Source organism: Mastigoproctus giganteus, chromosome 11, assembly GCF_048544385.1.
Source record: "Mastigoproctus giganteus isolate SK-2022 chromosome 11, ASM4854438v1, whole genome shotgun sequence".
In the NCBI taxonomy this organism is placed as follows: domain Eukaryota; kingdom Metazoa; phylum Arthropoda; class Arachnida; order Uropygi; family Thelyphonidae; genus Mastigoproctus; species Mastigoproctus giganteus.
The window spans coordinates 154,493,593-154,565,681 of record NC_143585.1 but is presented as its reverse complement, the minus strand read 5'-3'; positions in this window follow the sequence as shown (position 1 = coordinate 154,565,681).

The window sequence follows — 72,089 nt, the reverse complement described above, 5'->3', positions numbered from 1 at the left end:
AATTTAAGCCCATCTGCTCGACCTTTCCAGATCCTGTTGCAGCAGCATAGTGTCAGTAGTGTGCTTAACAACCCTGCCAACTTTTGTATCATCTGCAAACTTGAACATTAAGTTTGATATACTATCATCAATATTATTTATAAATACAGAAAACAATAATGGACCCAACACTGAATGCAGAGGGACTCCAATAATAACATTAGTCCACAATGAGCAGTGTCCATTGATTACCACTCTCTGTCTTCTCCCCTCAACCACCCCTTTATCCATAGCAGAAATTTGCTTCCAATGCCACACTGATCCAATTTGTGCATATGCAACAGTATCAAAAGCCTTTCTAAGATCCATGTATATAATATCAAAGTTATTCACTGCATCCAGTTCTTTTGTGATTGCATCATAGTATCCAATCAAATTGGTCAGGCAAGACTTCTCCTTAACAAACCCATGCTGTGTCCAAGCTATAACTGAAGTCTTGTCTAGGTGATCCTGCAGTGCTTCTTTAACCAGTGCCTCCATTAATTTTCCTGGAACAGAAGTTAAACTCACAGGGCTATAATTACTTGTGTCAGCCTTTGATCCTCCTTTGTGAATTGGGGTCACATTTGCACATCTCCAGTCTATGGGTAGATGAGTCCAAGGAAGTTCTCATAATTATGGCTAAGGGTTTGCTTACTTCCTTTGCTGCCTCGATATCAGATATCAAATATTCATTTTATATCTGATAATAAAATTCTATTATACCAATGGAAGTCTGCTCCACCAATCAACTACCCACTGGCTAAAGGACAAATTTCCGCATATCTATACTACAACTGTCTTTCCTCAATCAGGTTCTTAATCTGAGCATGAGAAACAATCCCAACAGCATTCAGATTGTTCAACCCAATCAAGTCCTTATACACCTCAATCAGACCACCTCTCAGATGCCTACTCTCCAGGTGCTGCAATTTGCATAATTTTAGCCTTTCTTGGTAACAGCACCCCCTTTGTTTCCCTCACCAATTTTGTTAACCTTTTTTGTACTCATTCTAGCAACTCTACATCCTTCCTAAAATGAGGCCTCCTGACCTGTACACAGTACTCTAGGTGGGGCTGACCATTGCCTTGTATAACGGGATAATCACCTCCCTGTCCCTGCTAGCAAAATTCCTATATACTCCATGACCTGCCCTGGCAGCCAGTCTGCACTGCTCAGCGAACTTCATATTTCACTGTACAATTACCCCCCTGGTCTTTTTCAGTTTCCACTTCCCTGAGTGTAGTACCACACAGTTGGTACTTTTCTCTTCGGTTATTGCTACCCATATGCAGTACTTTGCATTTGTCATTTAAACTTGTCAGCCGATTTGGCCAATTTATCTAAATCCAGTTGGAGTAGCATATCGTCTTTGCTGTAGTTAAAAACCCTGCCAGCCTTTGTATCATCTGCGAACTTTGATATTAAACCTGATATACCTTCATTGATATCATTAATAAATATAAAAAACATCAATGGGCACAACACCGAACCTTGGGAAACTCCACTAATAACATTTGTCCATGAAGAGCAGTGTCCATTGATTACCACTCTCTGTCATCTCTCACTCAACCATCCCTTTATCCATTGTAGCAACTCACCCTTAATGCCATACCTTTCCAATTTGTACAGCAGTCTTCCATGTGCAATAATATCAAAAGCTTTCCTCAAATCCAAGTTATCAAAATTATTTTTGGTATTTAGTTCCTTTGTAACCACATCATACTATCCAATCAAACTGGTCATACAAGACTTTTCCTTAACAAACCCATGCTGTGTCTTAACTATTACTACAGTCTTGTTTAGATGATTCTGTAATGATTCTTTAACCAGTGATTCCATTATTTTCCCGGAACACAAGTTAAACTAACAGGTCTATAGTTACTTGTGTCACCTTTTGGATTCCCTTTGTGAATTGGTGATACATTTGCACACTTCCAGTCCATGGGGACCTGCCCTGAGTCAAAGGAAGCTCTCATAATTATGGCTAAGGGTTTGCTTACTTCCTTTCTGCCTCGTTTAATATAACTGGATAGATCCCATCCACCCCCACCCCCGGTGCCTTCCTTATGTTAAACTTCAACAATTTTTCCTCTACTTTGCTCTCAGTTATTACAAAATCCCTTTTCTCCCAGTTAGAGTTTGAAATTAGATATAGTAAAGGAAGAATGTGATTTGGGAATTACGATATGGATGGGCATCAAGTTTTCCAAAGAAAGGAAGCTCCATTGTGTCCTAGTAATTATTTGTATATTATCTGCTTGTAGAAATAGGAATGTTGTAATCCCACTGTAAAAGGCAATTTTAAGACTGAACTTGAAATACTATGTCCAATGAAAACTGCCCCTAAAAAAAAAAATATATCAAGCTTGTTTAAAGGTCCCAAAGATGAGGAACCTGCTTAGTGGGATCTTCAAGGGTGCAGTGTTGATGAAAGACTTTGATTATTGTTGTTAAAGAGCTCAGGATCCAGACACCTTAGAAGGGGCGACCTGACCAAAGTCTATAAGACTCTGAGAGGGGATAATAAAAGGAATAAAGAGGAAATTTTCACTGTTATTAATGATTCAAGAACAATGGGCGATAATATAAAATTATGGAGAAAGATTACACCGGACTGTAGGAATTTCTTTTAGTCAGTCAGTTGTTATTATTAGAATATGCTACCTCAGTTGGGCTGAGAGTTTAACGAAATTTAATCATTAAATGGATAACAACTTAAGGACCAAAACACGTAAGCTATTTTCTTATTTAATTTTTTTCAGACATTTATTTTTATTATTAATTTTTGGACTTGTACAAAAATTAATAATAAAAATAAATGTCTGAAAAAAATTTAAAAAGTTAAAAGAAATTAATAACAAAAATTAATAATAAAAATTTGCTATATAATGGAAGGAAGCTTCCTTTCATTTTTTTTTTTTTTTATGTGAACCCCAAACACGAGAGGTATTAGAACCTATAGTACTTAGTACCGTGCTTGGGTTGGAGGTTGAGAAGACGAAAGAAGATATTTGTTGACATTGGACTTGAACTTCTGTAGATTGTAATTTTCAGGAAATATGTATGAAGGAAGATTGTTCCAGAAAATGGCAGTTGAATGAATAAATGAGGAAGATGAAAAGTTGGTTCTGTGGGTTTGAAGTTCGACAGTAAATGGATGTTGGCTGGTGGCGGCACGTATTCGGACTGTTTTGAAAGAGAGAGCGGGAATTATAGAAGCCAATTCAGAAGAACAGTGCCCATGGAAGTATCTGTAGAAGAGGCATGCAGCAGAAACAGTACGTCACGAGAAAGCGAGTGGAGAGACTGTTAAAGATGAATCATTAATTAACCTAACTGCCCTCTTCTGAATGGAATCAAGCAGCCTGAGAGAGGTTTTGGGGGCACCACCCCAAATGTGGGAACAATATTCCATGGCAGGGCGGATTTGCGATTTATACAGAGTGAGCAGCTGTTTGGAAGAAAAGTAACGCCAAGAGCGAAAGAGAAAACCAAGTTCTTTAGATGCAGAGGAAGCAATATTTGTAATGTGCTTGTGCCAAGAGAGATTAGAAGTCAGGGTAATCCCCAAAAGAGATATATCCTTTTGCCTAGAAATTGGAGTGTCACTAAAGATAAGCATAGGAGCAGAAGAATCCTTTTTGCGAGATATAAGACAACACTGAGTTTTAGAAGAGTTGAAATCAACTAAGTTGTCTTTGCCCCACTGGAGAATTACCTGAAGATCGGCATTTAAGGAATTGGTAGCAGATTTTCGAGAAGTTGAAGCTGATTGAGCAGGACAAGATTTCTCAAAACGGAAAGTTGAATGCAATATGCTATCATCGGCAAAACTATGGATAGGATTTCCAGTCAATGGAAGAAGGTCATTGATATACAAGAGGAAAAGAGTGGGGGAAAGAACTGAACCTTGGGGGACACCGGCATTAGTGGAGAAGTTAGAAGACAGAGAGCCATCTACCATCACACTCAGTGAGCGATCAGAGAGAAAACAGGATAACCAATTACTAAAAACAGTTGGCAAACCATAAGATGGAAGCTTGTTTAGAAGACCATTATGCCATACCCTTCCCTATCTCTTCCATCATGCAGTATGTTTGATGACTTTTGAGGTTATGATGAACGTCGTGGCGAGATCCAATATTCCTTACATTTCGAGGGTACAGCTCTAAAACGGTTTTCGCAGGCCGGCCGCTAGTTAGTACACCGGACCGAACCTATTGGTATCTCTCTAGGAGGCTTCTGGATCAGGCTTCCATATATTATATAGCTAATACTAATTTCTCAAAATTTTCAATCAGCATTTCACATTTTATAATTGCTCATTTCTTTGCCATGCCTTGTAATTCTGTTTTGCTGATTTTTTAGGATTTTAAACAAAACATTGGTATTAGCAGAGGCATATGATGCAAGAAAGTAAGTATATGCAGCATCAGCCATAAAAAAAAAAAAAAAACACATTTTCCCATTTCACCCATCCATTCACTCCAATCATCATCATCATCATCATCATCAGCCATTTTCAATCCACTGCAGGATGAAGGCCTCTCCAGCAACTTTCCAGTTCCTTCTGTTTTGAGCACTGGCCATCCATTTACTAATCAAAAACTCATGAATTTCATCTATCCATCTCCGCCTTTGTCTTCCAGGTTTTCTTCTAGCTCCTCTTGGATACCATTCTGTTATTTTCTTAGTCCATCTGTCATCATGTCTTCGAGCTATGTGTCCTGCCCAAGACCATTTTAGATCTTTAGTTTTGATAAGAATGTCCTTTACTTGAGTTTGCTGCCTAATCCATGTGTTTCTCTTCTTATCTAACAGACTGATTACCAATATAATTCGTTCCATTCTTCGCTGTGTAGTTCTTAGCTTCTCTTCCATTCTTTTGGTGAGTGCCCAAGTTTCACTTCCATAAGTCATGGTGGGGAGTATACATTGATTCATTATTTTACGTTTCAGACAAACTGGGATATTGCTCTTCAGTATGTGACTATATTTCCTGAATGCTATCCATCCAAAATTTATTCTTCTCTTGACCTCCAGCCATTTATCATTATTACAGCTAATAACTTGTCCCAGATAAGTATATGACTCCACCTTTTCAATTACTGCTCCTTCAATCATTATTTCTCTTTCCGTGACATACTTGTTCATCATTACTTTTGTTTTAGCCATATTCATCTTTAGTCCAAAATCCTTACTAACTGTGCATAACTGATTAAGATTTTCCTCTAATTCTTTGGGATCGTGGCTTATGACCACAATGTCATCTGCAAATCGTAAATGGTTTATGTACTCTCCGTTCACATTGACTCCTTTCTGCGACCAGTCTAATCTTCTGAAAGCTTCCTCAAGGGCAGCAGTAAACAGCTTCGGAGATATTGTGTCTCCTTGTCGAACTCCTTTCTCGATTTTAAATTTGCTACTGTCTTTGTCTAGTCTAATAAAGGATGTAGCACTCTCATATATTTTCTTCAAAATCATAATATATGGAGTATCTATGCCTTGTCTTTCCAGTGCCCGAAACATTGCCTTATGCTGTATGGAGTCAAATGCCTTTTCATAATCCACAAATGCCAGGCATAATGGTGTTTTATATTCATTTGCTTTCTCCATTAGCTGTGATATTATGTGAAGGTGATCCATAGTTGAGAATCCTGTCCTAAAGCCAACTTGCTCTTTCGGTTGATTCTCATCAAGTATTCTTTCTAATCTGTTAGTAATGACCCTTGTGAACAACTTGTAGATGTGGGATAACAAGCTAATTGGTCTATAATTTCCAATTTCTGATTTATCTCCTTTCTTATGCAGCAAAACTATGATTACATTATTCCACTGCTTAGGCATCGCACCTTTTCTAATGCACTTTGTGAAGAGCCTTGCCAGTTTTTGTGTTATGTCTCTTCCTCCCAATTTTAACAACTCTATAGTAACTTCATCTTCCCCCGGGGCTTTCCGATTCTTCATTTTCTTCAATGCATGTTCTACCTCATCAGGAAGAATATCGGGTATGTTGTATGTGTTGCTACTTTGCAATCCATCTTCCCCACTGCTGGTATCATTCCCTCGCTCCTTGTATAATTCTCTATAGTAGTCTTCTGCTATTTGAATTATGCCTTCTCTGCTGTTTATAACTACACCATCGCTATTCTTCAGTTTCAGTATCATTTGTCTTTCTGTATTACTGCTCATGGCTGCTGATTTAAATCCTTTGTTTTCCCTTAATGCTTGTTCTACTTTTCTTGTATTAAATCTTCTTATGTCCTCTCTGAGTCTCTTTCTAATGGCTTTGCATAACTCAGTATACTCAATTTTCTCCCAGTCAGTGTTTTTCTTGCTCTTCATTTGTTGTCTTTGGTTCATCATGACAAGTGTTTCTTGATTAATTTTTTCTTCTTTGGATTTCTGTTTCCCTATAGGTTTCTTGGGCTTTATCACTTTCAAAAAGTTGTAATATTCCTCGTCGATATCTTGGTCCTCAGCAGTCTGCAGAAGCTCATACTTGTTCTTAAGTTCCAGTACATACTGCTTTTTCTTTAACTCCAATAGTTTGTCTAATTGACCCATGAATTTATTTAAACTGTCAACTTCCACAACAATAGAAGGTAATTTGTTCCAGCAATCAACCACCCACTGACTAAAGGCAAATTTCTGCACATCAATTCTACAACTGTCTTTCCTCAATTTGAATTTATATCCTCTCAGATGCAGAATCTGAGCAAGAGGAAGAATCCCATATCAGCATTGAGTTTGCTAAAACCTTTCAAGGCCTTATACACCTCAATACGCAGGTGCCAAGCCACTAGATGCTGCAAATTGCAGAAATTAAGCCTTTCTTCGTAAGGCCAACTCTTTGTTCCATTCAATAATCTTGTTGCCCTTCTCTCTACTCGTTCTAGTAGCTCAACGTCTTTCCTAAAATAAGCCCTCCAGAACTGTATGCAGTATTCGACGAGTGGCCTGACCACTGGCTTAAACAAGGGGATAATCACTTCCTTATTTCTGCTAGCAAAATTCCTAAATAACACTGAGACCCCATGAGCTACTCTTACAATCAGTTTGCACTGGTCAGAAGACTTAGTATCTGACTGCAATGTTAGCCCCAGGTCTTTTTCATTCTCCACTAACCTGAGTGTAGCACCACACCGTTGATATGTTACTCTGGGGTTACAGCTACCCATATGCAGTAATTTGCATTTGTCTATGTTAAACTTCAGCTGCCACCTCTCAACCCATCTGTTCAACCTTTCCAGATCCTGTTGTAGCAGCACCATCCTTACTGTCATTAACAACAAAAAAAGCTGCTGACGAGGCTACTCGGAGACGGTCGTGTTCAAACCCGCTAAGTGGATTTTTCTTATTTATTGATTTGAAATTATTGTTTTTCTAAAACTTTTGATTTAAATTTAGTAGTATAACATTATCTTGTGATTTTCTGATTAATTTGGTGTATTTATTCTTTACTCGGCCTTGTAATTGCATAAAAGTATCGGTAAGGGTATCCGCGTGTTTGCAACTCGCTGAACGAGAAGTTCTTTAGCCATATTTAGCCGCTTGATTGAATATTTTTTACATCGAATTATTTCTGTAAGTAGCTTACAGACCTAGTAAGGATCGTTAGTTTATTCTGAATTGAGACAGCGAGATTTGAAAGTTAATTAATACTTAAGTGTCCGTAGATTTACCGTTCGTAACTTTCCCCGCCTTTGTGATACGATAGTTATATACCGTACTAGATAGCGTTAGTTGAACTTCGTTAGCAGTTAAATTGTACTTTTAAATAAATACATATAACGACTTAGATTACAAACGCAATATAATTAATTATATTTAACATAATTAATAACATAACATAATTAATTATAATTAATTAATAAATTAATAGAATCATGACTCAGACCAGAGCAGCAAAGCAAAAGACTCAAGCTAATGGAAGTACTGTGGCTCAGAGCAGAACTGAGGGGGGCAGTTGTCCTTTGACTCACAGCCTTATAAAATGCACTGTTTGCTTGATGTATGCAGAGCAATCGGGTACGGGACATGATACTGCCATGGGGGATGTCTTTGTGTGTGCGCGATGCAAGGAGTGTATCGATATCAGGCAACAACTCAGCGTTCTTGTGGGCCTATATGAGAGCTTGAAGGATAGGGTGGATGCCCTCGAAGAAACTAAATGAGGGGCCCATCAAGCTCTCAGCTGCCCACATCAACGCCAGAGCTTGCACTTGGGCATCACGTGACACAGAGGCAATCCCCAAGGCAGAAAGCGCTGGTCCCGAAGGAACTACTAGTTGTTGGTGACTCTATTGTCAGGGAAATGGGGAACATGCTTTGTAAAAAGGATAGGTGGAACAGGACCAGGGTATGTCTGCCAGGGGCAAAGGTTGATGACGTTGTAGAGCGAATATCATCTTTAAAGGGCACAAAAGGTGATATAGTTGTACACGTTGGCACTAATGATATTAAGAGTAGGAGACAGGCAGAATTACTTAACAAGTACAGGTCACTGTTGAACAAAAGCCGAGAATTAGGGTTGAATTTGAAAGTGTCTGCAATTCTGCCCAGACACGATAGGAGGGAGTATATGATGAGAGCCTTGCCGATCAATTCGGCCCTGGAAAGATTGTGCAAGGCTCAAGGGATAGAATTTTTTTCAGCCTGGACTGTACTGGTTAACAGGAGAGATTGCTTCTACAGGGATGGGATACACTTAAATAGAAAGGGTGCAAGAATATTTGCTGATGCTATCGAGGCAGTGTTAGGTGAGTCGGAAAACTGCTTGCTTGGGGGGAGACAAAGACCAATAGATTGACAGTAGCCACTGGCAGAGGTGAAAGAGATTCTTGCACTGCTTCTATTAGAATGAGCAGAAGCCTGAAAAACAAGATGCATGGTATTTCAGAGACTGCTGGGAGCCATTGCGGTACAAGTAAACACATGGGTTGTGTTAGGGTAGCTAAGAATAGAAACAGGTGCATGTATACTTGCGTGAACACCAATGCTAGGAGTTTAGTAAATAAATTTGATGAATTTGAGGTATTGCTCAAAACATCGAAGGCAGATATTGTTGGGATATCAGAGACGTGGTGTCACACAGATATAAGGGATGCAGAACTGGAATTTGGGGAATACAACGTCTACAGATAGAATAGACAGGATAGGAAGGGAGAGGGGTTATGCTATTAGTTAAGAAACACATAAAAACCAAGGAAGTGAAGCCAGTCGACATCGCAGGACAGTGCAGTGTTGAGTCAGTTTGGTGTGATATAAGCATTGGGAGATCAAAATTGAGAGTAGGAGTGTGCTATAGGCCTAATGACTCTGATGAGTATAATAAGAAACTGTACAGGGAAATAGAGTGGGCCAGTAAATCAGAGAGTCTTATAATGGGATATTTTAATTTCTAAGATATTGACTGGAATTTGGGAGCTGGTCACTCACACACTAGCAGGGCTTTTGTGGATTTATTGGATGATTGTTTTCTACATCAGCATGTTCGGGAGGCAACTAGAGGGAGTAATACTCTTGATTAGATTATCAGCAGTGATTCTTCATGCATTAAGATTCTGCAGATAAATGAACCACTAGGTGGCAGTGATCACAGTGTGCTGAAGTGGGATTTACTCAAAGAGGTAACTACCATTAGGGGTAAAGGGAAGGGTTATTGCTTCCGTAAAGGCGAATACGATGGACTGAGACAGTATTTAAATTCTATACAGTGGGACCAACTGATGATGTTACCAACAGCAAATTCAAAATGGGAAGCATTCAAAGAACTTATCTTGGAAGCTACTAGGCTTTACATACCAACTAAGAAATATTGTTCAAGGTTTAGGCCAAAATGGATGTCAGATGAACTAATGAGGCATATGGCAGAGAAGTAAAATGCATGGGATACTTACAAATTAACACATGACACAGAAGCCTATGATAGATACAAGTTGATATGCAACCAAGTTACAAAGGAGGTTAGGCAGGCGAAGGCAGATTACGAGAAATCTTTGGCAAGGGATGCAAAGAAAAACAGCAAAGAGTTCTTTACTTATGTAATCTCTAGAAGGAAGGGGATGAATCAGATTGGTCCACTTGATATTGATGGGTCAACTGTTGATGATCCTGCTCAGGTAGCTAACAAACTAAATGAATATTTTGCATCAACATTCACACATGAGGAGTTATTCAGCGAGGGGAATGACAGAGGTGTATTCAACTCTAGCAGTAAGCTACAGAATCTTGAAATAACTGGGAGTAAAGTGGAGGAGAAACTGTTGAAGATAAACACAAGAAAGGCACCCGGGGTGGATGGGATCTATCCAGTTATACTAAAGGAGGCAGCAAAGGAAGTAAGCAAACCCTTAGCCATAATTATGAGAGCCTCCTTGGACTCATGGGAGGTACCCATAGACTGGAAATGTGCAAATGTGACCCCAATTCACAAAGCAGGATCAAAGGCTGACACAAGTAATTATAGACCTGTGAGCTTAACTTCTGTTCCAGGAGAATTAATGGAGGCCCTGGTTAAAGAAGCACTGCAGGATCATTTAGACAAGACTTCAGTTATAGCTCGGACACAGCATGGTTTTGTTAAGGGAAGTCTTGCTTGACCAATTTGATTGGATACTATGATGCAGTCGCGAAAGGACTGGATGCAGGGAATAGCTTTGATATTATATACTTAGATCTTAGAAAGGCTTTTGATACTGTTGCACATGGAAGACTACTACACAAATTGGAGCAGTGTGAGGCAAATTGCTGCTATGAATAAAGGGGTGGTTGAGGGGGAGAAGACAGAGAGTGGTAATCAATGGACACTGCTCATCGGGGACTAATGTTATTAGTGGAGTCCCTCAGGGCTCAGTGTTGGGTCCATTATTGTTTTCTGTATTTATAAATGATATTGATGATGGTATATCAAGCTTAATGTCCAAGTTTGCAGGTGATACAAAGGTTGGCAGGGTTGTCAAGGCCACTACTGACACTATGCTGCTGCAACAGGATCTGGAAAGGTTGAGCAGATGGGCTGAGAGGTGGCAAATGAAGTTTGACAAATGTAAAGTATTACACATGGGAAACAGCAACCCCAGAGCAACGTATCAACTCTGTGGTACTACACTGACAGTGGTAGAGAATGAAAGGGACTTGGGGGTGGTTGTGCAGGCAGATATGAAGTTCTCTGAGCAGTGCAAACGGGCTGCAAGAGTAGCTCATGGAGTATTGTCAATTATATATACAGGAATTTTTCCAGCAGGGATAAGGAGGTGATTATTCCCTTGTATAAGGCAATGGTCAGGCCACACCTAGAGTACTGTATACAAGTCTGGAGGCCTCATTTCAAGAAGGATGTAGAGCTGCTGGAACGAGTACAGAGAAGGGCAACAAGATTAGTGAATGGAACAAAGGGGTGCTCTTACGAAGAAAGGCTTAAGTTTTGCAAATTACAGTGTCTGGAGACTAGGCACCAGCGAGGTGATCTGATAGAGATGTATAAAACCTTGAATGGTTTGAGCATGCTCAATGCTGATGGGATTGTTCCTCTAGCTCAGAATAATCACCTGAGAGGGCATAAATTCAAATTGAGAAAGGACATATGTAGGTTAGACGTGCGGAAATTTGCCTTTAGCCAGCGGATGGTTGGTTGGTGGAACAGACTTCCATCCCTTGTGGTGGAGGTTGATAGCCTAAATAAGGTTAAGGCTCATCTGGACAGGTATTTTGAACCAACAGAGGGGTGAAGTGGAAGTGGGTTTTTTTTTTTTTTTTTTTCTTTTTTGGCTGATGCTGCAGAAGCTTGCTTTCTTGCATCAAATGTCTCTACTAATGCTAATGCTAATGCTAACTCTGCTAACCATTGTAGCTTCTGCAAACTTGGACATTAAGCCTGATATACCTTCATCAATATCATTAATAAATACAGAAAACCATGTTCGGCCCAATGATGCAGACATCTGGGGAACTCCACTAATAATATTAGTCCTTGAAGAGCAGTGTCCACTGATTATCAATCTGTCTTCTACCACTCAAACATCCTTTTATTCATAGTAGCAACTTACCCTTAATGCCAAACTGCTCCAACTTGTACAGTAGTCTTCAAAGTGCAACAGTTTCAAAAGCTTTCCTAAAATCCAAGTATATCAGAATAATTTTTTTCATCCAGTTCTTTTGTGACCACATCAGTGTGCATGTGTGTGTGTGTGTGTGTGTATTTATTAGCACATAAGCTGGCTATAGTGCACCTGTCCATAGGGATGTGTTAGGAAATAATTCAGAATTTAACACGTTGACTGTCAAGGTTTATTTGGGTAAACTGGTCTCCGATGCCAATTTGAGTTAGGCATGTTAAATTATTCAAAAACCCAAATTATAATTTATATTCATCACAACAACTCATAACAAAAAGCTTATTGTTGTAAAACAAAAGCCTCGCAAATTATCTTTTAGTTAGTGTATTTAATAGAAAATTCTTCGCGTCAGCCAACTATGTGTTAACTTAATTAAATCAGACATGTTTTAACTTGCAGAATTCTCTGAATATGAATCTGTGTGCATAAATCCACTGCCACGACAGAGACTTTGTCGTTTACGATGTATTTAGTACTCTGTTACATGCTTTTTGTTTTTTTTACAAAAAACAACAACACATGGATAAGAAGAGACCAATGACCGAAGAAGAGCTTAACTCTATGATAATATGAGTGACTCAGAATTTGAAGAGAATTTTGACAAGTCGTACGATTCTGTTTATAGATCGATCGGATCAAATTCTCTCTTATTATTGAGCGCTAAGAAAACCGGTCAGATTTGTGAAAAAAAACTGCATTACATATTATAGAAATATATATGCATAACGCATACATCCTTTTCCGTCACATTATGGGTTTTTCTGAATTTCAGACATTTTATGGCGGAATCCAAACTAGACAGAAAAGTTACATAGAATCTTAGATTGGAGAAAAAATTCTAAACATTCCAAGAACATTAGGTCTGAACGTAAAATTCATTATTCAGAATTTTAGTTCACTATACCACCAACTGAAAAAAAAACCGTACCTGACTAAGTCGTGTTGAGTACGTGAAATAAAAAACTCTGTGGAACATGCTATTATTGTCCAGTGCAGTAAGAGAAACTAGCTCTTGGTGTGTAGAAAATATTTTTTTTTTTGTGGATATAGTCTGTTTTCTGAAACTGTGGTTGATTTTTCATTCTTATCCCAGAAGCTAACTATCCATCAGTTGCATATATTTTCTACGAATATACTCATAGCTGCACCTGAAAGGAAAGATAAACCAGTCCAAGTTAACTCATAGTCGGTGTCCTGGGCCAGATCACCAAATACGAATTAACTCATAGTCTGCATTCAATGTGTTAAGTCTTTTCAGTTTCATTTTATAAAACTACTCAAATTGAATGATATTTTCCAATTTTTTTCAGAAAAAGGAAAAATTCATTAATATTTCCCTGATCGCAAATAACATGCTCTAGTGATCTCAGTTGTTGAAGATTTATTAAAGAAATTAGGACTGATGTTGTGTCCTGTTGACAGTGAGGACAGAAAATAAAAATATGTTTGACTTTTATCCAAAGTTGCAACTTGCCCTTAATGCCATACTACTCTAACTTGTACAGTATTCTTCCATGTGCAACAGTATCAAAAGCTTTCCTAAAATCCCAGCATATGATATAAGAATTATTTTTTGCATCCAGTTCCTTTGTGACCGCATCATATTTTTGAGATAGTATTACGTATAAATTTAATATGTTCAAGGAAGTTTAACTTGTTGTCAAGAGTTTATCTTATGTGCTGAGCAGTGCTGACACTGAGGATAATCACTTTAGCATTAGCATTAGTAGAGGCATATGATGCAAGAAAGCAAGCTTATGCAGCATCGGCCAAAAGAAAAAAAAAACAAACAAAACACTTCCACTTCACCCCTCCATTCGTTCGAAATACCTGTCCAGCTGAGCCTTAAACTTATGTAGGCTATCAACTTCCACGACAAGGGATGGAAGTCTGTTCCACCAACCAACCACCCGCTGGCTAACGGCAAATTTTCTCACGTCTATCCTACATCTGTCTTTCCTCCAATTTGAATTTATGCCCTCTCAGGTGATTTTTCTGAGCAAGAGGAAGAATCCCATCGGCATTGAGTATGATCAAACCATTCAAGGCTTTATTAACATTAGAATTAGCATTAGCATTAGTAGAGGCATTTGATGCAAGAAAGCAAGCTTATGCAGCATCAGCCAAAAAAAAAAATAATAAAATAAATAAATAAATAAAAATAAATAAATAAAAAATAACCACTTCCACTTCACCCCTCTGTTCGTTCGAAATACCAGTCCAGCTGAGCCTTAAACTTATGTAGGCTATCAACTTCCACGACAAGGGATGGAAGTCTGTTCCACCAACCAACCACCCGCTGGCTAAATGCAAATTTGCTCACGTCTATCCTACATCTGTCTTTACTCAATTTGAATTTATGCCCTCTCAGGTGATATTTCTGAGCAAGAGGAAGAATCCCATCAGCATTAAGCATGCTCAAACCATTCAAGGCTTTATACACCTCAATCAGATCACCTCGCTGGTGCCTAGTCTCCAGACACTGTAATTTGCGAAACTTAAGCCTTTCTTCGTAAGAGCACCCCTTTGTTCCATTCAATAATCTTGTTGCCTTTCTCTGTACTCATTCCAGCATCCCTACATCCTTCTTGAAATGCGGCCTCCAGACCTCTATACAGTACTCTAGGTGTGGCCTGACCATTGCCTTATACAAGGAAATAATCCCCTCCTTATCCCTGCTAGAAAAATTCCTATATATCATCGAGAATACACCATGAGCTACTCTTGCAGCCCGTCTGCACTGCTCAGAAAACTTCAAATCTGCATGCACAACCACCCCCAAGTCCCTTTCATTCTCTACCACTGTCAGTGTAGTACCACAGAGTTGATACGTTGCTCTGGGGTTGCTGTTTCCCATATGTAGTACTTTACATTTGTCAATGTTAAACTTCATTTGCCACCTCTCAGCCCCCATCTGCTCAACCTTTCCAAATCCTGTTGCAGTAGCATAGTGTCAGTAGTGTCCTTGTCAACCCTGCCAATCTTCGTATCATCTGCAAACTTGGACATTAAGCTTGATATACCATCATCAATATCATTTATGAATACAGAAAACAATAATGGTCCCAATACTGAACACTGAGGGACTCCACTAATAACATTAGTCCACAATGAGCAGTGTCCATTGATTATCACTCTCTGTCTTCTCCCCCTCAACCACCCCTTTATCCATAGCAGCAATTTGCCTTCAATGCCACACTGCTCCAATTTGTGCAGCAGTCTTCCATGTGCAACAGTATTAAAAGCCTTTCTAAGATCCAAGTATATAATATCAAAGTTATTCCCTGCATCCAGTTCTTTTGTGACTGCATCATAGTATCCAATCAAATTGGTCATGCAAGACTTCCCCTTAACAAAACCATGCTGTGTCTCAGCTATAACTGAAGTCTTGTCTAGATGATCCTGCAGTGCTTCTTTAACTAGTGCCTCCATTAATTTTCCGGGAACAGAAGTTAAACTAACAGGTCTATAATTACTTGTGTCACCTTTTGATCCTCCTTTGAAAATTGGGGTGATATTTCCACATCTCCAGTCCATGGGTACTTCCCCTGAGTCCAAGGAAGCTCTCCTAATTATGGCTAAGGGTTTGCTTACTTCCTTTGCTGCCTCCAGTTAATATAACTGGATAGATCCCATCCACCCCGGGTGCCTTTCTTGTGTTTATCTTCAGCAATTTCTCCTCCACTTTACTCACCGTTATTACAAGATTATCTAGCTTACTGCCAGAGTTGAATACACCTCTGGCATTCCCCTCCTCATGAATAACTCCTCATGTGTGAATGTCGATGCAAAATATTCATTTAGTTTGTTAGCTATCTGAGCAGGATCATCAACCGTTCACCCATCGATATCAAGTGGACCAATATGATTCATCCCCTTCCTTCTAGAGTTTACATAAGTAAAGAACTCTTTGCTGTTTTTCTTTGCATCCCTTGCCAAAGATTTCTCGTAATCTGCCTTCGCCTGTGTAACCTCCTTTGTAACTTGGTTTAAGATCAACTTGTATCTATCATAGGCTTCTGTGTCATGTTTTAATTTGTATGTATCCCATGCATTTTTCTTCTCTGCCATATGTCTCATTAGTTCATCTGACATCCACTTAGGCCTAAACCTTGAACAATATTTCTTAGTTGGTATGTAAAGCATAGTAGCTTCCAAGATAAATTCTTTGAATGCTTCTCATTTTGAATTTGCTGTTGGTAACATCATCAGTTGATCCCACTGTATAGAATTTAAATACTGTCTCAGACCATCGTAGTCGCCTTTACGAAAGCAAAAATCCTTGTCTTTACCCCTGATGGTAGTTACCTTTTTGAGTAAATCTCACTTCAGAACACTGTGGTCACTGCCACCTAGTAGTTCCTTTATCTGCAGATGCTTAATGCATGAAGAATCACTACTGATAATCAAGAGTATTACCTTGCCTCCCGAACATTCTGATGTTGAAAACAATCATCCAATAAATCCACAAAAGCCTAGCTAGTGTGTGAGTGACCAATCCACAAATTCCAGTCAATATCTGGGAAATTAAAATCCCGAATTCTAAGACTCTCTGATCTATTGGCCCATTCTATTTCCCTATACAGTTTCTTATTATACTCATCGGAGTCATTAGGCCTAAAGCACACTCCTACTCTCAATTTTGATTTCCCAATTCTTATGTCACACCAAACTGACTCGACAATGCACTATCCGGCGATATCGACTGGCTTCACTTCCTTGGATTTTATGTGTTTCTTTACTAATAGCATAACCCCTCCCCCCCTTCCTATCCTGTCTATCCTTTCTGTAGACGTTGTACTCCACAAATTCCAGTTCTGCAATCCTTATAACTCTGTGACACCACGTCTCTGATATTCCAACAATATTTGCCTTTGATGTTTTGAGCAATATCTCAAATTCATCAAATTTATTTACCAAATTCCTAGCATTGGTGTACATGCAAGTATACATGCGCCTGTTCCTATTCTTAGCTACCCTAACACAACCCATGTGTTTACTTGTACCACAATGACTTACAGCAGTCTCTGAAACTTGTAAGTAGATGGATTTGGGTCAGATAAATATGCCCTATTTTTGACCATGCAAGTACCACTTTTTCCCTTCTCGTTGTCTGGATGCAAGAGTGCCAAAATTTTGTTTCCTAGGCAAGTAATAAACTGGAAAATTTTATTATAACCCTTATTATGCCATAGTCCTTTCCACTGTGCAAGTCATGCTGCTGCTCTGATGACATTATATTCATCAGAGCAGCTGGAATGTGGACTGAGGTCAAATATAAAGTTGACAGATTTTTTGCATATATATCTGCCAGTACGTTCCCCTTTATCCCTGAATGGGCTGGAATCCAACAAAATTTCAGTAATTGCTGACGATGTTCAATTTTCATGAGAAACCTCCTCGTGGTTTAAAACAGGGTTATTCACATATATATAAAAAAGATTTTGCATTGCTCAAATTAAGCTTGTTTGTTGTTTGTTATTTGGTTTCTAGGACCATTAGCAACTAAGGCCATATTGCTCCGGGGATATGCAGTGGTCATTTCCTGACCTTTCTGCATTCTTCCGTATTTGGCGGTCATGGGATCGAACTCCAGTCTAATCAAGAAGAGTGTGCTTCGCGCTGCTGCTGCTGCTCCTGCCCCTGCCCACCTGGCTATGGAGGTGACGTCAAATTAAGCTAAGAGAGTGTGTAAATTAAATATTTTGAAGTCAGATAAAGAGTCAGATTTTACAGAGCTAATTTTATTCCATTTAGTTCTCCAGAAAATTTGCTATACTCAGGTGGAAGGGAAGATGAAATGGCAGCAGAAAGAAACATTACTGCTGCTCCAACAGCTGATGTGATTTGAATCGATCAGTATATAGTAATCGTGGCATGTGATGCAAGAAATTAAGCGTATGAGCTTATGTAGCATCAGCTAAAAAAAATAAAAATTCACACATCCATTCCCTCTGAATGTTTGTCCAGTTCCTCCTTAAATTTATTTAACCTATCAACTTCCACAATGACAGATGGAAGTTTGTTCCAACAAGTAACCACCTGCTGGCTAAAGGAAGAAATCTGCATATCTATTCTACAGCTATCTTTCCTCAATTAGAATTTATACCCCCTTAGGTTCATAGTCTCAACAAGTGGAAAAATCCCATTAGAATTCAACATTCTCAACACATTCGAGGCCTTATACACCTCAATCAGATCACCTCGCAGATGCCTAGTTTCCAGCCGTTGCAATTTGCAGAACTTAAGCCTCTCTTGGTAAGAGAATCCCTTCATTCCCCTCACAAATCTTGTTGCCCTACACTGTATACGCTCAAGTAAATCGACATCCGTCATAAAATGAGGCCTCCAGACCTGTACGCAGTACTCAAGGCATGGACTGACCACTGCCTTATACAGAGGGACAATCACCACCTTTTCCCTGCTAGCAAAATTCCTATATATCATTGACAAAACCCGATTACCTGCTCTGACAGCCTGTCTACATTGCTCAGAAAACTTCATATCTGACTGCACAATTACTCCCAGGTCTTTTTTATTTTCTACCAACCTAAGTGTAGTATCACACATTTGATACGTTTCTCTGGGGTTACTTCTACCCATATGCAATACTATGCATTTGTCAATGTTAAACTTCAATTGCCACTTCTCAGCCCATTTTCCCAAATTTTCTAGATCCTGTTGCAGTAACACACTGCCACTACTGTAATTAACAACCCTGCCAACCTTTGTATCATCTGCAAACTTCGACATTAAGCCCGATATACCTTCATCAATATCATTGATAAATATACAAAACAACAGTGGATCCAACACCGAACCCTGTGGGACTTCACTAATAACATTATTCCAGGAAGAACAGCACACACTGATTACCACCCTCTCTCTTCTCCCACTTAACCATCCTTTTATCCATTACAGCAACTTACCCTTAATACCATTCTGCTCCAATTTGTACAGTAGTCTTTCATGTGCAACAGTGTCAAAAGCTTTCCTGAAATCCAAGTATATGACACCAAATTTATTTTTTGCATAAAGTTCCTTTGTAATCACATCATAATATCCAATCAATTTTGTCAGAAAAGACTTTCCCTTAACAAACCCATGCTGTGTCTGAATTATTGTTAGTCTTGTCTAGATGATCCTGCAATGCATCTTTAACCAGTGTCTCCATTATTTTATCCTGAACAAAAGTTAAACTAACTGGTCTGTAATTACTCGTGTCACCCTTCTATCCCCTTTTGTGAATTGGGGATACATTTGGACATCTCCAGTCAGTGGGGACCTCCCCTGAGTCAAAGGATACTCTAATAATTATGGCTAAGGGTTTGCGTATTTCCTTTGCCACCTCCTTTAATATAACTGGATAGATCCCATCCAACCCACCTGCCTTTCTTATGTTTAACTTCAACAATTTCGCTTCCACTCTGCTCTCAGTTATTACAAAATCATTAAGCATCCTGCTACAATTTGATAACTTTCTGGCATTTTCAATCCTTAATAACTTCTCATGTGTGAATGTAGATGAAAAATACTCATTAAGTTTGTTTGCTGTCTGAGCATGATCATCAACAGTCGAACCATCGATGTGAAGTGGACCAATCTGATTCATCCCCTTCCTTTTAGAGTTTATATAAGTAAAGAAATCCTTGTTGTTTTTCTTAGCATCCTTTACTAAAGATTTCTCGTAATCTGTCTTCGCCTGCTTAACCTCCTTTGTGACTTGATTACAGATATATAAGCAGGAAATCAACATAGCTCGGAATATGACTTGCATGAAGTTGTTTCACATTCTTACCCCATTTAAGAAAATAATATCAAAGTTCAGTTGAGAAGGAGGAGTCCAAGGTGGATAAAAGCAATGTTGTGCATTGTTCTAATGGATTACAGAAGTTCCAAATACAGAAGAGGCTGGTTATAGGGAAAGAGTAGAGAAGTATGAAAGTTGATGGTTCATGGTTCAGTAATGATCTTTCTGGGGAATAACTTGATGCTGCTGATACTTGAACAAAAGTTTTACCCAAGGCATTTGCTATATCAAGAGGAGTTGAGAGTTTGTGCCCATTCCAGGAAAGAATTGTAGAAAGGACAGTTGGAAACCTGATAGAAAGCAGTTTAATTTTCTTCCATATTAAACTGGAGTCAGTGTTCCTATTTACAGTGGATGCAAAACAATTTCAGATATCTCTCTTGGTTTGTCTTTGAACGAATCTTGCTTTTGCCCTTCGCTTTATTTATAGTTAATGAGATTAGCTGTGGTTGGGGATTGCTGAAATAAATTCCACTATTTAGTTTTTTTTTTCCCTTTGCTTTTGTGCATTTGTCATTCCACCATTAATTAAAATGCTGTTGGGCAGGAGGTTTTGAATGGAATTTTGAGATTTTAGCTGATATTATAAAGTGGGTTGTGATATATTCTGTCACTACAGCTGTGGGCTGTAATCACACAATTAATTTACTCACCCAGAGTGATAGCTGACTGAGTGAAATTTGGCCCAGTTGGATCGAGAGAATTTCCATTTCCTGCAGGGTTGGGCCAATGGTGGTTGTGTAGTGAGCAGATTGCATATAATCAGAAAATTAGCATTAGCATTAGTAAAGGCAATTGATGAAAGAAATTAAGCTTATACAGAATTGGGGGGATCTTCTAATTTCACACATCCACTTACTCCAAATGTTTCTCTGGTTCTGTCTTGAATCTATTTAAGCCATCAACTTCTACAACAACAGATGGAAGTTTGTTCCAGCAATCAACCGCACGCTGGCTAAAGGCAAACTTCTGCACACCTATTCTACAACCGTCTTTCCTCGATTTGAATTTATGCCCTCTCAGGTGATTATACTGAGCAAGAGGAAGAAACCCATCAGCATTAAGCATGCTCAAACCATTCAAGGCTTTATACACCTTAATCAGATCACCTTGCAGGTGCCTAGTCTCAAGACACAGTAATTTGCAAAACTTAAGCCTTTCTTCATAAGAGCAACCCTTTGTTCGATGCATTAATCTTGTTTCCCTTCTCTGCACTCGCTCCACAAACTCTACATCCTTCCTAAAATGAGGCCTACAGACCTGTATACAGTACTCAAGATGTAGATTGACCATTGCCTTATACAAGAGGATAATCACCTCCTTATCCCTGCTAGAACAATTCCTGTAAATCATGGTGTACAAGGCACCATGATTTACTCTTGCAAACTGTCTGCACTGCCCAGAAAACTTCATATCTACCTACACAATTACCCCAGGTACTTTTCACGTCTACCACTGTCAGTGAACAACCACACAGTTGATATGGGGTTACTGCTCCCGATATGCAGCATTTTACATTTGTCAATGTTAAACTTCAGCTGCCACCTCTCAGCCAATCCGCTCAACTTTTCTAGATCCTATTGCAGCAGCGTATTGTGATTACTTTCATTAACAACCCTATCAACATTCATATCGTCTGTGAACTTGCATATTAAGCTTGATATACCATCACTGCTCATCGTGGACTAATGTTATTATTGGAGTCCCTCAGGGTTCAGTATTGGGTCCATTATTGTTTTCTGTATTTATAAATGATATTGATGATGATATATCAAGCATAATGTCCAAGTTTGCAGATGATAAGAAGGTTGGCAGGGTTGTCAAGGACACTACTGACACTATGCTACTGCAATAGGATCTGGAAAGGTTGAGCAGATGGGCTGAGAGGTGGCAAATGAAGTTTAACATTGACAAATGTAAAGTACTACATATGGGAAACAGCAACCCCAGAGCAACGTATCAACTCTGTGGTACTACGCTGACAGTGGTAGAGAATGAAAGGGACCTGGGGTGGTTGTGCAGGCAGATATGAAGTTTTCTGAGCGGTGCAAACGGGCTGCAAGAGTAGCTCATGGTGTATTGTCAATGATATATAGGAATTTTTCTAGCAGGGATAAGGAGGTGATTATTCCCTTGTATAAGGCAATGGTCAGGCCACACCTAGAGTACCGTATACAGGTCTGGAGGACCCATTTCAAGAAGGATGTAGGGATGCTGGACCGAGTACAGAGAAAGGCAACAAGATTGGCGAATGGAACAAAGGGGTGCTCTTACGAAGAAAGGCTTAAGTTTTGCGAATTACAGTGCCTGGAGACTAGGCACCAGCAAGGTGATCTGATTGAGTTGTATAAAGCCTTGAATGGTTTGAGCATGCTCAATGATGATGGGATTCTTCCTCTTGCTCAGAAAAATCACGTGAGAGGGCATAAATTCAAATTGAGGAAAGACAGATGTAGGATAGACGTGAGGAAATTTTCCTTTAGCCAGCGGGTGGGTGGTTGGTTGTTGGAACAGACTTCCATCCCTTGTCGTGGAAGTTGATAGCCTAAATAAGTTTAAGGCTCAGCTGGACAGGTATTTTGAATGAACAGAGGGGTGAAGTGGAAGTGGTTAATTTTTATTTTTTTATTTATTTTTATTTTATTTTATTTTATTATTTTTTTTTTTTTTTTGGCTGATGCTGCATAAGCTTGCATTAGCATTAGCATTAGTAGAGGCATTTGATGCAAGAACAATATCAAAAGCCTTTCTAAGATTCAAATATATGATATCAAAGTTTTTTGCTGCATCCAGTTCCTTTGTGACCACATCATAGTATCAAATCAAATTGGTTAGACAAGACTTCCAATTAACAAAACCATGCTGTGTCCAAGCTATAACTGAAGTCTTGTCTAGATGATCCTGCAATACTTCTTTAACCAGTGCCTCCATTAATTTCCCTGGAACAGAAATTAAACTAACAGGTCTGTAATTACTTGTGTCACCCTTTGATCCTCCTTTGTGAATTGGAGTCACATTTGCATATCTCAAGTCAACTCCCCTGAGTCCAAAAAAACCTCTCATAATTATGGCTAAGGATTTGCTTACTTCCTTTGCTGCCTCCTTTAATATAACTGGATAGATAGCATCCAACCCGGGTGCCTTTCTTATGTGTACCTTCAACAATTTCTCCTCCACTTTGCTCTCAGCTATTAAAAATTCATCTAGCTCACTGGAAGAATTTAATTCACCTCTGGAATTCCCCTCCCTGAATAACTGCTCATGTGTGAATGTAGATGTGAAATACTCATTTCGTTTGTTAGCTACCTGAGCAGAATCACCAACAGTTCAACCATCAATATCCAGGAAGCCAATCTGATTCATCCCTTTCCTTCTAGAGTTTACATAGGTAAAGAACTCTTTGCTGTTTTTCTTTGCATCCTTTGCCAAAGATTTCTCATAATCTGCCTTTTCCCTACCTAACCTCCTATGTAACTTGGTTACAGACCAGCGTATATCTATCAAAGGCTTCGGTGTCACCATTCATTTATGTATCCCATGCATTTTTCTTCTGCCACATGTCTCCTTAGTTCATCAGACATGTTTCATTAGTTCATCAATATTTAGGCCTAAACCTTGAACAATATTTCTTAGTTGGTATGTAAAGGCTAGTAGCTTCCAAGATTAATTCTTGAAATGCTTCCCATTTTGAATTTTCTGTTGGTAACATCATCAGTTCATCCCACCATATAGAATTTAAATACTACCTCAGACCTCGGTACTCATCTTTACAGAAGCAAAAAAACTTCCCTTTACCCAACAGATGGTAATTACCTCTTTAAATGCCATTTCAGCACACTGTGATCACTGCCACCTAGTGGTTCCTTTATCTACAGATTCTTAATTCATGAATAATCATTACTCATAATCAGATCAAGAGTATTACTCCCTTAAGTTGCCTCCGGACCATGCTACTGTAGAAAACAATCGTACAAAAAAACCACAAAAGCCTTGCTAGTGTGTGAATGACCAATATCCCTAGGGGATCACATCTGGTTAGTATGAGTTTAGCACACCCAGGTCCTTAGATGGATATCATAATTCTTCACTTTCTTGGTGATTTCCTTCTACTTCTCTCTCTCTCTCTCTCTCTCTCTCTCTCTCTCTCTCTCTCTCTCTCTCTCTCTCTCAGTGTAACTCAGAAATGTTTCCTGGCTGGTGCAGCATAAGCCTCACGCTTCCTTGCACCATATAGCTAATAATTATGATAACAATAATAACCCACAAATTCCAGTCAATATCTGGGAAATTAAAATCTCCCATTATAAGACACTCTGATTTTCTGGCCCACTCTATTTACCTGTACAGTTCATTATTATACTCATCAGAGTCATTAGGCCTATAACACACTCCTAATCTCAATTTTGATTTTCCAGTGCTTACATCACACCAAACTGATTCGACACTGCACTGTCCAGCCATCCGACAGGCTTTACTTCCTTGGATTTTATGTGTTTCGTAACTAATAGTATAACCCCTTCTCCCTTCCTAGCCTGTCTATTCTTCCGGTACACATTGTACTCCCCAGATTCCATTTCTGCATTCCTTATATCTGTGACACCACGTTCCTGTTATCCCTACAATATCTGCCTTTGCTGTTTTGTCCAACACCGCAAATTCATCAAATTTATTTACCAAACTCCTAGCATTGGTTACACACAAGTATTATTATTATTATTATTATTATTATTAGTCATACGGTACAAAGAAGCCTGAGGCTTATGCTGCACCAGCCAAAAAAAAAAAAAAAATTGTGTGTGTGTGTGAGAGAGAGAGAGAGAAAGAAGTAGAAAGGCATCACCAAGAAAGAGAAGAGTGATGATATTCAGCCCAGGACTCTGGGTTTGCCAAGCCCATACTCACCAGATGTGAGCCCCTGGGATGCACAGCTAGATCTTCTCTGTCCACCTTAATCCAAATTGCCAGGTCATTTGCCTCAAGCCTGCCAAGTATATTACAAACAGCCATTGCTTCTTGTTTTGAAAATGATGCTAAATCTAGATTATAATCAGTGATCATCTTTTCAAGTATTTTTTTTTTTCAGCAGTTTTCAGTTGCTGTTGATCTAATTTTCTCCCCTGCTAATCCAATGTTGTATGCATTATCTTTCAGTGCTAATGTTTTTAGAAATTCTAAAGCTTGCATTTCAGAGTTCAGAACACCAGCAAGCTTGACAGTAAGCTTTGCTGGCTTCAATAATACCTTGCTCAACAGGCTGGATCAGTGCAGTTAGGTTTTTTGGCAGAAACATAACTCTGATCTTGCCATTTTATAATTTAAAGACATCAGTTGAATGATGGGATGGGACAGGCAGTGATCCAACAGTAAGAGAGTCTTTTTCTTCATATTTTCCAGAAAGCAAGTGCAATCTCATGGATGGTACAAACTCACTTTTAAAATATGAAGCAAAAATATAACTTGTTAGCCAAGGATTGGACTATTTTTATAAACCACAGGTGATATTCTTGAAATACTTCAACTTTTAATGGTGCACAAGGGCTTTAACTTATGATTGCAAGTATTAGGTGCTGTTGGGCATCTAGTGATATATCTGAGAGAAATTTAGTATAATTTAGAAATTTAGTACAATGCTGTTTTGTCATTTAACCAATGAATTCATCATATTTTCACATTAAACAGAAATTCAGCTAAAGTTTCTGCTACAAAACCAATGCAAATTTGCCTCCAAGGTTAATCTCAGATGTCCTTTGACAAACCTTCCACCTTCAAAACCACCCCCACCATGTAACTTATGAACCTGAACTGCCTGTGCTTTCAAAGTTATTTCATTTTCATATCTATTATACATATTTATTGTATTATAAATCAACAGGGACCACCCCCATTTCAGACACAGGAAGCCTCCCCTCCAACTCTCCCAGTCCAACCCGCCAACAATTCTTGAGAATGGCGACATCCACCCCGCCAACCAGGCGGGACACCTATATACATACGCCTGTTCCTAATCTTTGCTACCCTAACACAGCTCATGTATTTACTTGTTCCATCAGACTCTGAAATCTCCTGCATCTTATTTCCCAAGCTGCTGCTCATTCCAATAGAAGCAGTGCAAGAAGCACTTTCACCTCTGCCAGTGGCTACTGTTAATCTATTAGTTTGTGTATCCTCCAAGCTAGCTGTTTTCCAGCCCATCTAACACTGCCTCGATAGCATCAGCAAATATTCTTGCACCCTTTCTATTTAAGTGCATCCCATCCCTGTAGAAGTCTCTGCTGTTAACAAGCACAGACCAGACTAAAAAAAAAATTCTATCCCTTGAACCTTGCACAATCTCTGCAGGGCCAAATTGATTGACAAGTCTCTTATTATATACTTTTTTTTTTTTTTTTTTTTTTGGCTGATGCTGCATAAGCTCATACACTTGCTTTCTTGCATCAAATACCACTGCTACTACTACCGTGTCTGGGCAGAATTGCAGACACTTTCAAATTCAACCCTAATTCAAGGCTTTTATTTTCAACACTGACCAGTACTTGTTAAGTAATTCTGCCAGTCTCCTACTCTTAATATCATTAGTGCCAACGTGTACCACCAACAATATTGCATTTTGTGCCCTTAAAAGATGATATATCTGCTCTACAACGTCATCAACCTTTGTCCCTGGCAGACATATCCTGGTCCTGTACCACTTATCCTTTTTGCACAATGTTCCCTGTTTCCCTGACAATAGAGTCACAAACAATTGCTAGATCCTAGTACATTCTGCTTTGGGGACTGGAGCTGTGTTGCTTGATGTTCAAGTGCAAGCTCTGGTGTTGATGTGGACAGCTGACAGCTTTATGGGCTCCTCAATTTAGATCCTTCGAGGGAATCAACCCTTCAAGCTCTCATATAGGCCCATAACAATGCTGATCTGACACCTGATTTTCTCACACTCCTTACATCGTGCACACACAAAGAACATTCCCTTCGAAATATCATGTCTCGTCCCTGATCGCTCCACAAACATCAAACAAGCAGTACATTTTAAACGGCTGTGTTTCAGAGGCCACTCCCCCCCCCGCCTCAGTTCTCCCCTGAGCCACAGCACTCCCATTAGCTTGAGCCTTTTGCTTTACTGCTCTGGTCTGAGTCATGATTTTGATTCAATTTCATTTCCAATACAAAATTATAACCCTACTGGGCTAGTCGGGTGGGTAAAGTGCCTGCCTGGCAACCCAAAGGTCGCGGGTTCAAATCCCGCCTCGAGCTTGGATCGGAGTAGAAAATGCAAAATCTTTGGGAGGTGCAATATGGTCACAGAAGCTGATGCGCCAACACTGTGTGTGTGTGTGTGTGTGCATATATATATATATATATATTTTTTTTTTTTTTTTTTTTTTCAGTATCGACTATTATCTCTGAGTTTCGTTTTATAACTTCCTTATCCCTATCAAGTTATGTATTAATTAATAATGTTATGTTGGTAAAATCTAAGTCATTATATGCAGTTAGTTAAAAACGTACAATTTAATTGAGAATGAAGTTTAACAAGATTAATAAATTTTACTGATTAATTGATAATACTATACTATACTAAGCTAACAGATTTCTAATGCAGTGCTATGTGTTTCTTTCTTTTTTTTTTTTTTTTTTGTTAGTTGTTGGCGCATCAGCTTCTGTGGCCATATTGCACCTCCCAAGGTTTTTGGATTTTCTACTCTGATCCAAGCTCGAGGCGGGATTTGAACCCACAACCTTTGGGTTGCCAGGAAGGCACTTTACCCACACAGCTAGCCCAGTCGGCGCTATGTGTTTCACTATCTGGTTTTACCTTAAACCTTATGCTATCTAGTTCGGGATATACATTGTATTGTATAACAATGGCGGCAAGTTACAAACAGTAAATCTACGGACACTAAGTATTAATTAACTTTCAAAATCGTACTATTTAAATTCAAAATAAACCAAGGAGCTTGACTAGGTCTATAAGCTACTTATAGAAAATAATTTAATATAACAATTAAATCAATAAAACGGCTAAATATAAATAAAAACCGCATTTGCCGGAGGTGCAAAAAGTTGTAAAACACATGGAATGGATACCCTTTACTGATACTCAGCAATAACCTACAAAATCTCTACAGAAGTTCAAATTAAACTGCATTCGCCGGAGCTGCCAAAACCTGTAAAACACATGGAATGGATACCCTTACTGATACTAAGTAATAACCTACAAAATCTCTATAAAAGTTCAAATTAAACTAAGTATCATAACTAGGAATATAAGCTACTTCTAGAAAATAAATTAATATGCCAATTTAAGTCAATAAAACAGCAAAAATTTAAGAAAACTTCTCTATTAGCCGGAGTCGTAAAACTTCGCCTGAACGAGGCTACTCTCTTTCCCAAAAGTTGATCTCTGCCTGTGGGATCATCCATAACAGATTCAATGACTGTAAACAGTATCGGGGAGCATATTGAAAGATTAATTGCAGAAGTTTGTCCAGTTGGTAATTGTATATGAGTTGGTGCACCAGTATTAAAGATGGTAAGGCTTTGCTTATCCAGAAAGGTTTCAATTAGTCAGTCATGTCTATCTAATTTAGATGATCCTCATATGGGATGTCCGCCATCCCATAGAATCCTCATATGGGATGGCGGACATTGAAACCTCCCAATAGACATACAGGGGAAGGTAATCGTATTAGAAGTTCTTCAAGATATTTTTAAGAAAAGGTATGATTTGGTGGAAGATATATTGAAACCAGCGTTATCACAATCTGAATGAAGAAACATACCACATCAGTTTCAATTTCTGTTTGAAAAACAATCTGCTTAGCTGAGATCTGTGAATTGATTAAGATGGCCACACCACCATGGGCAGCATTCGATGTATTGCAATCTTTTCGATATACAGAGTAGTTGTTATTTGGTTTTTTGGAGCATTAGCAACTAAGGCCATATTGCTCTGGGGATATGCGGTGATCATTCCCTGACCTCTCCGTATTTGGTGGTCATGAGCTTGAACCCCGGTCTAATCAAGAAGCGTGTGCATAGCACACGCTTCTTAATTAGACTGGGGTTCAATTACAGAGAGGTCAGGGAATGACCACCGCATATCCCCAGAGCAATATGGCCTTAGTTGCTAATGCTCCTAAAAACCAAATAACAACAAATATAGAGTAGTTCTTTACAGAGGTGAAATTTGGGAAATTAAATAGGTTTCCTGTAATCAGAAACCAACTAGAGGGTAGGGATGGATGAGATCATGAATATCGTCAATATTATTACAAAGTTCTCTCCAATTCCACTGTAAAACATAAGGCATTACTTGAAATGAGTACAGGGAGCTGTATCTTACTGCTTTTCTAGTATGGCGGTTTTACAGAGTTCGGACTTATGTTTGTCTTTTATTTGGAAATATAGGCCAACCAGTGTCCATATCTTCTTTCCCATATATTTCTAAAATTGGATCTTCCTTTTTGAATTGGAACTTTTTTACTATGTGAAGTAGTAATGATCACTGGTGGGGAAGGATTTGTCACTGGTACAGTAAGGGGAGTGTTACTTGCCTAGTCTGAGTGCTTATGGACATTGAACTGTTGCAGAAAGAGGACAGCTTGAGCCAGTCATAGATTGATATATTTGAGGGGATTGTAACATCAGTTTGGGTGGACACTGTTTGTTGTTTTTGTGCAATACTGGCATAGGTGCATTTTGGCATAGTAAGAGCAATTATTTTCCTCGCTTATTGATAGCTTACCTTGTTCTCCACCTTATATTTAACATTTTTTTTGAGAGTGGCCATACTTTTTGGCACTTATAACATCTCAAGGGTTGGGAATGTAAGGACGAACAGGGCAAAGTAGATATCCTGCTTTTACTGATGACATGAGCTTTGGGGAATTACCGTATTTCCCCATGTATAAGACGCACCTTAATTTTGGGGTCTGAAATTTGAAAAAAAAATGTATTACATAAAGTTATTGAACTCAAGTTTTATTCCTCATGAAATTCATACACCTCCTCATCACTGTCAAAACTCCCATCTATTAGCCTGTCCTCATCTGTGTCTGATGACGAATCATTTCATATATTGCCTCATCCTCAGTTCCATCTATGGCATTTGAAACGCCACACTTAAATGACGACAACAATCTCAATCTTGATATTATCCCAGGATCTTTTCACCAAGGTACAAACTTCTCCTATAGTTGGTTTCTTCACTCTTCCTGCTGGTGTCAAATTGTCCCCAGAACACTTCATCCATTGGTTCCATTTGTCTCTCATGGCAGCTTTGGAAGGTTTGTTAATGCTGACATCAAGTGGTTGGAGCTGGGATGTCAAGCCTCCAGCTATGACGGCAAGTTTTGTTTTTTGCTCTGCAGCAATCTTCTTTGTGTTTTTTGTTATGTGTGCCCTGAACTGATCAAGCACCAATAGGGCAGGATTGCGTAAGAGCCCACCTGGTCTTCTGCTCCAAACTTTCTCAAACCAGATCTTCATCCCATCCTGATCCATCCAACCCTTGTCAAGAACGTGAACAATCACTCCTCAAGGAATGTCTTCTTTTGGCATTGTTTTGCGTTTGAAAATCAGCATAGGAGGCAGCTCTTGGTTCCGTCGGAACAACAAGCTAGAACAACTGTATAATGGTTCTTTTCATGTCCACTTTTCTTCACACTTACAGTTTTATCCCTTCTTATCAACAGTTCTGTTACTTGGGACATCAAATTGAAGGGGGACTTCGTCCATATTTGCAATTTGTCCCAACTCAAACTGATGTGTCTTCCGACATTGAAAGACAAAACGATGAAATTCAAGGACCTTCTGCTCATAGCTTTCAGGCATCTTTTGGGCAAGTCTGGTGCATGTCTGCATGCTTAGTCCATTCCGTTTCATGAACCTGAAGCACCAATTGTGTCCTCCTTTGAAATCAGTAACTTCTTTTTCATCAGCAATTCTTCTTTGGTTTTTTTTTTTTTTTTTTTTTTTTTAGGAGCATTAGCAACTAAGGCCATATGCTCTGCAAATATGCGGTGGTCATTTCCTGACCTTTCCGCATCCTCCGTATTTGGTGGTGACGGGATCGAACCCCGGTCTAATCAAGACGTGTGTGCTACGCACTGCTGCTCCTTCCCACCTGGCTATGGAGGTGCCTCAATTCTTCTTGCCTCATGCTGAACCATCTTTATGGACACTGGAATTCCAATTGCACTTTGCTCTACAATCCATATCTTCACTTCCCTCTCTAAATCAGGCCATTTTGCTGACTTGCCTCTCATGGCCTTCTTCTGCCGTGGCATTTTCAGTAGGGTTTCTTCTTCCCGTAGCGTCTTGGATTGTTTTCTCAGTTGGAGGAGGAATAAACTTACGTTCAGCAGCACGAATTTCATTCACTTTTGCAAACTGGATGACTTTTAACTTGAATTCAGCACTGTACAAAAATCTTTTCTGAGCCATTTCTGGGCAGAATGTGGCAAAATGTAACCTAATATATCAAGTAACAAGTGCGAAACAATCAGCGCAAAGACAACAAATGCAAAAAAGTGAGAAATGCAAGTAAAAAAAATCTACAACCACTATATAAGACGCAACCAGTTTTTAGACCCCAAATTTTTCAAAAAAGGGTGCATCTTATACATGGGGAAATATGGTAAACGTAAGGATAATATTCCTGGTAGGTGTAATGTTATTGTCTTAGTCTTTTTTCCGCAATAACATTTTGATCCTGAAATTCTATAGTTATTTCATCTCTGTCACGTTCAACAGATCATAGTTAGATATCACACCTTTGGATATATTTAGAGTTGAATGAGGAGATACTTCAACAGATCATAGATATCACACCTTTGGATATATTTAGAGTTGAATGAGGAGATACTTTCACTGGTATGCCAACAAAATTTGAAAGTTGGAGCAGTTTCTCTGAATGTCGGCAATTTGCTGTTTCTATAATTAGATCTCCAGATTGCAGTTGCTTCACAGTTTTAGGAGATCCTGCATGAGGAAAGGAGATAATTTTCCAATAAATTTGTCTAGAATTGAGTGCATAATTATAAATGCAGGAAAGTCTGTTGTTGGTGAATTTATTTTCAACCTCTTGGATTGTGAAATGTCATAAATCGTTTCAGTTTGTGGCCGAGAGCTTGTCAGCGTTAAGGGTGGAAACACGTTGTTTTCCACATTTCCTCTTTTTGGCCCTTGGCAGATTAATTTTTTTGCCAAGGTTTCTCTTGCCCTGCCACGAGGAGGCAGAAGAAGTGCCAGGTGTGACCAATTGAAAAGTAGTAGGATGTTAGTAATAAAACTATGAGAAAAAAAGAAAGGTGGCCTTCCACCTTTTTTCTTGCTCTGTACAAGTACTTTTGTAACAACAGCTGTTATTAACCCGTTGAATGCCGACTATGAGTTAATTCATATTTGGCGATCTGTCCCAGGACGCCGACTACAAGTTAACTCGGACTGGTATGACTTGCCTTTCAGGCGCAGCTACGAGTTTATTCGTAGCAAATATATGCAACTGATGGACGGTTGGCTTCTGAGATAAGAATGAAAAATCACCACCACGTCACACGTCAGAAAACAGAATTTATTCACAAAAAAAAATATTTTCTTCACACAAAGAACTAACTTCTCTTAGCGCAGTGGACAATAATAGCACGTTCCGCAGCGTTTTTTATTTCTCATATATACTCGACACGCATTAATCGGGCGTGGTTTTTTTTCAGTTAGTGATATAGCCAACTGAAATTCTAAATAATGAATTTTACGTTCCGACCTAACCTTCTTGGAACGTTTAGAATTTTTTCTCCAATCAAAGATTCAATGTAACTTTTCCGTCAAGTTACGAGTTCCACAAAAAATATCTGAAATTTAGAGAAACCCATAACTTGAAGGAAAAGGATGTATGAGTTATGCATATATATTTCTATAATATATATATATATATATATATTTTTTTTTTTTTTTTTTTTTTTTCGGACATCTGATGGTTTTTCTTAGCACTGAATAATATGACAGTATTTAATCCGATCAATCTATGAACTAGAATCGTACAACTTGTCAAAAAGCTCTTCAAATTCCGAGTCACTCATATTAGAATTGAGCTCAAGTGCTTCTTCAGTCAGTGGTCTCTTCTTATCCATGTTTTAGGATTTTTTTTTTTTTTTTTTTAAAAACACAACATAACAAGTACTAAATACAGCATACACGACAAAGTCTGTGTCATTGCAGCGGATTTACGCACAGCACAGATTGATATACAGGGAATTCTGTAAGTTACAACATGTAGAGTTAACTCATAGTTGGCTGCCGCAAAGAATTTTCTATTACATACGCCAACTACTAGATAATTCTCGATGCTTTTTTTTTTTTTACAACAATAAGCTATTTTATGAGTTTTTATGATGAATACATATTATAATTTGGGTTTTGAATGATTTAATAAAATATCAAATTGGCATAGGAGACCAGTTTACCCAAATAAGTCTTGGCAGTCAACGTGTTAAATAAACAGATTGCTTAATGAGAAGAAAGTAAAAGAACTATATATCACTTTTAGGAAATTGCACTGAAAGGCACAGAGAAATTGCCACATCATAGTATCCGATCAAATTGCAAGCAAGACTTCCCCTTAACAAACCTATGCTGTGATCTGAACTATAACTGCAGTCTTGTCTAGATAAACCTGAAGTTCTTCTTTAATGAGTGACTCCATTATTTTCCCCGGAACTTAATTTAAACTAATAGGTCTTTAATTACTCATGTCGATATCCTCTTTGCGAATTGCGGAAACATTTGCACATCTCCAGTGTGTGGTGACATCTCCTGAGTCTAAGGATGACCTCATAATCATGGCCAATGGACTGCTTAATTCTTTTGCTGCCTCCTTTAATGTAAGTGGATAAATCCTATCCACCACAAGTGCTTTCCTCATGTTTCACTTCAAAAATTTCTCCACCACTTTGCTCTCAGTTATTACAAAATAATTTAACTCCTTGTTACAGTTTGAAAAGTTTCTGGTCTCCACTTCCCTACAGAATTCATCATGTGTAAATTTATATGAAAAATATTCTTTCAGTTTGTCAGCTACCTCAGCAGAATCCTCAACAATCGAATCATTGATATCAAGACAACCAATCTAATTCATTCCCTTCTTTCTGGAGTTTACATAAGTAAAGAAGTCTTTCCTGTTTTCCTTTGCATCCTTTCCCAAAGATTTCTCGTAATCTGCATTTGCTTGTCTGATATCCTTTGTGACTTGATTCAGACAAGCTTATATCTACCATAGTAGATACAAGCTCAATTAGATCAAATCACAGGTGCCTGGTCTCCAAAAGCCGCAATTAGCAGAACTTAAGCCAATCTTGTTGCCTTTCTCTTTGCTCATTCCAGCAGCTCTACTGGAATAGATAAGGCCTTTTATTAAATTAAATAATTTAATAAAATAATCATTTTTTCAATTAAATTAATTTCTTTAATTAAATAATTAATTTATCTAATTGAATTAATTTCTTTAATTAAGTAATTAATTAGAATTAATCTAGAAGGTCAGATAACAAATATTCAAACTTATACATAATTGCTTACCACATTTAGATTCATCAGAACCATCATTACACTGCTTTTGGAAATCACAAACTTCAGTTTTATTAATGCAAGTAGTTCCAAAATCACAGACAAACTGGTCAGATGTACATGGCACAAATGAAGTAGTAGTTTCCACAGGAGAAACAGTAGGTAAAGTTTCTTTGGAAAAGTAAAATAAAAAAAAGTAAATCTTATTTTCATTATAATGAAAACTAAACTTATTTTACATAAATTCTTCTTGTAAAACAAAAACTGGAATTTTTGAACTAATTTTCATCTTTTTTTTTTTTTTAATTTTTTACTGAAATCTTGAACATAAAATCATTGATAATAACAATAGAGGTATTGTGTTTATTCCCATCCAACACATAAAATAGCTGGAAAATTCACTGCAATGTGTTTTTTACATGCTTAATACATCTTTATATTTTTTAGGCCGAAGAATTAAGCCATACAAATACGATGGATAATTAATCCATGCCATGATAATGTTCTATCCATTAGTTTTATTTAACCTCTTCCACGAGGATATAAACACACATACTTTTATACATATCTTTATTCTCTGGTGGTATATTTTAAATGTTTAATCGCAATATTTATTCTCTAGTTTATTCTCATTGTAAATATTGCAACAATTCTCAAACTGCCATTCTGAATAACCTGGATAATCTTATATTACTAATACCTTAAGTAATATAACTTACATTATCAGCCTTAACTTAAATTATCAGCATCAGCAAAAAAAAAAAAAAAAAAACTTCCCTTTTCACCTGTCCCTTTCCTCTAAAAGTTTATCTAGTTCTTCCATTGAGTTTATTTAAGCTATCAACTTCCACAACTGCACATATAATTTGTTCCAACAATCACCATTCAATAGCTAAAAGCAAATTTCCACACATCTATTCTGCAATTGTCTTTCCTCAATTTTAATTTATGCCTCTCAAGTGCATAATCTGAAAAGAGGAAGAATCCCATTAGCATTAAACTTGCTCAAGCCATTCAAAGCCTTAAACACCTCAATCAGATCACCTCACAGGTGCCAAGTCTCCACAGGCTGAAATCTGCAGAAATCAAGCTTTTCTTCATAAGAACACCAATTTGTTCCCATCACCAATCTTGCTACTCATTCCAGTAGCTATATATCCTCCCTAAAATGAGGTCTCCAGACCTGTATTCAGAAGGTGTGGCCTGACCATTGCCTTATAAAAAGGGATAATCACCTCCTTATCCCTGCTACCAAAATTCCTGTATATCATTGATAAGGCCTCATACGCTGATATGGCTGTATGTTTGTTATTTGGTTTTTAGGAGCATTAGCAACTAAGGCCATATTGCTCCGGGATATGCGGTGGTCATTCCCTGACCTTTCTGCATCCTCCATATTTGGTGGTAACAGGCTTGAACCCCAGTCTAATCAAGAAGTGTGTGCTACTCACAGCTGCTTCTGCCCACCTGGCTACAGAGGTGCCCACTGATAATATGGCAGCCAGTCCATGGCTCACAGAAATTCGAATATGACTCCCCAATAGGTCTTTTTCATTCTTCACTACCATAAATGTAGTATCACACAGTTGGTACATTACTCTGCAGTTACTACTACCGATATGCAATACTTTGCATTTGTCACTGTTAAACTTCAGCTGCCACTTCTCAGGCCATCTGTCTAAATTTTCTACCTTCTGCTGTAGTAGCATACTGTCATTAACAACTCTGCCAACAGGATGTACAAAAGGATATAGAAACCAACAATGGGCTCAACACCAAATACCTAGGGACACCTAGGTATTTGGTGTTGGAAGGAAGGAATTAATCCAGGAAGACCAGTATCCACTGACTACTACTCTCTGTCTTTTCCCATTCAACAATCCCATTATCCATAGTAGCAACTTGCCCTATACCACACTGCTTCTATTGGCACAACAGTTTTTTTATGTGCAACAGTATCAAAAGATTCCTTAAATCCAAGTATAAGATATCAAAATTATTTTTTGCATTCAGTTCCTTTGTGACCACATTGTAGTATCCAATCAAACTGGTCGGACAAGATTTCCCTTTAGCAAACCCATGCTGTGTTAGAATTATAACTGCAGTCTCTTGTCTGATTGATCCTGCATTACTTCTTTAACATGACTCCATTATTTTCATTGGAAGTGAAATTAAACTAACAGGTCTGTAATTACAAATGTCACCCAGTAATGCCTCTTTGTGAATTGGGGATACAATCACACTTCTCTAGTCCGTGGGGACCGCCCCTGAATCCGAGAATGCTCTCATAATTATGGCTAAGATTTGAGTTTTTGAGATTATTTACTTTCTTTGCTGCCTCCCTTAATATAATTGGACAGATCCCATCCATCCCAGGTGACTTTCTTACATTTAACTTCAACAAATTCTCTTCCACTTTCCTCCCAGTTATTACAAAATCATTTAGCTCACTGTCAGAGCTTGATAATCTTGGGGCATCCCCTTACTTAAGAATTCCTCATGTGTGAATGTAGATAAAATGCTATTCAGTTTGTATGTTATCTGGGAAGGATCATCAACAGATCATCAACATTAATAAAGATAGGTGGAGCAGAACCAGGGTATGTCTGCCGGGAGCAACTATTGATGATGTCACCAATTTTTGCCAGTATTATGTCAGATTTTAAAGGGGGTAAAGAAAATATTATTATTCATGTGGGGACAAATAATATTAAACGTACACGATCTGACGATTTGTTGGAAAAATACAGGACCATGCTGAGAAAATGTCGCGAGGCCATAATGTCTATGTGTCTGCAATTCTGCCCAGACACTAGGAGGGATTATATGTTAAGAGCCTTGTGGATTAACTCAAGACTTGAAGGAATCTGCAAGGCTTTAGGGAGTAAATTTCTATCAGCATGGCCCACACTTGTAGGTAGAAGGAATTTGTTTTGTAGAGACGGGATACACTTAAACAAAGGTGGTGCAAAGGTTTTTGCCAGTATTATTGAGGATACCTTAAAGGTTCAGGGAAACTGATAGTTAGGGGGGATGTAGGTGATACTGACACACGTTTATCTGATAATATTGGTCAATGTAACTCTTGTACATACCTTAAGAGTTCTTATCTGTTACCCCAACTGGACGTATTATCTAGATGTTCTGGGGGCAAAGACGTTTCACGTGAGCGGGTAGCTAATATCAGGGAAGAGAGCCTAAAAAACTTCAAGGGCTGTGTTAGGGTTGTTAAATATACAAGAACAGTAAATCTTAATTGTTTATACAGTAACGTTAGAAGTGTCATCAATAAAATGAGCGAATTTAAACTGCTGGTTAAAACAAGTAACGCGGACATAATAGGGCTTACAGAGACGTGGTGCCACCCGGAAATTGGGGATGATGAGTTTCAGTACGGCTTGTATAATGTATTTAGGAAGGATAGAGTAGACAGAAGGGGTGGTGGGGTAATGCTTCTTATCAGAAGCAGCCTGAGTGCAACGATAGCTTTCCCGGATTCAGACGTTTCACATGCTAGTATAGAATCTGTATGGTGTGAGATAGTTGGAAACAAAGGTATAATGGGAGTAGGAGTAATCTACAGACCAGGTGATTGTGAAGATTATGACAAAAGCCTCTACATGCAAATGGAATGGGCAAGTAAGCGTCAATGCCTTATTATGGGTGATTTCAATTTGCCTCTAATTGATTGGAGTAAATGTGAAGGAAACTAGACATGGGGAACAAAATTTTTAAATCAACTAGATGACTGTTATTTGTATCAACATGTCAGGGAAAGTGCTAGAGAAAAGAATATCCTAGACCTCATCATCACACATGAATCAGATGACATAACAGGGCTGACAGTAGACGAACCAGTAGCAGGAAGTGATCACGAGTTCTATGGTGGATGATGACGAGAGAGGTAGCAGAAGTAAAAGGCAAAGGTATGGGTTTTAATTTCAGAAAAGGAAATTACGATGCCTTAAGGTACTACATGGCCTCTATTAACTGGGTAGATATCGCGCTGAGAATGAATACAATTGAACTGTGGTACGCTTTTAAAACATTAATCACAGATGCCTTGAATGCGTATATACCATTAAAAAAATACTCCACGAGAAAGGTTCCAAGTTGGATGAATAGTGAAGTTGCCGCATTACTTGAGCAGAAAAAGGTGGCATGGAAAGGTTTCAGAGCAATAAAAAGTACTGAAGCCTATAACAGCTACAAGGTGATGTGTAATAGAGCCACAGAAAAGGTTCGACAGGCAAAGGCAGTTTATGAGAAATCACTAGCAAACAGAGCAAAGAGGGGGGATAAAGAATTCTTCACATATATAAATGCCAAGAAGAGCAGGACAAACCACATCGGACCTTTACATAAGGGAAATGGGATAGTAATAAATACACCAGCTGCTGTTGCAGATGAACTCAACAGTTATTTTGCATCGATATTTACAAATGAAAACCCTTTTGTGGCAATGGGAAATTGTGGGAGCGAAGCTAAAAAATATGTAATTAACGATATTGAAATTTCGCAAGATTATTTAATGAAAAATCTTTCGAGCCTACAGGCCAGTAAGGCTCCTGGAGTTGATGGAATATACCCTATAATCTTAAGAGAGGTGGCAAGCGAGTGCATTGAACCATTGAGGCTAATTATGCGAGCATCACTAGACTCTGGGGAGATTCCTTTGAATTGGAAAAGTGCAAATGTATCTCCCATACATAAGGGTGGCTCTAAAAGTGAAGTTGGAAATTATCAACCTCTCAGTCCGACTTGAGTAGTAGGGAAAATCATGGACGCAATGATCAAGGGTAGAATTCAGGATCGTTTGGATCGAATTGAAATTCTCAAGGATACTCAGCATGGTTTTGTAAAGGGAAAATCATGTTTAACAAATCTGGTTCGCTATTTCGAAAGGGTCACTCACAAGCTGGATTTAGGGAATAATTTCGACATTGTGTATTTAGATTTCAGCAAAGCTTTTGACTCAGTCCCACATGAGCGGTTGCTTTTATAAGCTGGAACAGGTTGGAATCACTGGGAAAAATCCTTAGATGGATAGAAGGATGGCTTCAGGGCAGGAGGCAGAGGGTTGTGATAAATGGCTATTCCTCAGATTGGGTTGATGTAAGAAGTGGGGTTCCCCAAGGATCAGTATTAGGACCACTGTTGTTTTTAATTTTCATAAACGACATTGATGAAGGGATAGAGAGCGTGATGTCTAAATTTGCAGATGATGTTAAAATTGGTAGAGTAGTTAATGATCACTGTCAAGCTGAGCTTCTTCAGAGAGACCTAGATAGACTTCAGGAATGGTCAGAAAAATGGCAGCTGTGCTTTAATCCAACAAAGTGTAAGGTATTACACCTGGGAAACAGTAATCCCAAAATAACTTATTCACTTGGTGGAGTTCAACTAAACCCAGTACTGGAGGAAAGGGACTTGGGTGTTAAGATACAGTCAGACATGAAATTCTCTGATCATTGTAAACAGGTTGCAAGGAAGGCCCATGGTGTCCTATCGATGATCTATCGAACTTTTGCAAGTAGAGATAGGGACGTGATAATCCCATTATATAAGGCTTATGTTAGACCACACTTGGAATACTGTGTTCAAGTATGGAGACCGCACCTAAAGAAAGACATCGAGCTTCTTGAAAGGGTGCAAAGAAGGGTAACTCGCCTGGTGAGATCGGCAAAAGGGCGTCCTTATGAAGAAAGACTTCGAATATGTGGGTTGCAGAGTTTGGAAACTAGACACCTTAGAGGAGATTTGATTGAGGTGTTTAAGGCTCTGAGAGGCATCAGTAAAATGAATGAGGACAAAATTTTCAAGATTATAAATGATGCTAGAACTAGGGGACATAAATTCAAGTTACGGGGGAAAATGTTTAGATTGGACTGCAGGAAGTTTTATTTTAGCCAGCGAGTTATAAATTACTGGAATAGGTTGCCTTCATGGGTGGTAGAGGCCAATAGTTTGGGGAAATTCAAAGGTCATCTGGATAGTACTTTCGGGTAAGGGAAGCGCATAGGATGATAGGTTTAATTTCCTTTTTATTTATTTATTTATCTATTTATTTATTTATTAATTATTATTAATTAGTTATTTATTTTATTTATCTATTTATTTATTTATTAATTATTATTAATTAGTTATTTATTTTATTTATCTATTTATTTATTTATTAATTATTATTAATTAGTTATTTATTTTATTTATCTATTTATTTATTTATTTTTATTATTGTTTTGTTCGGCTTTTTTTTTTTTTTTTTTTTTTAAAGCCATAGGCTTTCTACATGGTGCTTTCTGGATAGTACTTTCGGGTAAGGGAAGCGCATAGGATGATAGGTTTAATTTCCTTTTTATTTATTTATTAATTATTATTAATTAGTTATTTATTTTATTTATCTATTTATTTATTTATTTTTATTATTGTTTTGTTCGGCTGTTTTTTTTTTTTTTTTTTTTGGCATGGTGCAAGAAAGCCATAGGCTTTCTTGCACCATGCGGCCGTTACTAATACTAATACTAAATACTAATACAGTCGAACTATCAATATCAAGTGGACCAATCTGATTCATCCCATTCTTTCTAGAGTTGACATAAGTAAAGAAGACTTTGCTGTTTTTCTTTCATCCTTTGCCAAAAGTTTCTCATAATCTGCCTCTGCTTGTCGCTTGCATGACCTCCTTTGTAACTCGATTACAGTCTAGCTTATATCTACCACAGTATTCTATGATGCCTGATAATTTATATGTATCCTATGCATTTTTCTTCTCTGCGATGAGTCTCATTAGTTCATGTGACAATCACTTAGGCCTAAACCTTGAACAGTATTTCTCATGGTATGAAAAGCCTAGTAGCTTCCATGTTTAATTCCTTGAATGCTTTCTATTTAAAAATTTCTATTGGGTAACATTATCGGTTGGTTCCATAGTACAGAATTTAAAAAATGTCTGAAACTACTTTACAACAGCAAAAACCCTTCCTTTAGCCTTGCTCTTCACCCTATATCAGAGTTTATTCTTTCTACTGTTCCAGCCTGCCTTCCCATGGCAAAGGACATTAACTAGGGGTTAATAGTTTCCACAGGCCCTTAGCTAAGGGACTGGATGAACACCATTCCAAAACACAGCCTACACTAACCATTCTCAAACTCACACTATCTGGCCTTTACACAGTAGTGTATATGTGTCATAGTGTTACGTAGTGTATATATATGTACCAATTGCAGAGCTGGGGGAAACGCCCAGTGCTGCTACACAAACTACACTATACACATTGTACTTCTCCTATTCAAATGCTGTATTCCTTATATCTGTCAACGAGGTTCACATTTGATGTCTTTTTAAATAAAGATGTTCTATTTTAGTGAAAGTATCAGTACAGTACTATAGTAGTAAAATGCTACTTGCAAACTACAACACAACAATTACATGTTGATCTTTGCCTTTAGCAGTTCATACTGCTACAATGATTTACTAACTGCAGATTTGCCTCTTGATATAGAACATGCTAATGAGAAGCCACTTCTTAAATATATTTTTGTTTACAGTTTTTTATGTGATATGTCTACACTGTATTGTCTGACAGTAACACTCACTACAGTTTTGAAAATGGAAGAGTTGGTTTCATGTTTTACTTTTTCTTGATAGCAGAATTAATAAAAGTTTTATTTTGTTAAAATAAACAAGCACAAAAAGTATAAGATTTTTAAATTGTTAATTTAAAAAATATAAAATTACATTTAACAAGAAACTTTCATTGTAATTATTTTGTAATATGTAATTGACTGTTCTGATAGTTTCTTCTTGTTATTCTTGTTTGTTATTATTATTTTTTACTGTTTCACTGTGAGAAAATTTCATTATGACAATATTTTGTTTGTGTGCAAAACTGTGTTGTACTGACTGACATTTAACTGTGTGTATATATATGTGTGCGTATATATATATATATATATATATATATATATATATATATATATATATATATATATATGAATATAAAATGTAACCCCTTAAAAGGAAATGTTTAAAAAGTTACATAGGATAAAGAGGTATTCAGTTGATGAAATGGTTTCAGTGAAAGAAAGATTAATAAATCTGGTGTGATAGCTGCAACCCCAGAAAGATTAGTGTTATTTAATAACTTTTTCTTTGCTTTTTTGTCTTTCTGCTGCCTATTTCTACAGTTCTTCCCATCGGTAAACTATTAGTGATACTAATACGAGGGTGATACGAATTTTTTTCGTCTTTATTTATTTAAAATACTCCGTTTTCCCTTCCCCATCCTCAATTTATTACCTCACCCTATACCAAGTCTTTGTTCCAAATTTATTTATTGAATCATTGAATTCCAATCCATACAAAATTAAATCCTACACTAAATTGTACATATTTACATTAAACATATTTATATTAACCATATTTATTCTAACCTGATCCCTATTTTCACCTAAATAAATTACACTGCATTGGGTCTACTTTGTCCATACTGTATTAGAATGTGCTAATTTCATTTTTGTTCCCTTTTCAGCCTTTCACTTTTCTTCTACGACTATGGACAAGTATAGAAACGCAGTTCCTGATACATGGTTGGGTATAGTCCCCTGATGAAATACCTGATCATGTATCAATATTTATTTCAGCTGACATCAGATATAGCATATTTGCCTTACCATTTTCTTACCCATTTTCCCCCCATATCTGATGACAGTTATACCATATCTGATGACAGTTATCTGATGACAGTTATGACAGTTTCATATTTTTTTTTCATTTTATTTTTGTTATTTTATTTTTTAAATTAAAAATTTTTTTTTTTTATTTTTTCATTTTTATTTTATTTTATTAGCATTTTGATGTAATAATTTTACTTTACAATTCTTCCACTTTCTATTGGCTTGTTAATTCAGCCCATAATTTTCTTAATTCATCATAACCTTTAGGATATTATCATTCTTTCACCTTTCATAAATCTACTACACTTCTTTTTCTGCTTTTCTCATCTAATTACTGGAACTTTGCGTAACTTTCACATCCATTTATGCCAAAATGAGCAAAAAGAAACTGCAGGTGAACTACAGTGTATGCGCAGGTCGGGACATGTTATAAAACATACCTGATACGATGAGCTCTGTTAATCACTGTTACTCTTGTTCTTCAGATGGGAAAGGCAGGGGACTTAAGCAAGTTTGACAAAGGCCAAATTATAATGGCCAGACGACTGGGTCAGGGCATATCCGAAACAGCATGGATGGGGGAGTGAAAATGAGCAAAAAGAAACTGCAGTGTATGCACGGGTCGGGACATGTTATAAAACATACCTGATATTCTGAGCTCTGTTAATCACTGTTACTCTTGTTCTTCAGGTGGGAAAGTGGGGGGGGCAAGGTAGTGTCTACGAGCGTACTCAGTCCGAGTACGCTCGTAGACACGACTATGTAGCCAGGAGAATACATCAGAGGCTAGCAAGGAAATACCAGTTGACCAAAGAAAGTGTACCATACTACAAGAAGGATCCCCAGAAACCCCAACCCACAAGGTGTACTGGGACTGTGCCATAATAATGGATAAGACCATCCCACACAAAAGACCGGACATGACCCTTGTGGACAAGATGGAAAAGGCTAACTACCTGATTGACAAAGAGGTGTCCAACACTAGTAACGTTCAGAAAACCCATGAGGAAAAAATTAGGAACTACACGAACCAGAGACACGAGGTCAGGGAGATGTGGCATATGCAAGAAGTAACGACCATCCTGATCATCGTGTCAACTACCGGTATGGTGCCAAAGACCCTACATAACAGCCTAGTAGCAATAGGTCTCCCACAGAACACCTACAAGGAACTCCAGAAAGTTGCAATCCTGAACACCTAGGATAGTCAGAGAGTTCCTCGACCAACAGTAACACCAAACATTACAACCACCCTGTATACTTGGTAGCAGTACCCGTTACAGAATGGAATCTCCCAATCATGGAGAAATAATATAAAAGCAACAATAATAATAAACCTCCTGTTAGGTTAGTGCAATCTAGTTAAAAATGGCTAGTAAACTCAATCTTGGCTAGTAAACTCAATCTCAAATGGCTAGTAAACTCAATCTCAATCTTATTTATCTTTTCTTCTACGACTATGGACAAGTATAGAAACGCAGTTCCTGATACATGGTTGGGTATAGTCCCCTGATGAAATACCTGATCATGTATCAATATTTATTTCAGCTGACATCAGATATAGCATATTTGCCTTACCATTTTCTTACCCATTTTCCCCCCATATCTGATGACAGTTATACCATATCTGATGACAGTTATCTGATGACAGTTATGACAGTTTCATATTTTTTTTTCATTTTATTTTTGTTATTTTATTTTTTAAATTAAAAAATTTTTTTTTTTATTTTTTCATTTTTATTTTATTTTATTAGCATTTTGATGTAATAATTTTACTTTACAGTTCTTCCACTTTCTATTGGCTTGTTAATTCAGCCCATAATTTTCTTAATTCATCATAACCTTTAGGATATTATCATTCTTTCACCTTTCATAAATCTACTACACTTCTTTTTCTGCTTTTCTCATCTAATTACTGGAACTTTGCGTAACTTTCACATCCATTTATGCCAAAATGAGCAAAAAGAAACTGCAGGTGAACTACAGTGTATGCGCAGGTCGGGACATGTTATAAAACATACCTGATACGATGAGCTCTGTTAATCACTGTTACTCTTGTTCTTCAGATGGGAAAGGCAGGGGACTTAAGCAAGTTTGACAAAGGCCAAATTATAATGGCCAGACGACTGGGTCAGGGCATATCCGAAACAGCATGGATGGGGGAGTGAAAATGAGCAAAAAGAAACTGCAGTGTATGCACGGGTCGGGACATGTTATAAAACATACCTGATATTCTGAGCTCTGTTAATCACTGTTACTCTTGTTCTTCAGGTGGGAAAGTGGGGGGGGCAAGGTAGTGTCTACGAGCGTACTCAGTCCGAGTACGCTCGTAGACACGACTATGTAGCCAGGAGAATACATCAGAGGCTAGCAAGGAAATACCAGTTGACCAAAGAAAGTGTACCATACTACAAGAAGGATCCCCAGAAACCCCAACCCACAAGGTGTACTGGGACTGTGCCATAATAATGGATAAGACCATCCCACACAAAAGACCGGACATGACCCTTGTGGACAAGATGGAAAAGGCTAACTACCTGATTGACAAAGAGGTGTCCAACACTAGTAACGTTCAGAAAACCCATGAGGAAAAAATTAGGAACTACACGAACCAGAGACACGAGGTCAGGGAGATGTGGCATATGCAAGAAGTAACGACCATCCTGATCATCGTGTCAACTACCGGTATGGTGCCAAAGACCCTACATAACAGCCTAGTAGCAATAGGTCTCCCACAGAACACCTACAAGGAACTCCAGAAAGTTGCAATCCTGAACACCTAGGATAGTCAGAGAGTTCCTCGACCAACAGTAACACCAAACATTACAACCACCCTGTATACTTGGTAGCAGTACCCGTTACAGAATGGAATCTCCCAATCATGGAGAAATAATATAAAAGCAACAATAATAATAAACCTCCTGTTAGGTTAGTGCAATCTAGTTAAAAATGGCTAGTAAACTCAATCTTATTGCATTTGCAATAATACCGACAGCTGGAATTCTGAGAAATTTTATGTTATTATGGTGAAATGTATTTCTCCTTCAGTGAAATCTTCACTCATGTAAAAAACATAAATAAATTTTCAAAATTTGCTCTTCATTCCTATTTTTGAAGCTTCGTAAACAAAAATTGCGCAGGTAGCGAAATCAGCCACGCAATCTAAAATTTAACATTTTGTTAGTAAATACCTGACCGTGCAATAAAAAACCACGCAAATCGAGGGAGGACGATACATGAAATCTAGATGCTGCAGAAGAAAGTTCAGAAGGGGAAGATATTCTGCACAAAGTAAACAATTGTTTTGTAAGATACAAAATCGTACAGAATAAAAGTAATAAGAAGTTGGTTTTACTAATTAAGAAATAGGAATTCTGATTTCAATAATAAGAATTATTCAGTATGAAATATAAATTTAATGGGTAGTAAGAAATAAAAGCAGGGGTCGGAGCCATTTACTTCCGTTATAAGTGGGGATTAAATGTAGAAAACTACTGTAAAGCAGCATGGGTCCAAACAACAACAGATAAATTAAGGTTTATGCGAGGATAGTTTATGCGACGAAATGGTTTCTTTACCAGCACACAAGTTTCCAAAAATAGATGCTGTGGTCATGAGATGTGAGTTTTGTGGTTTTAGAACGCTATGGGGACAAGGCGTTAGTTGAGAGGGAGTGTTTTTATTTGGGATAATTGGCAAATATCAAAGGGCACACTGTATGGGAGCAGAGCTGGCAAAATAGTAAAACAGGTGTATTGAATCACGTGCTACTGGGCGGTTGAGTAAGGATCTTCTAACAAATGAAAAGAGAAGAATCCAAGAATGAGTGAAAGGATTGGAAGGAGTCACTGAGAATAGGCGTGGCGGACCCAGGAGTAAGATGAAGGAAGGATGAACAAAAAGTGAGTGAAGGAGTTAGTCAAAGACACAGAGTTGAGAATTTTGGTCGGTGCTAGTAAGAATGGGTTAGTGACACACAAAGTTTTTTGGTTAGTGTCAGTGAAAATGGTTTAGTGTATAACAAAGTTGAGATTTTTGTCGGAGTTGGTTAGGATGAGATAGTAAGAGAGAAAGTGGAGATCTTAGTTAGTAACGAAACAGGCCTACGCGCTCTGGATTCATTAAGAATTTATTACAGTATACACAGAGCGTACAAATAAAGGAAGAAATATATGAGCTTTCGGCTATATGGTAGCCTTCATCAGAATTAAAAATACATGAATGGCAGTTGGAATGAAGATGTGCACTGCCAGGTGCGTGAGACGCGAGGTTTAATTGTTTGTTGACGTCTGTGGCTGTGACGCATGATGACGTGGCCAGCGCTTGTCCAATGATAGAACTACTGACTCTGTGATCGGGTTGACTTGGCAACCACTGTTCCTGTTCAAGGATTTATCCGAAGATTTTATATTTAACGATTCCAACCAGGTACGTTTTAGGTAATGGTGGGATCTGTCTACCACCACGACATCGCGGTGTGGGTCGATGTCGTGGTGATAGAACCCTCAACGAAAGAACTGGTCTCACACCCGATGACATTTCCGCCGCCCTCAGACTGTGCTTAACAGGGGGTGCGATCATATTTAATGACTCAGTCTACCAGCAGATACATGGCACGGCCATGGGTTCCCCTGTCAGCTCGGTCACAGCAAACATCGTGATGGAGGAGTTAGAGGGACGTGCGTTTGCACACGCACCAGATCACATCGCCTTTTGGTGTCGCTATGTTGACGATGTGTTCGTGGTCATCCCTAGAGACTCAGGTCAGCGACTTCTATCATACCTCAACTCACTATCGCCCTTCATAAAATTCACGATTGAGCTGGAGTCGAACAACTCCTTACCATATTTAGACACACTTGTCCGACGTGAAGGCACATACCTGAGGACTACAGTTTATCGTAAGCCCATGTGTGCTGGCCAGTTCACCAACTTCCGGTCAGCACACGCGCGAGGCCACCTCCTCTCCACTGCCCGAACCTTGCTTACTCGCGCCTGGACACACTCCAGCTCCGCTGATGAAAGACGCAAAGAGGTCACTAGGGTCAAAGTAGACCTTACGAGGTGTGGCTACCCCATTGACGTCCTCGACAGGTGTGATCTACAGACACGTGACATCGTGACGACCAGCTACAACACCAACAGTGACGAGCCATCCACGAGGGCATTCATCCCATACTACCCCAACCTGTCACAACAGATCGGTAGAATCCTGAGAACGCACGGAATAAAGTGCATCCAACTCCCAGGCAAGAAACTGCGTTCTTTCATTTCCAACGTGAAAACACCTGTCCCCACCCTTCTGCAGAGCGGTTTGGTCTACCGCATCTCTTGCCGTGACTGCACTAGCTGCTACTTTGGAGAGACTGGACGTCGACTCGAGAAACGTCTCTCGGAGCACAAAAGAGCGATCCGTTTAGCGGATATAGAACACTCAGCTATCGCCGAACATGTCTGGACAACCCACCACGACATCGACCCACACCGCAATGTCGTGGTGGTAGACAGATCCCACCATTACCTAAAACGTACCTGGTTGGAATCGTTAAATATAAAATCTTCGGATAAATCCTTGAACAGGAACAGTGGTTGCCAAGTCAACCCGATCACAGAGTCAGTAGTTCTATCATTGGACAAGCGCTGGCCACGTCATCATGCGTCACAGCCACAGACGTCAACAAACAATTAAACCTCGCGTCTCACGCACCTGGCAGTGCACATCTTCATTCCAACTGCCATTCATGTATTTTTAATTCTGATGAAGCCTACCATATAGCCGAAAGCTCATATATTTCTTCCTTTATTTGTACGCTCTGTGTATACTGTAATAAATTCTTAATCTTAGTTAGTGTTAGTGAAATGAGTTAGTCTGTCAGAGTTGAGCAAGTGCTGACCAGTTTAAGATGGAGTAGTTAGTCGAGAAATGGTAGATAAGTTTTAAGATAAAAGAATTTGTGAGAGAGGCAGTCGAGTAAGTGGCGAGAATAAGTTAAGATGTATTAGTCATTCAGTTAGGCAATCCGTCAGTAAGCCAGTAGTAGACAGAGTTTTTTTTTGTGAGGGAGTGAAAGGAATGGAGAAAGGTGCCGTAGAGAAAAAAATATCGTTGGACAATAAAGGAAGCCCGACGTATTGTCAGTAAAGAGCAAAAGGCAACTAAAATATTTGAGAAGGCAGAATACGGTAGAAGTTAGCTCATTGTAGGATCTTACACAATAATTGAGAAGGAATCAACTCTGGTTTTAATAAACAAGATGTCTGATGCCCAGGAGATAATGGTGCTGAAGCCGATAAAATCTGGAGCCAGACAGAAGCGAGAACAAACATGCTGACCAATGAAATGAATCGCTTTCAAAGAGGAAAGGTACCCGAGACCCAGGAAGCAAATCCAATAACTCCTGTTGAACTTTCCAAGGGTTTGTGAAATGCGTTCCAGATAGGATAGACCTGCTATTCATCCCAATAAAGATGAAAGACATGCCGCAGAGCCCATCAAGATAACTAAGTAAGTGGTTAGTTACATAAATACTATCACACACACAAAGAACTGTAGGAACCCCGATAACTGATCAGAAGGACTTTTAAAAGATACTGTGAGATAGGTACTAGAAATACCTAATTGTAAAGATAGGTTAGAGAAGAGTCAGGAAGGAAAGACATTAACAAAGGGGAAAATATTAGAAATATGATATTTTGGAAGGGAATAGAAAGGGATTGATATTTGTTATTAATGGTTTTAAATGATGATTGATTAAATATATGTAGAAAAGAATAGAAAGTGATTGATATTTGTTATTAATGGTTTTAAATGATGCATGATTAAATATATGTAGAAAAAAATAGAAAGGGATTGATATTTGTTATTAATGGTTTTAAATGATGCATGATTAAATATATATAGGAAGGAATAAGGAGGAGATTGATATTCGCTAGTAGTCGCTTGTAACATTTATGATTAACGAAATTTTTGGAAAGAAATGTGAAGAGATGATAAATGATCATAGCTATCAGATTATCAAGTAGTTATTTGTAGAAATTGGTAGTGGCATGATTATTGATTGCCTTTATTGAGGAAGGTTGTAAATTATAATCTCTTAGAAAAATGGGTAACAATTTATCCAGAAATTAAGAGTATAGAAAATTAACCTAATTTTGGAGAAAGAAATAGATTTTGTAATGGAATGAGAATGATAATAGATTTTTGAAAGTTATTTGAGCTCAGGTGTATGGAGGAAGAAACATTATCAGTTTTTTGAAAGGGATTTTTTTGATTATGATATATATATATATATAAGCAGATGAGATTAGATTATCTTGTCATGTTTTTGAGTTTAATCATTTTGGTTTTGATGTATTTATGTAAATATGTAAATAAACAATATTATTCAATAATTAGTGTCTTTTTGTTATTCTGAACCCTCAGCCAAGAAAAAAGGAAATAAAATTATATATATATAAATAGCGCTGTTCCCCGAACCTGAAATATTCAGAGAAAGTAATAGTCAGATGTGCTAGTGGGGAGTTTTTATTTTAAAGGGGAACTAAACCAAAAGGATATATAAATATAAAGAATAAATAAAATCCCCACCCCCGACAGTTTGATTTTACGTAGCAATGATGAAGAGAGAGAGAGAGAGAGAGAGAGAGAGAGAGAGAGAGAGAGAGAGAGAGAGAGAGAGAGAGAAAATCAAATTAACATACGTTATCTGACATATATCGAATCAGAAAACTGCTAGCTTAGGGGGGGATACACAGACTGAAAGGTTAACGGTGGCGATGGCCGCAGGCAGAGGCAAAAGTGATTCTTGCACTGCTTCTATTAGAATGAGCAGCAGCCTGGAAAGCAAGGCAATGGAGATTTCCAGGACTGCTCGAAGTCATAGTAGAACCAATAAATACATGGGCTGTGTTGGGGTAACTAAGAGCAGGAACAGGCGCATGTATACTTGCATGTACACCACTGCTAGGGGTATAGTTAATAAATTCTATGAGCTTGAAGTGCTAGTCAAAACAGCAAAGGCAGATATTCTTGGGATATCAGAGACGTAGTGTCACACAGATATAAGCAGTGTAGAATTGGAATTTGGGGAGTACAATGTGTATAGAAAGGATAGACAAGACAGGAAGGGAGAAGGGGTTATGCTGTTAGTTAAGAAACACATAAAATCTAAGGAAGTCCATCCAATTGATATTGGTGGACAATGCAATGTTGAGTCTGTTTGGTGTGACATAAGCAGTGGGAAAGGAAAAATGAGAGTAGGTGTGTGTATGATAGGCCTAATGAATCTGATGAGTATAATGAGCGATTGTGCAGAGAAAGAGTGGGCCAGTAAATCAGAATGCCTTATAATATGGGATTTTAACTTTCCAGATATCAACTGGAAATGGTGGGTTGGTCGCTCGCACACTAGCAAGACTTTTGTGGATTTATTGGATGACTGTTTTCTACAGCAACGTGTTCAAGAGGCAACCAGAGGGAGTAATACTCTTGATCTGATTATCAGCAGTGATAATTCATGCATTAAGAATTTGCAGATAAAAGAACCACTGGATAACAGTGATCACAATGTACCGATTAGGGAATTACTTAAAGATGCAACTACCATCAAGGCTAAAGGGAAGGTCTATTGCTTTCATAAAGATGATTGTAGGGGTCTCAGAAAGTTTTAAAATTCTGTACAGTGGGATCAACCGATGATGTTATCAATGTTGAATTCTAAATGGGAAGCCTTCAGTGACTTAATTTTGGAGGCTACTAGGCTTTTCTGTTCAAGGTTTAGGCCTAAATGGATGTCAGATGAACTAATGAGGCTCGTGGCAGAGAAGAAAAATGTATGGGATGCATATAAAGTATCAGGTGACACAGAAGCCTATGGCAGATATAAACTACTCTGTAATAAAGTCACAAAGGAGATTAGGCAGGCAAAAGCAGATTATGAGAAATCCTTGGCAAAGGATGCAAAGAAAAACAGTAAAGAGTTCTTTACTTATGTAAACTCTAGAAGGAAAGGAATGAATCAGACTGGCCCACTTAACATAGATGAGTTGACTATTGATGATCGTGCTCAGGTAGGTGGTAAACTGAATGAGTATTTTGCATCTACATTCACACATGAGAAGTTATTCAATGAGGGGAGTGCCAGATTGAGGTGTATAAGACCTTGAATGGGTTGAGCAAGCTGAATGCTGATGGGATTCTTGCTCAGATTAAGAACCTGAAGGGGGACGGATTCAAATTGAGGAAAGACAGTTGTAGAATAGATGTGCGGAAATTTGCCTTTAGTCAGCGGACAGTTGATTGGTGGAACAGATTTCCATCTTTTGTTGTGGAAGTTGATAGCCTAAATAAATTTAAGGCTGAGCTGGACAGGCATTTTGAACAAATGGGAGGGAGTTTTTTTTTTTTTTTTTGGCTGAGGCTGCTTAAGTTTGCTTTCTTGCATCGTATGCCTCTACTAATGCTAATGCTAATATTTGTTCATTTATTATTATTTTTAATAAAAATTAAAGGCTAAGGTAAGGAAAGCCAACATGAGAATGACGAGAAACGTTGGATAATTTATGTGGAAAATTAGAAAAATCCTGACACCGGACTCGAGCGCCGCTCGCTCGGTAAACAGACGGTAGGTGTTATCAGTCTGGAGCCGAAATCGAGAAGCATATATTGATTGACAGGTAGGGGTGGCAAACGATGAAATGATTGGTGGTGGGCACGACAGAGGACAAGCTACTGTGTAATCATTGGTTGGCATTATAATGTATTTATGAGTGAAGAACGATGCATAATAGTTTTGTAATGAACGGTAAACAGATGGAAGAAATTTGTAAGGAAAATAAAACGTTGGTTGATTTTTTGATGAAAACTAAATTAATAAAAGTTTCGTTCTGTTCATTTTAATGTTCTTCATTATGTTTTTTTCTCATTATTAAAAGCAGAATTTTGGAGTTCATGAGTGTTTTTACTATACTTTTGATTTAGGTTTGGTTACGAAAAAAGGAAACGGTTTCTTTATTTTTCATTATATTTCGTAACCTGACCTTAAATGGTAGGTTAGGAAATAATATAAGAAAAGAAAGAAAGATTCTATATATATATCTGATAATTCAAAATAAAATAAAACATAGGCCAGTAGTATAGCAAAAACTGTAGAGCGAAAATTAACATAAAAATAACATAAAAAAATAAACCAACAGGAAGGGGAAAGTAAAGGTAATAAGACATAAACAGTAGCCAATAGTCCCTATATAATTTAGCACTTTAAATCCAATTAATAAAACCAATATAAGATTTAAAATAATGCCAATTATATTATAATTTAGCGGTACCCCCCTCGAAGGTACCAGTTCCGAAAAACATGAAATATCACCAAGAAGGGGTGAAAAGAACTACTAAGAGAAAAACATAATATCAAAATAATAGACTGACCATAATGCCCATATCGACAGAGGACCACGAGGCCAATAATGGTCATGGAATCGCTGCATTTCAATCGCTATACAAATCGTGGCAAAGGCAAAAAGATCAAAGAACCAAACCACCCATTTTTCCTCCGATATTTATATTTATTTATTTATTTATTATATCTTAATTTTTAAGCCATTATTTATATATATGTATATAAAGTATATTATAGGTAGAAATGTGAAGAAGACTTTGATTTAAACCTATTGAATATACGGTATACACTGTGAGCTCGACTGAATGAATAAGGAATGTAACGATATATGGTATGAAGAAGAAAAGGAAGAAGAAATAGACAGGAAATTAAAAATAAAGATAAGAAATGAAAAGGCAACCAAAATAAGATAACACTGCGGTGTCTTTCACAATCTCAGTGTCATCATCAGAGGTCATCCACCGAAATTATGAAAAAACTGCAATGTTCTTGCTTCTGTTTACGACACGTTCTGTATACTGTGGTGCACGTGAGTGGTTGCCACGTGTTGAGAATGAAATATTAAAATTATTTAAAATTTTGCGGTAAGAGTAAGGTCTAATAGATTGTGCCAATAAAAGTGGTTAAATTACGTAGTGCATACAGATCATGGATGACCTTACAGAAGCAAGTGAAAAGAATTGAAAAACTGAAAAAACTAAAGTATTGAATATCGGAATAGGCAAGAAGAAAGGTACTTATCATTACTTTGTAAAACTGACCAAATGACCAAGGTGGTGGCGTGCCGGTATATTAATGTGTGGGTATGCTAGCAGCTCCTAGCGATAGAAGGTGTGAAAAAAAAAAAAAAAAAAAATTATAATAATTATGGTATGGTGTCTGTATAGATTGAAATTAAATAAGTGGTGACAAACACAGTTAAATACATGATGTCCAAACTGCCCAGGATAGTTGAGAAATATAATAGCTTACAAAGTAGCAGTGAAAAGCAGCTAAACTTTGTTAAGGCAAAAAATAGATTGGGTAAAGCAAGAAGGTAGTGTCCCGCATATTGCGTTCAGTAGACTAATGGCTCACAGGACATAAGAAGTAGTGGCCAGTAGAGCAGAAAGATGAATGAAGTAGAGAAAAGTAGTTGGGCTCGGGTAGTTCAGGGTTGCAAACCCGTTCATATAGTTAGGACCCTGAACGAAAACCTACTCTTACCACAAAATTTTAAATTATTTTAATATTTCATTCTCAACACGTGGCAACAGCTCACGTGCACCAGCATACAGAACATGTCGGAAACAGAAGCAAGAACATTGCAGTCTTTTTCATAATTTCAGTGGATGACCTCTGATGATGACCCTGAGATTGTGAAAGACACCGCAATGTTATCTTATTTTGGTCGCCTTTTCACTTCTTATCTTTTATATATATATATATATATACATTATGGCTGTAGGATACGTTTTGCTAATGCAGCATCCCTGATCCATAAGCTATGTTATCTTCCTTTTTGTACAGTCACATTCCACCCCAATGATTAATTAACTTCTTAATACAATTATTGTTTACTATATATATATACAGACACGCATGCAGATACACACGTTATGATACATGTGTATCTCTGCACGAGTGTCTTTAAAAATAAAAGTACAGTAATAAAAAAGTAATATTTTGTTAATAAACAATTTATGGCTAGCCCACATGATTCTAAATGATAAACATTAGGTTACCCCCTCCATTTCTGGAGGGGTTCAAGCTCCCATGGGATTCAAGTGGAAGTAACCTGACCTTTTTTCACCATTAGGGCATATTATTGAACAAGAAAATAAAAATACAGTAATACAGTAATAAAAATATAAAAAATATATTTTTTTATGAATGTATTTCTAAATATGACTCTGAATCTAAAGATAAAAGGTTAGGTTACCCCCTCCACTTCAGGAGGGATTCAAGTGGAGGTAACCTGAAATTTTTTCACCATTATGGAAAGAATTCATTAGGGCAAGTTACCATTAGTGCTTCTGAGGGCTACTAAAATGAACACAACACACGATAACCCGATGTTATCGTGTGTTGTGTTCGCGCACCAATCTGCACATTGTTTGCCACACCTACTTGTCAATCAATATATCGTTCTCGACTATGCTCCAGACTGATAAGACCTACTGTCTGTTTACCGAGCGCGCAGTGCTAGAGTGCCGTATCCGGAAACTAATTTTCTAAGTAAGTTATCCGACGTTTCTCATCGTTCTCGTATTGGCTTTCTTTACCTTCGCCAAATTAAATTTCCAATAGTTGATGTTCCTCCTCTAGTTCTGGTTCAGTTGTGTCCATATTCTTTGTGCTTTATAATCAACTGCTCACATCCTGCTTGGTTTTTCACAAGATTGCTAGAACTATCAGGTTCTTTGTGCTATTCGTTGTTCAGCAATCTGAACAGTCAGCAGCTATTCCAACCAAATGATCCTGTACACTGTTGTTTTGATCTCTAGCATGGTTACTTCATAGTACACTGAGTGGACAGAAATCATGGAATACCAACCTAGTAATGAGTAGGCCCGTCTTTCGCATGGATAAGGAACATCACATGGGGAGGCATTGAGCCCATTAGTTCACAAAAGCGTTCCACATGTATTTCCATCCATGCTTGCTTGCTTGCTTGCTGCACCACTGTTCATAATTCCATCACATTCCTGCACGGAGAATTGAAAGCTGTACCGGACCTTTCCACAGCATCCCAAAGGTGCTCCACAGGTGTCCAGTGAACAGAGAGCATTCCGCAGATTTTACCACCACGGAATGGTGGTAAAATCTGCGGAATGCTCTTCAAACCATATTCTAGTCACCACGGCAATGTGGGGAGGTGCACTGTTCTGCTGGAAGAGTCCATTGCCCTGTGGGTGATAACCATGAAGGGATGCAGATGATCTGCAAGGATGGACACATAACATCTGAACCATTCAGAGATGCATCTAGACATACCAGAGGTCCCAACGTGTACTAGTTGAACATGTCCCAAACTATTACTGACCATCCACCTGCCTAAACAGTTCCTTGTTGACATGATGGGTGCAGCTTCGTGCAGTTTCTGCCATATATGCACCCTCCCGTGCTCTCAAAATAGCTGGACATGGGATTCAGCAGACCAAGAGACCTGCCGGCAATCATCCAAGGTCCAATGCATAGAGTCCTATGTTGTTGTGTTAGCAATGGGATTCTGGTGGGTTGGCCGCTCTCATAACCTATTGCGGCTAATGATTGCTTGATACTTATGGTGCAGACGTTTCTGGGACCTCCCTCGTCAAAGTCAGTGGTGATTTGTGCCAATGTCGCTCTCCAGTTGACTGAAAAAATGCTAGACCGATGTTAACAGCCATGTTCATCCACCCACATTTCTCTGCCCACAGTGCTGTCCATGATGAGATGTTATTCTGGAAATGGCATATTTCTGATACACTCCTGGTACTACCGAAAGTGGATAGTGCAATTTCTATACCACATCCAAGAGAGAGAGTGTTCCATGTGTCAGGCCCACCATCATACCTCTTTCAAAGTCGGCTAACTCACAATGTTTATCCATACTGACATTGAATTATCGTCTATGTGAAGACAGTGTACCTATATAACTACCAAGCGGTGAATTCGTTCACTAAAGAGGGATGACAGCACCGTGTTGCCCAGGAACCAGGTATCCCATGAATTCTGTCCTGTCGGTGTATGCTCATATGATGAACATATTGAATTTGCTGCTCCACTTCATGTGTTGTTTTTTCTTCTTTTCTGGGTGGAAACCATGATTGTGGTATCTACAGGGGACATTGTCACTTTCTCCAATGTCAACTCTGCCTAAGTCCTAAACACAAGTGATGCAGTATGGTCAACACTTCTACTTCTCAGCTTCATCTAGCTACGGAAATGGACCTGTTTAGCTTTGGCTTTTTGCATTCAGTGATGGGTGATAGTTATTGAGAGTGATACCAGGTGGTGAAACTTGCTGAATCAGCCATCACTGGGAACTGGGGGGAAAGGTGGGTGCAATAAGTGACTTTTCATTTTTTATTTTTTTTTATTTATTTATTATTTATTTATTTTTTTCCAGCATAATTCAAACTTGCATCTATCAGATCACCAATATGGAACACCTGGCAAATCGTGTGCTTTCCTAATTATAAATTTTACTGCTACCGAATGAAAATTATAAATTTTACTACCGAATGAATGGGGGTGGTTGGTTGAATCTGTTTGTAACTGCTCATTGTAACTGTTGGCTGAGGAACTCTCTTATTATCCTACAGGTGTTCGTGACTGCAGCTTTCTGGAGTTCCATGTAAATGTTGTCTGAAAAGCCTATTATTAAGTTCTTCATGGAGGCTCTTTAGCACCATGCCGGTGGTTGACACAATAATCAGGATGGTAATTACTTATCTTTTCCTCATATGTTTTTTGGAGGTTGCTGGTATTGGCCACAGCTATATCGATCAGGTAGGTGTCCATTTCCCTTTCGTTGTTGAAGGTTGTCTCGGCAAGATTATCTTGTACATTATTATAGTCCAATCCTAACACAGTCTGTGAGTAGAGGTCTCTAACATGGCCTGAGGCTTGTATTTGTAATACGATAAACTTTCTTTGATCAGTTGGTAATTTTGTACTAGCTTCTGGTGTATTATCCTGGGGAGGTGGTTGCGTATTCCATCTGGGTGAGCATCCTCGAGTGATGTGCCGGATTGATTCTGGTTCCAGGTGGCATCATTGACATGTTTAATATGTTATTCAGGGACCTTGGTGATGAACTTCCTGTAGTTCCTAGTGTTGAACAACTGGTCTTGGATGGCGAGCATGAATCGTTGTGTCTCAGGGAAGAGCCTACCATTCTTGAACCAAGCATTGGATGAAAACCTATCTATATAGTCTTGATGGAAGTCATTGTACTGTCTGCCATGGAGTAACTTCTCTGCCCATATTTCCCTCTTTGTTTCTTCTGTCTGTGTGGTCAATGTGGTCTCCCTGTTCAGGTTGAATCTTGTGGGCCATTTTTCTAATGTTCCTATGACTTGGTAGATTGGTACTGTGTTTTCCTGGAAGTAATCACACAGATTCTTAATCGGCTTCTTCTCTTGTTCACTGAGGTCAGTCAATCCCCTCCCTCCTTTATGGGCTATAGTCAGTCTCTCGATGTCCAACTTCGAATGGTATTAGCACCTGGTTGGTCATAATCTCCTCCAGCTCAATATTGGTTAATAATCTATAATCCAGAATGACTACATTAATACTGAGACTGCATAAGTGTTTATGGCTGTGATGATATTCCTGCCATTCAGTTCTGATTTTAGCAGGCTTCACAGTCTCTGGTGAGCCTCAATCATCCCCAGATATTTGTATCTCTCCCTGTGTCCCAGCTTCGAACTCTTAACCGGTCTTCAGTTAGTACTTTCATCAAACTGGATGTCCTCAATCCAATCCATGGATCTTGTATTTGTCTAGTCCTGCATCCTGAATGAACTCTTCGATGATCAGGAGTAGGCGTGGGAGTTCATTATCGGTTGTGATATAGATTTTGATGTGATCCGTGTACATCATGTGAGAGAGGTTCTTGCTCCCTTTTTTCAGGGTATATATATCCATACTTTCTGTTATTAAGCATGGTGCATCGTGGGTCAAGTGCTAGACAGAACCAGAGTGGGCTCGATGCATCTTCCTGGAAAATTCCCATTCTGATGGGTATCTGTTGTTAGCATTAGCATTAGCAGAGGCATTTGATGCAAGAAAGCAAGCTTATGCAGCATCAGACAAAAAAAAAAAAAAAAAAAACCGCTTCCACTCCACCCCTCTGTTAGTTCAAAATGCCGGTCCAGCTGAGCCTTAAACTTATTTAGGCTATCAACCTCCACTACAAGGGATGGAAGTCTGTTCCACCAACCAACCACCCGCTGGCTAAAGGCAAATTTCCGCACATCGATCCTACATCTGTCTTTCCTCAATCTGAATTTATGCCCTCTCAGGTGATTATTCTGAGCTAGAGGAAGAATCCCATCAGCATTGAGCATGCTCAAACCAATCAAGGCTTTATACACCTCTATCAGATCACCTCGCTGGTGCCTAGTCTTCAGACACTGTAATTTGCAAAACTTAAGCCTTTCTTCGTAAGAGCACCCCTTTGTTCCATTCACTAATCTTGTTGCCCTTCTCTGTACTCGTTCCAGCAGCTCTACATCCTTCTTGAAATGAGATCTCCAGACCTGTATACAGTACTCTAGTTGTGGCCTGACCATTGCCTTATACAAGGGAATAATCACCTCCTTATCCCTGCTGGAAAAATTCCTGTATATCATTGACAATACTCCATTAGCTACTCTTGCAGCCCATCTGCACTGCTCAGAGAACTTCATATGTGCCTGCACAACCACCCCCAAGTCTCTTTCATTCTCTACCACTGTCACTGTAGTACCACAGAGTTGATACGTTGCTCTGGGGTTGCTGTTTCCCATGTGTAGTACTTTACATTTGTCAATGTTAAACTTCATTTGCCACCTCTCAGCCCATCTGCTCAACCTTTCCAGATCCTGTTGCAGCAGGATCAGTAGTGTCCTTGACAACCCTGCCTACCTTTGTATCGTCTGCAAACTTGGACATTAAGCTTGATATACCATCATCAATATCATTTATAAATACAGAAAACAATAATGGACCCAACACTGACCCTGAGGGACTCCACTAATAACATTATTCCATGATGAGCAGTGTCCATTGATTACCACTCTCTGTCTTCTCCCCCCTCAACCACCCCTTTATCCATAGCAGCAATTTGCCTCCAATGTCACACTGCTCCAATTTGTGTAGCAGTCTTCCATGTGCAACAGTATCAAAAGCCTTTCTAAGATCCAAGTATATAATATCAAAGCTATTCCCTGCATCCAGTTCTTTGGTGACTGCTTCATAGTATCCAATCAAATTGGTCAGGCAAGACTTCCCCTTAACAAAACCATGCTGTGTCCGAGCTATAACTGAAATCTCGTCTAAATGATCCTGCAGGGCTTCTTTAACCAGTGCCTCCATTAATTTCCTGGAACAGAAGTTAAGCTCATAGGTCTATAATTACTTGTGTCAGCCTTTGATCCTCCTTTGTGAATTGGGGTGACATTTGCACATTTCCAGTATATGGGTACCTCCCCTGAGTCCAAGGAAGCTCTCATAATTATGGCTAAGGGTTTGCTTACTTCCTTTGCTGCCTCCTTTAATATAACTGGATAGATCCCATCCACCCAGGGTGCCTTTCTTGTGTTTATCTTCAACAGTTTCTCCTCCACTTTACTCCCAGTTATTTCAAGATTCTGTAGCTTACTGCTAGAGTTGAATACACCTCTGGCATTCCCCTTGCTGAATAACTCCTCATGTGTGAATGTCGATGCAAAATATTCATTTAGTTTGTTAGCTACCTAAGCAGGATCATCAACAGTTGACCCATCAATATCAAGTGGATCAATCTGATTCATCCCCTTCCTTCTAGAGTTTACATAAGTAAAGAACTCTTTGCTGTTTTTCTTTGCATCCCTTGCCAAGGATTTCTCGTAATCTGCCTTCGCCTGCCTAACCTCCTTTGTAACTTGGTTGCATATCAACTTGTATCTATCATAGGCTTCTGTGTCATGTGTTAATTTGTAAGTATCCCATGCATTTTTCTTCTCTGCCATATGCCTCATTAGTTCATCTGACATCCATTTTGGCCTAAACCTTGAACAATATTTCTTAGTTGGTATGTAAAGCCTAGTGCTTCCAAGATAAGTTCTTTGAATCCTTCCCATTTTGAATTTGCTGTTAGTAACATCATCAGTTGGTCCCACTGTATAGAATTTAAATACTGTCTCAGTCCATCGTAGTCGCATTTACGGAAGCAATAATCCTTCCCTTTTCCCCTAATGGTAGTTACCTCTTTGAGTAAATCCCACTTCAGCACACTGTGATCACTGCCACCTAGTGGTTCATTTATCTGCAGATTCTTAATGCATGAAGAATCACTGCTGATAATCAAATCAAGGGTATTACTCCCTCTAGTTGCCTCCCGAACATGCTGATGTAGAAAACAATCATCCAATAAATCCACAAAAGCCCTGCTAGTGTGTGAGTAACCAGCCCCCAAATTCCAGTCAATATCTGGGAAATTAAAATCTCCCATTATAAGACTCTCTGATTTACTGGCTCTATTTCCCTGTACAGTTTCTTATTATACTCATCAGAGTCATTAGGCCTATAGCACACTCCTACTCTCAATTTTGATCTCCCAATGCTTATATCACACCAAACTGACTCAACACTGCACTGTCCAGCGATGTCGACTGGCTTCACTTCCTTGGTTTTTATATGTTTCTTAACTAATAGCCTAACCCCTCCCCCCTTCCTATCCTGTCTATCCTTTCTGTAGATGTTGTACTCCCCAAATACCAGTACTCCCGAGCAAAACAAAAGGCTCAAGCTAATGGAAGTGCTGTGGCTCAGAGGAGAACTGAGGGGGGCAGTTGCCTTCTGAATCACAGCCTTCTAAAATGCACAGCTTGCATGATGTTTGTGGAGCATTAGCATTAGTATGCAAAATGTGTAATGATGTTTTCGACCTTGATGGTGGGCCTCCATTTTGCAATGGTTGCTGCTAGGAAACGTGCAGGTGCTGGGTTGACGTTCTAGATCATCAGTGTCTCTATCAGCTAGCTATGTGGCACAGAGTTGATGGCCTTGTGTTAGTCCATGTAGGCTGTGTACAGGATATGATTCTTCTTGTAGGCTTGCTCCATAGCTGCAGTGTCGATGCTTCTTGAATTCTCTACTTATCTGCTTACATCTCTTCTTCTGCTCAGCTATGATGTTCTGGCTCTCCAAGTGGTCTGATATCTTTTTAGTTATGCAGCTGGTCAGGATTCTGTACATTGTTGGGAGACAGGAGATTTGTTCTATTCTATACTTTGCCAGGCTGCATGGTGTCTGTCTTTAGCCTTAAGGCCGGTGATTCCTTGAGTCAGAGACTCTGGGATTTTGTCAGGGTGCATTATTATCTGGTAGAACTGCATGCTATATGCCCATGTGTGCAGCTGAACTTCTTGTACCAGTAGTTTTGGATATTATCTATTTCTAGAGTTTGCCAGTTGTCGGATTTCCTAATCAACCGTTGTACATCTTCCTCCTGTATCTCCCATTCTGCCATCTCTTGTGCATTGGGATGTCTGCTGACGAGGCTAGTAGGGGCCAGACGTGTTCAAAGCCGCTAAGTGGATTTTTCTTATTTATTGATTTGAAATTATTGTTTTTCAAAAACTTTTGATTTAAATTTAGTAGTATAGCATTATTTTGTGATTTTCTGATTAATTTGGTGTATTTATTCTTTACTCGGCCTTGCAATTGCATAAAAGTATCGGTAAGAGTATAAACGTTTTTTTTTTTTAGTCATATTTAGCCGCTTATTGAATATTTTTTACATCAAATTATTTTTTGTAAGTAGCTTATAGACCTAGTAAGGATCGTTAGTTTATTCGGAATTGAGACAGCGAGATTTGAATGTTAATTAATACTTAAGTGTCCATAGATTACCGTTCGTAACTTTCCGCCTCTGTCTTTGTCATAGGATCGTCATATATCGAACCTAGCTGGCGTTAGTGTAGAATAGGTTATAATATTTTCAGTGATCGGTAAAATCTATTAAACTTCTTGAACTTCGTTGACATTTAAATTGTACTTTTAACTAAATACATATACCAACTTAGATTACAAACGTAACGTAATTAATTAATACATAACTGATACGGAAGTTATATAAAGGGAACTCGGAGATAATTAATACTTGACACTAAAAAATATATATCCCGTTATAACTGTGTTGGGAGATAATATAGGGTTATAAACTGAAATTGAAATTTTATTTAAATTAAAAGAAACATGACTCAGACCAGAGCAGCAAAACAAAAGGCTCAAGCTAATGGAAGTGCTGTGGCTAAGAGGAGAACTGAGGGGGGGGGGGCAGTTGCCTTCTGAATCACAGCCTTCTAAAATGCACAGCTTGCATGATGTTTGTGGAGCATTCAGGTACGGGACATGATATTGCCATGGGGGATGGCTTTGTGTGTGCACGATGCAAGGAGTGTATCGAAATCAGGCAACAACTCAGCGTTCTTATGGGCCTATATGAGAGCTTGAAGGACAGGATGGATGCCCTCGAAGGAACTAAATTGAGGGGGTGCATCAAGCTCTCAGCTGACCAGATCAATGCCAGAGCTGGCACTTGGTCATTGCGCAACACAGCGGCAACCCCCAAGGCAGAATGCGCTGGTCCCAAAGGAACTAGTAGTTGTTGGTGACTCTATTGTCAGGGAAAGGGGGAACATGCTTTGTAAAAAGGATAGGTGGAACAAGACCAGGGTAAGTCTGCCAGGGGCAAAGGTCGATCACGTTGTAGAGCAGATATCATCTTTTAAGGGCACAAAAGGTGATATAGTTGTACACATTGGCACTAATGATATCAAGAGTAGGAGACCGGCAGAATTGCTTAACAAGTACAGGTCACTGTTGAAAAAAAAAAGCCGTGAAATAGGGTTCAATTTCAAAGTGTCTGCAATTCTGCCCAGACACGATAGGAGGGAGTATATGATGAGATCATATACTCCCTCTTTCCAGGGACGAATTGTCGATCAATTCGTCCCTGGAAAGATTGTGCAAGGCTCAAGGGGTAGAATTTTTTTCAGCCTGGACTGTACTTGTTAACAGGAGAGATTGCTTCTACAGGGATGGGATACACTTAAATAGAAAGGGTGCAAGAATATTTGCTGATGCTATCGAGGCAGTGTTAGGTGGGTCGGAAAACTGCTAGCTTGGGGGGGAGACAAAGACGAATATTATGATGCAGTGACAGTATTTAAATTCTATACAGTGGGACCAACTGATGATGTTACTAACAGCAAATTCAAAATGGGAAGGATTCAAAGAACTTATCTTGGAAGCTACTAGGCTTTACATACCAACTAAGAAATATTGTTCGAGGTTTAGGCCAAAATGGATGTCAGATGAACTGATGAGGCATATGGCAGAGAAGAAACATGCATGGGATACATACAAATTAACACATGACACAGAAGCCTATGATAGATACAAGTTGATCTGTAACCAAGTTACAAAGGAGGTTAGGCAGGCGAAGGCAGATTACGAGAAATCTTTGGCAAGGGATGCAAAGAAAAACAGCAAAGAGTTCTTTACTTATGTAAACTCTAGAAGGAAGGGGATGAATCAGATTGGTCCACTTGATATCGATGGGTCAACTGTTGATGATCCTGCTCAGGTAGCTAACAAACTAAATGAATATTTTGCATCGACATTCACACATGAGGAGTTATTTAGCGAAGGGAAAGCCAGAGGTGTATTCAACTCCAGCAGTAAGCTTGAGAATCTTGTAATAACTGAGAGTAAAGTGGACGAGAAATTGTTGAAGATAAACACAAGAAAGGCACCCGGGGTGGATGGGATCTATCCAGTTATATTAAAGGAGGCAGCAAAGGAAGTAAGCAAACCCTTAGCCATAATTATGAGAGCTTCCTTGGACTCAGGGGAGGTACCCACAGACTGCAGATGTGCAAATGTCACCCCAATTCACAAAGGAGGATCAAAGGCTGACACAAGCATGTATAGACCTGTGAGTTTAACTTCTGTACCAGGAAAATTAATGGAGGCACTAGTTAAAGAAGCACTGCAGGATCATTTAGTGAAGACTTCAGCTATAGCTCGGACACAGCATGGTTTTGTTAAGGGGAAGTCTTGCCTGACCAATTTCATTGGATACTATGATGCAGTCACAAAGGAACTGGATGCAGGGAATAACTTTGGTATTATATACTTGGATCTTAGAAAGGCTTTTGATACTGTTGCACATGGAAGACTGCTGCACAAATTGGAGCAGTGTGGCATTGGAGGCAAATTGCTGCTGTGGATAAAGGGGTGGCTGAGGGGGAGAAGACAGAGTGTGGTAATCAATGGACACTGCTCGTCGTGGACTAATGTTATTACTTGAGTCCCTCAGGGCTCCGTGTTGGGTCCATTATTGTTTTCTGTATTCATAAATGATATTGATGAGGGTATATCAAGCTTAATGTCGATGTTTGCAGAAGATACAAAGGTAGGCAGGGTTGTCAAGGACACTACTGACACTATGCTGCTGCAACAGGATCTGGAAAGGTTGAGCAGATGGGCTGAGAGGTGGCAAATGAAGTTTAACCTTGACAAATGTAAAGTACTACACATGGGAAACAGCAACCCCAGAGCAACGTATCAACTCTGTGGTACTACACTGACAGTGGTAGAGAATGAAAGGGACCTGGGAGTGGTTGTGCAAGCACATATGAAGTTCTCTGAGCAGTGCAGACGGGCTGCAAGAGTAGCTCATGGTGTATTGTCAATGATATATAGGAATTTTTCTAGCAGGGATAAGGAGGTGATTATTCCCTTGTATAAGGCAATGGTCAGGCCACACCTAGAGTACTGTAAACAGGTCTGGAGGCCTCATTTCAAGAAGGATGTAGAGCTGCTGGAACGAGTACAGAGAAGGGCAACAAGATTAGTGAATGGAACAAAGGAGTGCTCTTACGAAGAAAGGCTTATGTTTTGCAAATTACAGTGTCTGGATACTAGGCACCAGCGAGGTGATCTGATAGAGGTGTATAAAGCCTTGAATGGTTTGAGCATGCTTAATGCTGATGGGATTCTTCCTCTCGTTCAGAATAATCACCTGAGAGGGCATAAATTCAAATTGAGGAAAGACAGATGTAGGATAGACATGCGGAAATTTGCCTTTATCCAGCGGGTGGTTGGTTGGTGGAACAGACTTCCATCCCTTGTCGTGGAAGTTGATAGCCTAAATAAGTTTAAGGCTCAGCTGGACAGATATTTTGAACGAACAGAGGGGTGGAGTGGAAGTGGTTTTTTTTTTTTTTTTTGGCTGATGCTGCATAAGCTTGCTTTCTTGCATCAAATGCCTCTACTAATGCTAATGCTAATGCATTCATGGCTTTCTTCCTTTCTTGATCTATTCAGGGGGCATGGCCATCATAACTAACTTTGCTGCTTCACGGGTAACTCCTTGCATACCTTCTGGTTGGCCCATTACCTTCCTTCTCCTGTTGTTGACTTTTCCTCTAGAAGGCTCTCTGGTTTTCATTAAATATCCTCTTTTCTGTTTTTCTCTGGGCTCTCTCTCTATAATGGCATCATTCGCTGAGTTTCAGGAATTTCTGCTTGAAGGTTTCAAGCTATGCTTCGATTCTCTGATTATAGGTCTTGTGTTTGCTGTGGATGTTGTCTTCCTTGAGGATGCTCTTCACTTTTCTGATAAGGCCTATCTTCACTCATCTCTTGTGCTGTAGTTTTATTTCCCAGGCGAATGGTTCCTTTTCGTTGTGTTTTGTGTTATGTTTCTCTCTGGTTTCCCTTATGTTCATCCCTGTGGCTGGTACAACAGCACAGTAATTGGCTGTTCGGATGGTTCGGTTGTTATTGAGATAATCTGGTATTATTGCTTATTGGGTGGCCTGTGACTTGCAAGAGAATTCTGCTGGGTTTCTCCTTCAGTATGGTATGGGTCTTTGTGGGCTCCAATAACTCAAATTCTGCTAGGGATTTCTTCTACTCTTCTTCTATTCTGCATATTGCAATCTTGTCTGTTTCCACTTCAGCTGCTCTTTGTTGTAGTTCTTGTACTGCTGTTTCTTTTCCAGTTCTGGTTCCATTGTGTCCATATTCATTATTCTTTGCAGATAGTCGCTCACATCCTGCTTTATTTTTTGAAGGTTGTGGTAACTATCAGGTTCTCCTTGAAGATGGTCCATCTCCGGTCTGCTATTTGCTGTTCAGAACAGTCGGAAACATTCCAATCACTTGGTGTGTAGTTTCGTCCTATATACTGTCATGTTTGTCTCTATCTTTGTTACTCTATCTTTTCGCTATCATTTGTCTCTATCTTTGTTACTTTGTAGTATGCTTGCATTATGAACATATTCATTTTGATGCTCCACTTCATGAATTGGCTTCTTCTTCCCTCCTGGATAGTCACTAGCATAGCTGCACAGGAAGCACTTCCAGTTATTTGGCCTGTATGGTCTTGCCTTTCAGTTCAGGTAGCCATATAGGAGACAGCAACACTTGCTCCACTCTCGTCCATGGGAGACTCTCTCCAAATTTGCCAACTTACTCCTTTACCTGAGGCTTGAATACGAGTGAGTTTATCCTGCACCACACCTGATGCAGTATGTTCAATATTTCTACTTCTCATCCTCATCCAGTTATGGAGATGGGCCTGCTTAGCTTTGACATCCAGTGATGGGTGGTAATTATGGTAGTGACACCAGATGGCACCATCCTCTGCCTCAGTCATCACTTCAATCTTTGGAGAGGTAAGTCCAAAGAAGTGACATTTGCAATCCCCCACCCATGATAGTTGGATTCGAACCCAGGTCCATGATATTGGTGGCCGTGTATTGTAACCATTATTAATAATAATGATGTTAATGGCTAATCATTAACATCATTATTATTATTATTTATTTATTTTAAAAAACATAATATAGATGACACCTCAAATTACAGTGTATACAAATATAATGAGAATAATGGTAAAAAGTAACAAAGTATTTAAGATATAAAATATGGTATACAATAAATATATACACATGAATTTTCTGTTTATACTCCAGGATAAACACATAAGGTCATAGAATTTTAAAAGTCAGAGTAAATAACATGAATTTTTTTCACAATATTTAGTAATGATATCACTATGCACTTGAATCATGATCATTCAAGTGTGAGATCTGTACCCTTGCCCTTGATCAGACAGCTACAATGGTATATGAAAAAAAAACTAATATTACCATATTTCAGCAGAACTAATACACGTTTCGTTCAAAAATAAGAAGAATAACAATCACAACATTTCAGAATTTTTAAATTTTCATTAAAAATAAAAATTCAGATTTAATAAGTAATCATCATTATCAGCCATTTTCAATCTGCTGCAGGATGAAAGCATCTCCAGCAAATTTCCAGTTCCTCCTGTTTTGTGCAATGGCCATCCATTTACTACTCACAAACTCATGAATTTCATCTGTCCATATCCATTGTTGTCTTCCAGGTATTCTCTTAGCTCCTCTTGGGAACCATTCTGTTATTTTCTTAGTCCATCTGTCATCATGTCTTCGAACTATGTGTCCTGCCCAAGACCATTTTAGTTCTTTAGTTTTGATAAGAATGTCCTTTACTTGAGTTTGCTGCCTAATCCATGTGTTTCTCTTCTTATCTAACAGTCTGATTCCCAATATAATTCGTTCCATTCTTCGCTGTGTAGTTCTCAGTTTCTCTTCCATTCTTTTGGTGTGCCCAAGTTTTACTTCCATAAGTCATGGTGGGGAGTATATATTGGTTCATTATTTTATGTTTCAGACAAATTGGGATATTGCTCCTCAGTATGTGACTATATTTCCTGAATGCAATCCACCCAAAAATTTATTCTTTTTTTGACTTGCAGCCATTTATCATTATTACAGCTAATGACTTGTCCCAGATAGGTAAATGACTCCACCTTTTCAATTACTGCTCCATCAATCATTATATCCCTTTCTGTTGCATACTTGTTCATCATTACTTTTGTGTTGACCGTATTCATCTTTAGTCCAAAATCCTTACTAACTCTGCATAACTGATTAAAATTTTCCTCTAATTCTTTGGCATCGTGGCTTATGACCACAATGTCATCTGCCAATTTTAAATGGTTTAGGTACTCTCCATTCACATTGACTCCTTGTAAACAACTTCGGAGATATTGTGTCTCCTTGTCAAACTCCATTCTGAATTTTAAATTTGCTACTGTCTTTGTCTAGTCTAATAAAGGAGGTAGCATTGTCATATATTTTCTTAAAAATCATAATATATGGGGTATCTATGCCTTGTCTTTCCAGCGCCTGAAACATTTCCTTATGCTATATGGATTCAAATGACTTTTCATAATCCACAAATGCCAGGCATAATGGTGTTTTATATTCATTTGCCTTCTCCATTAGCTGTGACATTACGTGAAGGTGATCCATAGTTGAGAATCCGGTCCTAAAGCAAGTTTGCTCTTTTGGTTGATTCCCATCAAGTATTCTTTCTAATCTGTTAGTAATGACCCTTGCGAACAACTTGTAGATATGGGATAACAAGCCAATTGGTCTATAATTTCCAATTTCTGATTTATCTCCTTTCTTATGCAGCAAAACTATGATTGCATTATTACACTCCTTAGGCACCACACCTTTTCTAATGTATTTTGTGAAGAGTCTTGCCAGCTTTTGTGTCATGTATCTTCCTCCCAATTTTAACAACTCTACAGTAACTTCATCTTCCCCTGGAGCTTTCTGATTCTTCATTTTCTTCAAAGCATGGTCTACCTGCTTTGAAGGTAAAAGGAGGTGATTGTCCCTCTGTATAAGGCAATGGTCAGGCCACGCCTTGAGTACCGCATACAGGTCTGGAGGTTTCATTGTAGGAAGGATATAGATTTGCTTGAGCATGAACAGAGAAGGGCAACAAGATTGGTGAGGGGGAATGAAGGGATCCTCTTACCAAGAGAGGCTTAAGTTCTACAAATTGCAGTGGCTGGAGACTAGGCACCTGCGTGGTGATCTGATTGAGATGTATAGGCCTTGAATGGATTGAGCAAGCTGAATTCTGATGGGATCCTTCCACTTGTTCAGATTACAAACCTAAGGGGGCATAAATTCAAATTAACAAAAGACAGATGTAGAATAGATGTGCGGAAATTTGCCTTTAGCCAGCAGGTGGTTAATTGCTGGAACAAACTTCCATCTGTCCTTGTGGAAGTTGATAGGTTAAATAAATTTAAGGAGGAACTGGACAGGCGTTTGGAGGGAATGGTGTGATTTTTTTTTTTTTTTTTTGGCTGATGCTGCATAAGCTCATACACTTGCTTTCTTGCATCACATGCCACTACTACCTCATAAGGAAGGAAGGATATCAGGTATGTTGTATGTGTTACTAATTTGTGATCCATCTTCCCCACTGCTGGCATCATTCCCTCGCTCCTTGCATAACTCTTTATAGTAGTACTCTGCTATTTGAATTATGCCTTCTCTGCTATTCATAAGTACACCATTGCTATTCTTCAGTTTCAGTATCATTTGTCTTTCTGTATTACTGCTCATGACTGCTGATTTAAATCCTTTATTTTCCCTTAATGCTTGTTCTACTTTTCTTGTGTTAAATTTTCTTATGTCCTCTCTGAGTTTCTTTCTAGTGGCTTTGCATAACTCAGAATTCTCAATTTTCTCCCTGTCAGTGTTTTTCTTGCTCTTCATGACAAGTGTTTCTTGACTGATTTTTTCTTCTTTAGATTTCTTTTTACCTATAGCTTTCTTGGGCTTTATCACTTTCAGAAAGTTGTAATATTCCTCGTCGATATCTTGGCCTTAACAGTCTGCAGAAACTCAAACTTGTTCTTAAGTTCCAGTACATACTGCTTTTTCTCATCTTCTATTATCTCAAAAATCTTTATATTATTTACTCGAGTCAGTTTTTTCCTTTCTTTTCTTACATCTATATCATGTGCATCTTACCATTCTGTGATCACTTCCAACATTTACCTTGTTCAGGACAGTAACATCATTCATGATATACCTTCTGTTAGTGAGGATGAAGTCAATTGCATTAGTTGTTAATCCATTTGTGCCCTTCCATGTCCACTTTCTATTCACCGTTTTCTTGAAAAAAGTGTTCATCACTGACATTCCTCTAGATTCTGCAAATTCCACAAGTCTTTCACCTCTTTCATTTCTTTCACCAATTCCAAAATTTCCTATAGTTCCTCTTTCTGTGCAGTTTTGTCTCTTTCCAATCTTAGCATTGAAGTCCCCCATAATGATAGTATAGTGAGTTTTCTGTTCATCTAGAAGACTCTCAATTTTGGTGTACATTTCTTCAACCTCTTCATCATCATGGCTCGATGTTGGTGCATAAATTATTATAACCTTTTGCTTATACCGCTTAGAAATCCTGAGTAGTAGTCTTGTCACCCTTGGTGATGTACTTTTGAATTCCAAAATGTTGTTTTCTTATATCAAGTCAACAAGAAAGCCAACTCCACCTTCACTCCTTTCACTGTTTCCATTGGTGTACAGCAGATTTCCAATTGATAAACTTATAAGTGATTCATTTCTTCTTCTTGTTTCAGCCAAACCAATGATATTCCAATTTACATTTTCTAATTCCTTTTCCAGCTCTAGTATCCTGTCTTCACCGATGAGCGATCTTACGTTGTAACAGGCCAAGTTCAGTTTCAGTGCATGGCAGCCTGATCGTACCCAGAGATTATTAGCACCCTCTGCTTCCACTCTGATCCTCTCGCTGCCGTAAGAGGGGGGGTGAAAGCCACTGGGGACTGAGGGCCAAGTATTGCAACCCATTAATAAAAATTAAAGTAATCATACATATAAAGCAGA